This window comes from Bidens hawaiensis, unplaced genomic scaffold, assembly GCF_021521415.1.
Source record: "Bidens hawaiensis isolate Kalapana, Puna unplaced genomic scaffold, B.hawaiensis_p1.1 tig00000142_1, whole genome shotgun sequence".
Lineage (NCBI taxonomy): Eukaryota > Viridiplantae > Streptophyta > Magnoliopsida > Asterales > Asteraceae > Bidens > Bidens hawaiensis.
In genome coordinates this window covers 4,173,436-4,245,524 of record NW_027491019.1, presented here as the reverse complement: position 1 = coordinate 4,245,524, position 72,089 = coordinate 4,173,436, and the positions used below count along the sequence as shown (strand labels likewise).

At 37.5% G+C, this 72,089-nt stretch overlaps 1 protein-coding gene and 1 pseudogene across 1 annotated transcript; one reads left to right on the top strand and one right to left on the bottom strand.

Moving 5' to 3' along the window:
* Positions 1 to 29,098: 29,098 nt before the first annotated feature.
* LOC143582015 (uncharacterized) lies at positions 29,099 to 30,971 on the top strand. The gene is made up of 3 exons (XM_077064696.1): positions 29,099 to 29,543; positions 30,343 to 30,515; positions 30,603 to 30,971. Exons 1-3 carry the CDS (start codon positions 29,103 to 29,105, stop codon positions 30,751 to 30,753), a joined length of 765 nt encoding a protein of 254 aa, XP_076920811.1. The 5' UTR covers positions 29,099 to 29,102; the 3' UTR covers positions 30,754 to 30,971.
* Positions 30,972 to 45,304: 14,333 nt separating this feature from the next.
* Positions 45,305 to 49,586, bottom strand: LOC143579367 (equilibrative nucleotide transporter 8-like; annotated as a pseudogene).
* Between the last annotated feature and the right edge of the window lie 22,503 nt (positions 49,587 to 72,089).

The following is a 72,089-nucleotide window of genomic DNA, read 5'->3' as shown; positions in this document are numbered from 1 at the left end:
AAGTTTGAAAGGTGAAGATTTGGTGATGGGGTGGGTTGTCGTGTATTTTTGAATAAAAGGACAAGGAGACTTTTGATGATGATGATGATGATGATGATGATGATGATGATGCTTGATGGATGAGGCATGGGTAGAAATTCAGTATGTTAGTAGTTTGGTTTGTATATGGGAAATTATTCTATCACAGGTTTTCTTGTGAAAGGTAAACATGAGACACCCACACTTTTCAAGTAGTTTAAATTAATCATAATGGAAATTATGGTATTAGTTTGTTCATTGGTGTATACTGTGTCTAAGGATAACAATCACCAATATCTTTATCCACATTTAAATATCTACTATATATAATAATTGTATATAGAATTTCATTCCATACAACTTTTTATATACGTAATTACATATACATATATATAGGGCATGGATGGATGAGCCCTTTAATATGCATACATCTAAACATATTTAAATATTTGTTTTATTTGCGTATAAATGATAGCATTTAAATGTTCATATGTTTATGTATTGGTAGTACAACGTAAGATTTTAAGATAACGATAAACGCTCACAATTTGTTTCGTATTCGTTGTCTATATTTTATAAAACTAATTCTAAAAGACTAAAATATAATTATAACATAAAACTCAAACCTATTAGTTTGTTTAAATATATTTTCGAGTCATTCTAAAATATCACCATTGTTCGTATGCATTGGACAAAAATCCAAAAGTTGAGTAATTCAAATAAAAATAAATTACTTATATGCAATGTATTGTGCATATGCAGCCTAAATATGCTAGACTCGTTATGATTGAACTTAGCAAAATTTAATAATGAGGAATTAACGTTAAGAAATCATGATTAAGTATTGTACGAACAATGGCCTATTTAGAGGGGTGACACACACAATGGCGGTTCATCAGTTGATGCTGCTGATGATGTCGCTGGTGTTGATGAACTAGCCATAATCGAAATATATATGAAGGGTTGGCAGGTTAGGATTTAGGAAAGATGGTAAATGATCAGCAGATGTAAATAACTTATTAGGTTTGCAGGTTAGGATTAGGAACGATCATAATATGTTAGGGATAAAGGGACGAGACTGTTGGGCTTCAAGGAACGATCGTAATACGTAAAGGAGTTAATAAATTACAAGAATTAACCTTCAAGTTGTGGAAACGTTTAATAATGGTCCTTTACGTTGCAGAAACGTTTCTAAATATGCTGTGAATTTTGGAAACGGTCAACTGCCGTCCCCCATATCCCGGAATCGGTCAACAGACGTTTCCCGGCGTCCCCGGTAGCGTTTCCGTCCCCGGGGAGTTTCCGGGACGGGATACGGCTGTCAGGCGGCGTTTCCGTGCAACAGAGACCATATATAATAGGTGGAATGTGTAAAGTGTTTTGTATACCTTGTTCATACCTAATAACAATATTATTTTTTAAAGAAATTGTTTATTCGGGATTTTCAGGTTGACCCAAAACTTAGAAATCAGACCCAAGAATCGACCTGAATTACCTCAATTCTGGTTCGGGTTGCCTTTTCTCGGGTTCAGGTTTTTCGAGTCGTGTTAGTCTGGGTCATGGATCGGGTTTTTTCATGTTGGGTTTCGGGTAAACGTGACAACCCTAGTTATAGTTACAATTTAATTATTTTGTTTGGTCGGTAATAGACTAATTGTTGGTTTTTATTTTTATATTTGTATGTTTGCACAAATGAGGACTCTGGGCTTGGTTTGATTAGTGGGCTTCTAGATGTCTCATTTGCTATAAAGCAGGTGATTTGGTTTAGAGAGGCATGAAGCCAGTTCAAGTGACGAGGGTATGTTGCAAATTGTTAAAAGGCTGGACCGTTGTTGTTTATATAAGAGAGGAAGAGTATGTTTGGCAGGAAGCTTTTAGGAGTTTTTAAGAGCTTCGAGCTTTTAAGAGCTTTAAGCTTTTAAGAAAAAGCTCATACTCAATCAAAAGCTTAGTTTGGTTTAAGGAGTTTGAAGCTTTTAGGTCAGGAGAAAAAGCTTAAAGCTTAAAGCTTCTACTTGTAGCGTTTAGAAATAGCTACAAGCTTTTAATATTTTAATCTACTTAAATATATAACCTTTCAAAATAAGTGCATTTACTATTATTGTTTTTAGTTATGCACATTTTAGTTATTTGATATATTTTATTAAAAGCTCCAGAGTAGCCAAACATCTAAATATATCTAAAAAACTACAGCCACCAGCTACAGTTAGCAGCTAGTTTTGCCAAATATGCCTGAAGTATTGCAGACTCATTCAAGATATTTTCATTTGTTCTCGTTTCTCCTTTTTACGCTTGATCTCCTGTTTAGGGTTTTTAGCATGATTGTGATTCGATTCTTGTAGAGCAGATCATTGAGATGATGATCTCCTACTTAGTTTGATATTCTCTGTTCTTTTAGTTCTTGGCGTTGTTTGTTATCTTTGGTTTGTGTTGAATAAAAGAACATATTGTATTTGGTTGTTTCTAGTTAATATGATCGAGATTAGGTGTAAAACGTTACATTCAGTAGCACGTGAATCCCTTGTGATTTCACATTTGTCCGATAGTCATTTACTTCAAATGAGGGTCGGGGAATGACTCACTATCGTATAAAAGGAACAAACTTATGGCTTTTGTTGTGATGCTCGCATTTGTGGTTTAGAAAGATAAAAAATTGTGAGCGATAGTAGCCAACAAGTATTTAATTGTATAATAATATTATCTTTTCTATATTGTATATGATACTTGGTATCAATTTTTATAATCATTGCTATAAAGTAGCCACAACTAGGAAAGAAATCTGCGTCGGTGCGAGAGGTTGGGACGTCTTTGGTTGAGATGGTATCGTTAGTGATATTGTGCCATTTCTAGTTTCCTGGGTTGTAGTAACATAAAAGACACGTTAGAAGATCCATAGAGTCAAAACCCTCCTAACCCTCCGACCAAGTCAATATACGTATACAAAAACTCCTAAACAACATATGCAAGCAAGTATTATAAATATGTAAGTGATAGGCCATAGAAACAGAATGTGCCGTTCATAGGAGATACCGAGTCCCTTTTTACAGGGGTCAAACCCTAATGGCCCGACGATGAATGAGTCTAAGCCGGTTGGAACAAGCCCACACCATCTATGATAGTTATAAACAAATCTCAAAAGCCTTTGAACAAGTAAACTTTAATTTGAATCATAGAATTGAACCAATAACAAAGCTAAATACATAATACTTCTTCACATATTTTAGAAGTTTTCTTAAATAAATGAGATAAATTTTAGGTTTTTCTATGACACATTGTGTCCAAAGAGTTGATAGCAAAGTTTGCTTGGTGAGTTCAAAGACTCAAAAGATTAGCCGTTGAAGTCAAAATCTTGGGACCCATTTCACATGCTTGATTGAACCCAAACCATTTAGCCCCCACCACTGCCATATGCCCATAATTAAAACCCGAACCCCACGTCGTTGGCCCTTGGTTTTGTAATTGTTGAGTATGCCCCACTAAAAAACCATGATTTTTTTTTAATATTTAGAATATTATTTGCTTGTAATTTCAGTTTGCAAAACAACTATCCATGTTTATTTTTAGGGGAAAATTTTAAAAAGTCTCTTTTAAAAAGAGAGTTTTTCAAAATGTCCCTATCTTTTTAAAGTTTTAGAAAAGTCTCTTACAAACTCGTCGCATGCGACGACTTGACTTTCACGACGACTGCTTTTTAACTCCCAATTAGAAATTGACTTGGGTTCTTAACCCATCTTCTTTGTAATGATTTGAAACAAACACGTCGATTAAGACAAGTTAGAGAAAAAACTTAGAAACCGTCGACGGTCTTTGGAATGTTCTCGTCGGCGTCGACATGTTTACAGTCCCATCGAGAAAGGATTTCTCCAAATTTGTCGTCGAAGAAGCATTTGGATCCAAACTTGTCTTATACATCTAGTCTTAGTTTAGAAGTGTTATAAAGTTTAACATGCATATTTTTTAATTAGTTCTTCAAAATCTCACAAATCATTTTCATTCTCAACAATGAAATTCAAGAAAGACAATAGAACTGAACTTGACTTTAGGATTCATCCATCAATATATCTAATACACTAAACACCTTTTGTTAATGTTTCAAACATTCTACACACACAGTTATTTGACTTCCATTAGTGAAACAAAGTTACGAAACCTTATGTTTAGCCAAATGTCACTCGACAACTCTGACCTAATTCTTCTAGCATACGATTCACAATTTTCGTGACAACAAAACAGACGATAAGAAATAAACTAGTTATCTACTTATCCATATGTATGTTTCAATAAATGTTAAACACACCAGCTGGTTTAGCGAATATTCTATTCGTCTTTAAATGGAATAACTAGTTCCTTAAGAAGGTAAACATATTTTTGCTTGGAAGGCATAAATGGATAAGCTCTCAACTCTCGTTGGTTTATTCAAAAGAAATGTGGAGGTGGGTCTGGTGACGTGTCGGTTATGTGGTGAGTATGAAGAAACTAGTGATCATATTTTTACGTCTTGTTAATTATTTCGCCACTTTGGTTTGGGATTAGGCTAGTAGTTGGTGTGATATCCCTCCATTTTAAAAAGATTTACTAAAGATTCGCGTAACTAGCTAGTAATTGGGTCTTCATACGGATAAAAGTTTATATGACATCATTTTTACGGCATGTTAGAGTATATAAAAGATAAGGAGTGTAGCTACTTTTTTAGAAGACCAGAGTATAAAAAACAATGCACTTTTTTCAATCATAATTAAGTGTATAACAAACAGGGTCCTTGATTTTCTTAATATATATGGAACTTGGAATACCACCCTCAATATTCTAATATAATAGCGTGTGAAGAAATCTGGAAAGAACCTGTGACATATACGAAGGAATTGAAAGTGACAAACATAGATGCATTGCCAACAAAGAACACAATTTAAATATATAAAAATTCCAGGTCTACCAGATAAACACGTATATAAGGAACACTATTATTTAAATAAATATAAAAAAGTGGGTTATTTGTGACATGTATATTGTGTTAAAAAATAGTAAAAATTAATAATGAAACACGCTTATTCTTTAAATTTTGGAAATAAAATAATAACCGTTTTACAAACATCAACATAAGCTGTTCAACCAGTCCGTTGAAATACTCGAACGATTCAAATAGTTGGTTATCGGCATTATAGTTTCTGAAAATATTAGTTTTACTGTTTTAATGAATGATATGTTTGTCGACTGAGAAAGAATACCCTTAAGTACATTTCTTATTGAGATGAATATAAGACATTGAGTTTATAATTAATCGATTAAACTCTGTAATTCATAAATCAAAGGTACCTAATACATGAATTATACAACAATACAACTAAAAATAAACATGTGATATACATTTCACCGTTTAGCACGTGATAAACGAGAAACTAAACTATACTATGCGTTTATTGAAGGTTGGCCCCTCTATTCCCATGATTGACATTATTTGCCCCAACTAAATTGGTTGCTAGTGTACAAGACACCTACTTACGTCATCCGCATTTAGTAGTTCTAGAGGTGAGGTGAGGTTTCGTCATATCTTTCCTGTATTTTTTTTCCTCAATGAAAGTGTGAAGAGTCCCAACTATTTAATAGTTCTAAAAAATGAGCTCGCGGTGGGATATTACATAAGGGTCAGTGACCGTCGGTTATTTAAATAATTGCTTTAAAAATATTAGTTCTAGAAGTGAAACAAGTCGAGCCCGAGCTCGACTAGGTTCGAGCTTGGCCCATTTAACTTACACAGAGCTCGAGCTCGGCTCGCTTAAATCTCTATTAAAGCTCAAGTTTGGCTCAGACTCGGCTCAATTACTATTTATTTATTGATTTTTATATATTTATAATTATTTTTTATATTTTTTTCAATTATAATTTTGTATATAACATAATAGATATTTATTTAGTTATTTTCTCAAAATATTATATAAATTAATTAATGGTTATTAAATATAGATAATAAAAAATAATTAATGGCAGACTCTTTTATGCTTGCGAGCCAGCTCGAGCTAAATAAGTGAAATCTGGGCTCAGGCTCGTTTATTCAACAAGCTTACTTTTAGGCTCGAGCTCGTTTAAACTCGGCTCGATCGAGATTTTCACGAACCGATCTCGAGTAGCTCGCAAGCAGCTTGACTCGTTTTCACCTCTAGTTTACACGTATCTACTATTTAATTGGTCCAACTAATATATTACATGATTTATCTTTCTTATCATATATCCAATATAAACTAAAAATTGAACCAGATTATTTTGACTGATTTTAAATTTATACATTTAATTGAAGTCTATTTGATTCGGAAAAGCACATAATTCTTTCTTCATTTACATAGTAAAACTCGACGTAAAAGAAAATGATTATATATCCCAAATCTACGTTTCAAGTGAATATTATTATCTAACTAGTTGGCTATCAAAGAATTCAGAAATTCAAATTCGAATTTGGAATTTGGGTGGATTGTCACAAGCTAGGAAGATACGTTTATTCACTTGATGTCTTATTGTCTTTTCATGGTCGTGTAGGTTGGAGCCTATGAGGCTGAAAGGTCAATATCATCAACTAAGAAAACATATTTTTCCTGTTAAGAAAAATCATAATTACTTTCAAGTTTCAATACCAACTATATATTTATTATGCACACGACTTCTAAGATATCATGAAAAACAAGAATAACGATGAACCTATAAGAGGCGGCAAACAAGACATGCATGTTGACATTATTTGAAATAAATTTTGTTTACTTGGTACTTTTTATTGTAGCCGTTTGTGTGAGGTGTACTCATTAACTTACATTATTATACATACTCTATTTTCACAATATGCAATTTTATAAGTTTAGATGGCTATATATGCGATTTACATAATGCTGTTAAGATCGAGCGTAGTAGAGGTGGGGGAAACACTCACTACCATCTTCCTCGTTGGCTGAAAGAAAGTGATGGTCCCGCCTCTTTCCACCTTTAGCGTTTTCTCCACGTGGTTCAGACTTTGTGGTTCAATATCGATTGCTAGAGTTATTATTAGTTATTAATTCATTACAATTCTTGCATTTTATTTAGTTTTTACAAGAAGCTAATGCAAGGATCAACGTAAAAACAAAAAGTGAGTTATGCAGAGTTTAAATGGAAATAAACAAATAATGTACTTCTCTCGTACCTCGTTGATTTTTGCTGTTGTTTCAGAAAAAAAAAAAAGGATTTTACCGGCCCAAAAGTGACCATTCTGCTTGTTCGATGAATGAATTGTGAAGATCTTACAGAGTGAAGGTTAAGCTGATTTTTATTCTTTTAAACTTTTTGGACTGTATTAAGAAATGATGCTAGCCTTGTACAATTTCGTAAGCTGATGTAGAAATCCAGATTTATTTTGGCTTATTGTCTTTCTTTGATTCTCTCTTTGAAGTAGCGGACTCACATTGGCTTGCTCTTTTATTAGAATATGAGGCGGTACGACTTTGATCATTTTTCAATATTTCATAGATTGGGCTTACAGCCTCTTTTATCAGATCGCGGATACCAAGCACATAATTTTGTGGTATGGCTTGTATATTTACCGCAGTCGCTTTTTCTTGCATGATTTCCTCAATAGTCTTTCCTTTATTGTTCAATTGAGTTTCTTGTTTACTGTTTGCTTTAGACATGTTGTTACAAGAATACAACAAGATTTAGAAAAGACACACTTTATATTACATTATTTATTTTACAAGAAAAAGGATTACAACAACTACAACAGTACTCAACTATGATTTCTAATCCTTAATCCATTTTGTAACAAGATTCTTCATCTTGTCACATTTCCTGGCAATCTTTCTTCCTATTTTCTTTTTGTCAACTTTCTCGTTCCTCAGCTCGTCCATTACCGAATTTGGCGGGTTCGGATATCCCGTTGGTACGGATGCGGCTGGGAAGAGATAAGCATTTTCCCTTGGATAAAGATGTGGATTAGCAACGTATGCATGCATTTCTTCATCGGGGATATTGTTAGTATAAAATTCCTCGATGAGATTTGCCTCTTCTCGGATTTCTTTTGCTTGTTGAGAGATTGAAGGTCTCCGTCCTAAGTATGGAGGAAAATCAGGATTCTCGTTCTCCTCTTCCCCGGGATCCTCCTCTTCTTCAGGATCCTCTTCTGATTCATAAGGATTCTTGATTGGTGCTTGAAAAGTTATCTTTTCATGGGGCATTGTAACCCTCATTTTTGGTTTCCGGCTTGGTTCAGCAGTGGTTGGTGGGATCTGATATCGGTAGTTCGGTGATGGAGATCCGAATTGCCATCTCCTTTGATTCGAATGACAATTCATCCAGCTTGATGATTCCGATTCAGTTTCCTGCTTGATTTTGCTCTGCACTTCTGATTCCTCGAAAGGATGGTATGTAGGGATGTCGGTAGGATAGTACTGAGGAATGTTGTCGGTGGTGTCGTTATAAATCTCTATTGGCATTTGCTGACTTCCTGGGAGATAGATATAAGGGTTGGCTCCCATATGGCATCACCGGATTGATTGGTTGATTGTGATTGAAGAAACTAGTATAGTAACTATTGCTACTTTCCATATCGGATAGTTTGTGAATGATTGTCGGTTTTGATCGAATGGCTACTCGGTGTCTACGACCAAAGTAGTTAGTATAAGACATCTGCATTTAGTTAGATTAGGGATAGGAAGTTTACCAATCCTATCTTATCCCTATGAATAATAGTAACAATTATAATGGTTAAAGCTTAGATACTAATGTTTAAATACCTAATTCGCTGAAACCGATGGCTCTGATACCAACCTGTCACACCCCGACTTAGGGCCTAGGCGTGTGACCACAAGTTGGTACATGTTTTGTAAATATATCAGAGTTTATGGTTTAATTTTTAGCGGAACACTTTAGGTTGAATATAATATTAATATTAATTTACATTGTAAATTTACTCGGGAATTAAATACCCGAGTATTGGTTTACAAAAGATATGTTTTCATATTACAAGGATTCTATATCAAAAACGGAGCCATCTTGTACACGCTTCTATCTTCATTAATACTCCAATCCTTATTAATGCTACTTATGCTTAATTACCTGCAATTGGTTGGAAAAATACGTCAGCTATATGCTGGTGAACACGTATGACTCAATAAAACATTTTGAATGACGATTACAATACAAATGTAGTTTTCTTGACAATCTTAGCGGAAGTATTTCTACTTCCGGTATATGTACCACTGCCCTACACACATAACGGTATTCCCCGAGCCAAACGGCCCTGAACTGAGAACTGGTCATGACCGTTTAAGCTCGCGGCTTCATTGCCTTTGATTGTTTGATTGAGCTTTAACAGTTATGTCTGGATCCATACACATGCGTATTCGGTCTAAGTTGATTTTATTCTCTACTTTGTATTATAACGTTTTTAGAGATTACACGATCTCATGTAGACATTGATTGACTCGTTAAGACAAACACCCGTTCGTCTCATTGAGTATAAATAAGTTTTGACTGATTAAAAAGATTAACGTATTCACCTGTACTGTCGGTGTTGAAAAACCTTGACTGACTGATTGATTGTGAATGATACTCAACCTATACATAAATAGGTTTGTATGAATGTTTTGAATGATGATTAAGCTATGATTTTAAGCTTAACCTTGATATCGTTTATCTTTGATTGTGAATGAAAACATTTAGTTTTATGTGACGTTTGATATAGCATGCTTTGGCCTACTAGGTTCTAACACGTTGGTAAGTTCCTCCAGGTAAGTAAACGGGTCCCTCGGTTGATTGGGATTTATACGAATTACTTTTCCTTAGGCAAGAAACTTACTACTAGTGATATCCCCCTTCCAGTTACTACATGCCCGTCAAAATATATCTTTCGTTTAACATTACTTCATCATGAAGTAACGTTTATGAAAACACGATTGTGAATGATTTGTAAAATACGATCAAGGTTAAAGGTCATAGCCTCGATTGATAGTCTAAGCGATAATTCAATTAACTTAAACGTAATTCCTACCTTAGATTGGATACTTTAGATTGATAATAATAAGAAAAGGCATGATCTTGATCTACTTGCTTAAGTGATTGCTACTTGATTATAACTTCGTTTCTTGCATGAAATACGAGAAAACGGCACGTCGGTTTGCTACGGAAATGGGGCACGCCTTTCGAGGTTAAGTGTGTGTAAATGGAGGTGTGTTTGGGATGAATGGAGCTCATGCCCGTTACCCTCCTTTTATAGGCGATTTTGGACCCCATCGCGGTACGCGATGGGTTCTTTCGGACCCGTCGCGTACCGCGGCGCCACAATATTACGCCGCCTTATGCGGTGGTGACACGTGGCCTGTCACAACGTGCCACGTGTTGACACGTCGTTGGACACGTGTCCACTGACTCAGCAAGCCCATCGCGCTACGCGATGGGTTGATTGTTACCCCTTCGCGTACCGCGATGGGACAAGATTTTCAGAATTTACATTTTTAGTTCCTATACTTTCTAAGTTAGTATATTTAGGCTTGAATTAAAGAGGGTAAATGTAACGATTCCGGCAAATCCAGGTATACCCTAGCCGGTATATACTATTTACGTGTCATTTAAATATTGATTATATGAGTTATAGTACGTATATACGAATATATATGATTCATAGTACGAATCATACTCGATTATATAGTGAATCGTATTGGAATTACAATTAACCAATGAACGATTATTGAAACCCGAACGAATCGGGAATTACATTATAGACGAAGTATATAATGTTTAGTGATATTTACGAGGTATTAATGCTTCGGGATAAGTAAATTATAGCACAGAAAAAGGATTTAGATTTATTAGTACGTCGGTACGATAAACGAAACCTTCAACACCAAACCAAGCATGAGACGATCAATCAAGCCGAAAAAGATGCTTAATTATTAATAATATGATGTTTTAATGTCATGGGTTAAGTTTTTAAAGTTTTTAAATCAGTTTTAGGTAAATTTTATTTTTAACCCGAAAAACAACCATTTTAGGCTTGTTTTAAGCCGAATTACGAGTTTAAACGAGAAACGAACTGAACCAGATTATCCACAACATTATCCGGATTGCGTAATCCGAATATGTGGCTTAGAATGGATTTGTGGGACCCACCCCCCACCCATATGGTGGACCGATCGGTCCCTTTACATCCATAATCAATTCATTTTTCTTTTTTCTACACATCAAAACTCTCTCAACTCTCTAAACCCTTCAAAGTTCATCCAAAAACCCAAGTTCTAACCAAGATTTGAAGGTATAACATATGTTTTTAAGCTTGAATTTTGTTTTCTAACTTCATGATCTTGAGAAAAGGAGGTTTCAAATGTAAAAATGGGTGAAAACCCGAGTTGAAACCGATTCTCGCATGATCAAGTGATGTATACAAGTTATACAAAGGATCTTGATCCAAGTGATGAGTTAAAAGAGTTTATAACGAATTTTTACGGTTAAAATCTTGTTAAAATGAGTTTCCAAGTGAAAGATGGGTGAAAACCCGAGATGAAACCGACTCTTGCATGATCAAGAGATGTATACATGTTATACAAGGGATCTTGGTCCAAGAAGTGAGTAAAAAGAGTCGAGAACGGATTTTTACGGTTAAAACCTTTGTTTTTACATAAAAACCGACACTATGAAAGAAATGGTTTGATTGTTGGTATAGTTTGCTTGGTATAGTGTTATTGTGCTTGTAAGTGTTGTATCTAGCGGCTAACAAAGGCTAGAAACCAAGATCTTTGCGATCTAAAGCTAGAAAACACAAGATAGTTCGGTTTTCGGGTGTTTATGAAATTTAGACAGATTTTCGTGTGCTTAGAGTCGGGTCACGAAATTTCACAGAGATGATCTACACATGAAAATATGAGATCTGTGAATTTTTGGTAATTTTTGGATAAAAGATGAATATTTGGTGAATTTAATGCTCGGTTTTGGCCAAAAATAGTGAAAAATAGCTAAACTTGATGAAAAATTCTGGAAAATTTAAGATAAGCTTTTTATAACATATAAAAGTCACCCACAAAATTTGAGCTCAGTTGGAAAAGTCTAAGTAGGCTTTTCGGTGAAACGAGTTCTAGGGCTTTCTAGCTCGGTTTTGGGTGAAAATGGCTTGAAAAATGAGTTTTAAATTCTGGAAAAATTCCAGGAAGTTATGAGGATGACAGAGATCATCCCAGAAAAATTTGGGATTTTTCTAAAGTGTTTTGGTATTTTTGACATATTTAGTGTTTTAATAAGATTTAAAAATAGATAACTAATGTAAATATAGGAAAATAAATCTGGAAAAATTCCAGGAAGTTATGAGGATGACAGAGATCATCCCAGAAAAATTTGGGATTTTTCTAAAATGTTTTGGTATTTTTGACATATTTAGTGTTTTAATAAGATTTAAAAATAGATAAATAAATGTAAATATAAGAAAATAAATCTGGAAAAATTTTTTAAAATTTTCTTTCTGTCAAAATAAGTTTTGTGCAAAATTTCAAGACCCGAGACTAAACGGGTAATTATTTGTGCTAAAAAGAACGTAAAAACAAATATTTAAAGCTTAAAACGTGTAAACCGGCAAAGTTCGCATAAACGAGCTGACTGGTACACGAAAACTTTAAAAATGGACTATTTTCATAAATCTAAGTAAATTAAGTAAAAATAAATCATCCGAAAATAATTCGGATGATTTGGGTAATTTTACCCGATTTTACCGTTTCCGGCACCGAAATACCGGAAAGGGCCCCGCGGCCAAACGGGGTGTCAAACCGAGCTATAATTTCATCACTTTAACTAAATTGACTGTCAGACTCTAAGCAATGTCACAATCTGAGTCCTTAGGAGTGTCACGGGGTTAACATTGTCCCCGGATCGAGTACAGTACTGGGTTAACAATGTCCCCAGATGTACCGATTAATACGGATTTAGTTTATGGGAATTATATAGTAACGACTAGATATTATATTACAGATCCAGGCACGTAGCTGTTCATTGTATTACCCACAGACTCACAAAAAGGTGAGTTTTCACGAGCCCCTTTTAATGAACTGTTTTAAATATTTTCCCGGGGCGGAAAGCATGATTGTGTTAAATTATCTAAGTACATACCGATCGTATGGAAACACTTGTATATTTTTATATATATATATGGTATGATGCATAGAATAGATAATTTGTTTATCGGGTGGAATTGTTCTGGGGTAACTTAGTTCCCAGAGGGTTATTGGATATATTTCTGGGTTAACAGTGTTCCCAGAGGGTATTGGATATGTTTCTGGGTTAACAGTGTCCCCAGAGGTTATTGGATATGGTTCTGGGTTAACAGTGTCCCCAGAGGGTATTGGATATGGTTCTGGGTTAACAGTGTCCCCAGAGGGTATTTGATGTGTGCTGGGTTAACAGTGTCCCCATGGGTTATTTGATATGTACTGGGCTAACAGTGTCCCCAGGGGTTATTTGATATGTACTGGGTTAACAGTGTCCCCAGGGGTTATTGGATATGTTCTGGGTTAACAGTGTCCCCAGGGGTCATTTATTGTGTTTTTGGCTTTATACAGTTTTCATTAACGGGCTTAGCATAATTTCATCATTAACATATGATTTTTATACTGATCTATGGTTTATTTAAATTAGTGAAACTCACCAACTATTCGTAGTTGACCCGTTTTCTTTACATGCTTTCTAGGTATGCCCAAGTTGGAATGATTGATATGTGCTTAACTATCTGTGCTACCTGTTGGAAGCTTGCTGCTCTGTATTTTGTAATGAATATATATTAATGTCTTATTGGTAATATATGTGTGTAACACCTAGACAGTAACGCAACTCGCAACAATGTAATATGTTATAAATTAATGTAGTGGTATTTTCTTTATAAGCAATGCTGTTGATATCAGACGTGTCTGTTGCATCCCGTGTACGTTTCCGCTGCGGTTACGGGGTGTTACAGAACTTGGTATCAGAGCCATTGGTTATAAAGATTTACGATGTCTTTAAAAGATACCTAAAATATAACCAGTAGCTCAAGTATTATAGGATCTGAATATCAACTAATAATATATTGTGACGAGATCGGGATGAACTTGGATGGACAAGTGGGTTATTATGGTCCGGAACATAATAACAGACTTGTCTGCACGAGGAAATTCAGGGGAAGTCACGGGGGACTTAAATAGGTAAAATTGGCAACATATGTGTAAATATATGATAATATTATTATGTGGTAAAGTTGTATAAATAAGTATGTGTTAATTTAATTATGAATTACACTATGGAAAGGACTATATGCTTGTTAACTTGTGTGCAGGTAAAAATGTCAAGCCCGCATAGCTTATCTGTAGAGGAGGATCCGGAGGAGGTTAGCCCCGGAAACTCCGGGAGCTTACATGTGTCATCCGACTCCGAGCCTAGCGAGGCGAGTCACAGGAGCTCGAGTCAGTCCTCCCCGGCCCGGATCGTCAGATCCCCTACTCCCCTCCCACCGCAGGCCACCTCTGTCCCTCCGGGATTTGGTCCCCGCCTTACGGCGCGGATCAGCATTCCGCGTGTCCCACCGACCTCTCCCCCACCCCGACCTGCTACTCGTCGGGGAGAGTCCTCATCCCAGCCCGAGCCGATGGCTCTACCTGTCTGGGGCCTTCCCAGACAGGAGCGGGATTCGGTAGCCTGGCTACGAGTGCTCACAGAGCAAGTAAATGAGCACTCAGCCGCCCTGACCGTGGGGGTACAGAGACGAGTGTACCTTGGTGACCGCATACTGGATTGCCAGTATGCAATCGACCGGTTGACCAGGGAGAGCTCGTACTCCCTAATGATGGTTCAGCGGTTAGAGGCGTGGCTCCGGGGGGTGGTGGCAGTAGTGGTGGCGTTGGTGGCAGTGATGATGTGGTGGGCATACCACCGTGTTTAGTAGTTATGTTTGGATGGGGTTAGTCAGGGACCATTTTCTTTTTGATACTCTGTGTAAGTAGTTAGTGGTGATACTAACACGGAGTGAATCTTGGTTAGTTATGATATAACCACTGGCCCCTAGGGTGGGTCTCTTGTAGGGCATATCACTATAGATACTTTTGGGTATCATTCAAGCACTGACCCCTTTACGGGTTATGTCGAGATGATACCAACATAGGGCCCTTGTAATAAAACTAGTTATGTAATGTTGACTGAAAGTATGTAAACTGATGTTTGTGTAATATGAATCAATGTTTACTACTGAATGAAATATGTATTGTGTTTTATGTTTTGAGATGGTATTGATTATATATATATTTCTTTGATGATTGTGTAGAATGGCACCGAAACGATCCACGAAAATATCGGAAGTAGATGTGAGCCGTTTGATTGCTCAACAGTTGGAGGCGGCGATACCGGATATAGTATCGCGCATCGCCGCCAGTATTAATAACTCAACCAATCCAACCCCTCCGAGCAATCAAACGCCCATAAATAATGGCGGGGAACATAATGCTAATCCTCCACCTACTGATAACACGATTCCGAGTAATGACGCACCGCCTACGGTGGTCGCTACAGACAGTAATGGCCCTATACCTACCGTAGAGACCAACCGCACTGGACCATCCAGGGGTTGTTCAATCAAGGACTTTATGTTATGCAAGCCTTTAGAGTTTAACGGGTCGGAAGGACCGAATGGGTTAGTGAAATGGATAGAGAAAATAGAATCAGTGGTGAATATCAGCAATTGTCCCGAGGATTGTGTCGTTAAGTACGCCACCTGTACGTTCACAGACCATGCTTTGACATGGTGGAACACCATAGTACAGACTCGAGGTCAGGCGGCGACAAACCGCATGACCTGGGCAGAGCTTAAGGATCTTGTTTTGAAACATTTCTGCCCAAAGAATGAATTGCAGAAACTGGAACATGAGTTGTGGAACCTAGAGATGCATGGGGCGGACCACTTGGGATATACCAACCGGTTTAATGAACTGTCACGATTAGTGCCGTGGTTGGTCACCCCAGAGTCAAAGAGGGTGGAACGTTATATTTGGGGACTTACTCCAGTAGTGAGGAGTATAGTTAACGCGGGAGGACACCTGACGTATGAGGGTGCAGTGACACAGGCTGGTATTGTCACGTATGATTTCTTAAGGAGTGGATCGCTAAAGACGACAGGAGAGTCGGCTGGAGGAAAGCGAGGTACGTATGACAATAGGATCCGGGAGAAACAGCAAGGTAAACGTGCTAGACCCACTGCCCAGAGCTAAGCCATGACTAGTTCGGGCGGAAGGCAAGAACCGCAGAGGGGAACGTTTCCTAAATGTGGGAAATGTGGTTACCACCATGGTGGCGTGTGCAAAGAGGTGGTGTGCCACCGGTGTGGCAGGTTTGGGCACTACGCACCCAGTTGTAGGACAAACCTGAACAACCTGAACCGTCAACCGCAACCTATCCGTGCGCAATCATTTAGGAACCAACCAACCCAACAACAAAACCCCCAAGGAAACCAATTGGTGACCACCAGCCGTGCTTGCTACGAATGCGGTAGCACAGATCACTTCAAGAAAAACTGTCCGAAGCTGAATCAAGGAAGAAATGGGCGGCAACCCGCGGGTCAGGCATCGTCGTCCAACCCGGCGAGAAGCCGAGCTTTCGTGATAGGGGCGAGCGAAGCACGTCAGGACCCCAGCGTAGTGATAGGTACATTCCTTGTTTCTGACCATTACGCTTCTGTATTATTTGATACGGGTGCTGATAGAAGTTTCGTCTCCGTTAAATTCCTGTCATTAGCAAACATGCCGGTTAGTGAATCCATAGAACCCTATACCGTAGAAGTTGCTAACGGTAAGACCATGATAGTCAATCAAATTGTTCGGAATTGTCCTTTTATTCTAAACGAACAATCCTTCCTGATTGACTTGTTACCAGTAGAACTGGGTAGTTTTGATGTGATAGTGGGAATGGATTGGTTAGCACGCAACAAGGTAGAGATAAATTGTGAAAAGAAACTCGTCAAAATCCGGGTGTCGGATGACGAAGAAGTGTTAGTGCAGGGTGATAAATCGGGCAATATGATGCCATTTATATCTCACCTCAAGGCGCTAAAATATATGCGTCAGGGATGTGTGGCGTATCTAGCGAGCCTGACGGCCACTGATTCTGAGGAAAAACGAGTGGACGATATTCCCGTGGTACGCGAATTTCCACAAGTTTTCCCAGAAGAACTTCCTGGATTACCGCCAACCCGACAAGTCGAATTCAGAATCGACTTATTACCTCAAGCCGGCCCTGTTGCTAAGGCCCCTTACAGACTTGCACCGTCCGAGATGCAAGAACTATCTAACCAGTTGCAGGAATTGTTGGATAAGGGGTTTATACGTCCCAGTTATTCCCCGTGGGGTGCACCTGTACTATTTGTGAAAAAGAAGGACGGAAGCCTTCGAATGTGCATTGACTACAGGGAATTGAACAAATTAACCATCAAAAATAGGTATCCTCTTCCCCGAATCGATGATTTGTTCGACCAACTACAAGGTGCGAGCTATTTCTCAAAAATTGATCTTAGATCGGGATACCACCAAGTTAGAATTCAAGAGGAGGATATCCCAAAAACCGCGTTTCGGACTCGCTACGGCCACTACGAATTTTTAGTTATGCCTTTTGGGCTAACAAATGCGCCAGTGGTGTTCATGGATCTCATGAACCGAGTCTGTAAACCCTACCTCGACAAATTCGTCATTGTATTTATTGACGATATTTTGATATATTCAAAAAGTAAAGAAGAACATGAGCGACATTTGAGGTTAATTTTGGAGCTTTTGGATCAGGAGAAGTTGTATGCAAAATTCTCCAAGTGTAACTTCTGGTTACAAGAGGTGCAATTCCTCGGTCACGTTATAAACCACCAAGGAATACACGTTGATCCGAGTAAGGTTGAAGCAATTAAGAATTGGCAAGCGCCCAAATCTCCAAAGGAAATCCGCCAATTCTTAGGCTTAGCTGGATACTATCGTCGATTTATAGAGAACTTTTCCAGCATCGCCCAACCTTTAACCCTCCTGACTCAAAAGGATCGGAAATATGAATGGGGTGAAGAGCAGGAAACGGCGTTTCAAACGCTAAAGCAAAGGTTGTGTCAAGCGCCAATCTTAAGTCTCCCCGACGGAGATGATGGATTTGTTGTATATTGTGACGCATCCCGTAAAGGGTTAGGATGCGTGTTAATGCAAAATAAAAAGGTCATAGCCTATGCGTCTCGACAACTAAAAGTTCATGAGAAAAATTACACTACTTATGACTTAGAACTGGGAGTAGTCATCTTTGCACTTAAAATCTGGAGACACTACCTCTACGGCACAAAGTGCACCATATTCACTGATCATAAAAGTTTGCAACACATATTCGATCAGAAAGAACTGAATATGAGGCAACGAAGATGGGTCGAGTTGCTGAGTGATTATGACTGTGACATTCGATATCACCCCGGCAAGGCTAACGTCGTAGCCGATGCCTTGAGTAGGAAGGATCGGGTTAAACCATTGCGAGTGCGGGCGTTGGGAATGATAGTCCAGTCAAACCTTTCGGATTTGATTCGAGTCGCTCAACGCGAGGCGTTGAAAGAGGACCAATTGGATAAAGAAGGACTTTTCGGGAACGAGAAGAATTTCGAACAGCGTGTGGACGAAATTCTCTATTTCAAAAGTCGGATTTGGATTCCGACCCTCCATGACCTTCGTGATTTGATCATGGATGAAGCGCATAAATCGAAATATTCCATACATCCGGGATCAGATAAAATGTACAAGGATGTGAAAGAATTTTACTGGTGGCCAGGTATGAAAAAGAATATAGCCACATACGTCGGCAAGTGTACGACGTGTGCGAGGGTTAAGGCGGAGCACCAGAAACCTTCGGGAATGTTACAACAACCGGAAATTCCGGAGTGGAAGTGGGAACAGATCACAATGGATTTTGTGACGCATCTCCCCAAGACGCCCCGAGGTCATGATGCGATTTGGGTAATCGTGGATCGATTAACCAAATCGGCACATTTTATTCCAATTAGAAATAATTATAACACCGAGAGACTTGCGCAAATTTATATAAATGAAATAGTGTCTCGTCATGGCATCCCCATCTCGATCATCTCCGATAGGGATAGCCATTTCACCTCCAAACTTTGGCAAGCTGTCCAAGAAGCGTTGGGAACACGTATTGACCTAAGCACAGCTTACCACCCTCAGACCGATGGTCAGTCTGAGAGGACCATTCAAACTTTGGAGGACCTGCTTCGTGCCTGCGTACTGGACTTTAAGGGAAATTGGGATCAACATCTCCCACTCGTTGAATTTTCCTATAATAACAGTTACCATAGCAGTATAAAGGCAGCACCTTATGAAGCATTGTATGGGCGGAAGTGCCGATCACCACTTTGCTGGTCTGAAGTGGGAGACCCGCAGGTCATTAGATCGGATCTGGTCCAGGAGACGACCAGCAAGATTCTTGAAATTAAGAACAACCTAAAAGCCGCGCGGGACCGGCAGAAGAGTTATGCCGATACCCGTCGAAAACCGTTGTCATTTGAGAAGGGTGAAAAAGTATATTTGAAAGTATCACCCTGGAAAGGAGTGGTCAGATTTGGAAAGGCGGGGAAGTTGGCCCCTAGATATATTGGACCATTCATTATTACTGCAAGGATCGGTCCGGTAGCTTACCGACTAGAACTGCCTGAGGAACTAAGTGCAGTTCATAACGTGTTTCATGTGTAAAATTTGAAAAGATGTCTGGCGGATGAGACATCGGTGTTACCCTTAGAGGGTGTTCAAATAAATGATAAGCTCAACTTCGTAGAGGAGCCCATCGAAATAGTGGACGGTAAAATCAAGCAACTTAGACACAATAAGATCTCGTTGGTCAAAGTTAGATTGAATTCGCAACGAGGCCCAGAATTTACTTGGGAACGAAAGGACGAATTTCGGAAGAAATACCCCCACCTGTTTCCTCAAAAGGAAGTAGTTGACATGTAAAATTTCGAGGACGAAATTTTTATAACGGGGGGAGAATGTAACGATTCCGGCAAATCCAGGTATACCCTAGCCGGTATATACTACTTACGTGTCATTTAAATATTGATTATATGAGTTATAGTACGTATATACGAATATATATGATTCATAGTACGAATCATACTCGATTATATAGTGAATCGTATTGGAATTACAATTAACCAATGAACGATTATTGAAACCCGAACGAATCGGGAATTACATTATAGACGAAGTATATAATGTTTAGTGATATTTACGAGGTATTAATGCTTCGGGATAAGTAAATTATAGCACAGAAAAAGGATTTAGATTTATTAGTACGTCGGTACGATAAACGAAACCTTTAACACCAAACCAAGCATGAGACGATCAATCAAGCCGAAAAAGATGCTTAATTATTAATAATATGATGTTTTAATGTCATGGGTTAAGTTTTTAAAGTTTTTAAATCAGTTTTAGGTAAATTTTATTTTTAACCCGAAAAACAATCATTTTAGGCTTGTTTTAAGCCGAATTACGAGTTTAAACGAGAAACGAACTGAACCAGATTATCCACAACATTATCCGGATTGCGTAATCCGAATATGTGGCTTAGAATGGATTTGTGGGACCCACCCCCCACCCATATGGTGGACCGATCGGTCCCTTTACATCCATAATCAATTCATTTTTCTTTTTTCTACACATCAAAACTCTCTCAACTCTCTAAACCCTTCAAAGTTCATCCAAAAACCCAAGTTCTAACCAAGATTTGAAGGTATAACATATGTTTTTAAGCTTGAATTTTGTTTTCTAACTTCATGATCTTGAGAAAAGGAGGTTTCAAATGTAAAAATGGGTGAAAACCCGAGTTGAAACCGATTCTCGCATGATCAAGTGATGTATACAAGTTATACAAAGGATCTTGATCCAAGTGATGAGTTAAAAGAGTTTATAACGAATTTTTACGGTTAAAATCTTGTTAAAATGAGTTTCCAAGTGAAAGATGGGTGAAAACCCGAGATGAAACCGACTCTTGCATGATCAAGAGATGTATACATGTTATACAAGGGATCTTGGTCCAAGAAGTGAGTAAAAAGAGTCGAGAACGGATTTTTACGGTTAAAACCTTTGTTTTTACATAAAAACCGACACTATGAAAGAAATGGTTTGATTGTTGGAATAGTTTGCTTGGTATAGTGTTATTGTGCTTGTAAGTGTTGTATCTAGCGGCTAGCAAAGGCTAGAAACCAAGATCTTTGCGATCTAAAGCTAGAAAACACAAGATAGTTCGGTTTTCGGGTGTTTATGAAATTTGGACAGATTTTCGTGTGCTTAGAGTCGGGTCACGAAATTTCACAGAGATGATCTACACATGAAAATACGAGATCTGTGAATTTTTGGTAATTTTTGGATAAAAGATGAATATTTGGTGAATTTAATGCTCGGTTTTGGCCAAAAATAGTGAAAAATAGCTAAACTTGATGAAAAATTCTGGAAAATTTAAGATAAGCTTTTTATAACATATAAAAGTCACCCACAAAATTTAAGCTCAGTTGGAAAAGTCTAAGTAGGCTTTTCGGTGAAACGAGTTCTAGGGCTTTCTAGCTCGGTTTTGGGTGAAAATGGCTTGAAAAATGAGTTTTAAATTCTGGAAAAATTCCAGGAAGTTATGAGGATGACAGAGATCATCCCAGAAAAATTTGGGATTTTTCTAAAGTGTTTTGGTATTTTTGACATATTTAGTGTTTTAATAAGATTTAAAAATAGATAACTAATGTAAATATAGGAAAATAAATCTGGAAAAATTCCAGGAAGTTATGAGGATGACAGAGATCATCCCAGAAAAATTTGGGATTTTTCTAAAGTGTTTTGGTATTTTTGACATATTTAGTGTTTTAATAAGATTTAAAACTAGATAAATAAATGTAAATATAAGAAAATAAATCTGGAAAAATTTTTTAAAATTTTCTTTCTGTCAAAATAAGTTTTGTGCAAAATTTCAAGACCCGAGACTAAACGGGTAATTATTTGTGCTAAAAAGAACGTAAAAACAAATATTTAAAGCTTAAAACGTGTAAACCGGCAAAGTTCGCATAAACGAGCTGACTGGTACACGAAAACTTTAAAAATGGACTATTTTCATAAATCTAAGTAAATTAAGTAAAAATAAATCATCCGAAAATAATTCGGATGATTTGGGTAATTTTACCCGATTTTACCGTTTCCGGCACCGAAATACCGGAAAGGGCCCCGCGGCCAAACGGGGTGTCAAACCGAGCTATAATTTCATCACTTTAACTAAATTGACTGTCAGACTCTAAGCAATGTCACAATCTGAGTCCTTAGGAGTGTCACGGGGTTAACATTGTCCCCGGATCGAGTACAGTACTGGGTTAACAATGTCCCCAGATGTACCGATTAATACGGATTTAGTTTATGGGAATTATATAGTAACGACTAGATATTATATTACAGATCCAGGCACGTAGCTGTTCATTGTATTACCCACAGACTCACAAAAAGGTGAGTTTTCACGAGCCCCTTTTAATGAACTGTTTTAAATATTTTCCCGGGGCGGAAAGCATGATTGTGTTAAATTATCTAAGTACATACCGATCGTATGGAAACACTTGTATATTTTTATATATATATATATGGTATGATGCATAGAATAGATAATTTGTTTATCGGGTGGAATTGTTCTGGGGTAACTTAGTTCCCAGAGGGTTATTGGATATATTTCTGGGTTAACAGTGTTCCCAGAGGGTATTGGATATGTTTCTGGGTTAACAGTGTCCCCAGAGGTTATTGGATATGGTTCTGGGTTAACAGTGTCCCCAGAGGGTATTGGATATGGTTCTGGGTTAACAGTGTCCCCAGAGGGTATTTGATGTGTGCTGGGTTAACAGTGTCCCCATGGGTTATTTGATATGTACTGGGCTAACAGTGTCCCCAGGGGTTATTTGATATGTACTGGGTTAACAGTGTCCCCAGGGGTTATTGGATATGTTCTGGGTTAACAGTGTCCCCAGGGGTCATTTATTGTGTTTTTGGCTTTATACAGTTTTCATTAACGGGCTTAGCATAATTTCATCATTAACATATGATTTTTATACTGATCTATGGTTTATTTAAATTAGTGAAACTCACCAACTATTCGTAGTTGACCCGTTTTCTTTACATGCTTTCTAGGTATGCCCAAGTTGGAATGATTGATATGTGCTTAACTATCTGTGCTACCTGTTGGAAGCTTGCTGCTCTGTATTTTGTAATGAATATATATTAATGTCTTATTGGTAATATATGTGTGTAACACCTAGACAGTAACGCAACTCGCAACAATGTAATATGTTATAAATTAATGTAGTGGTATTTTCTTTATAAGCAATGCTGTTGATATCAGACGTGTCTGTTGCATCCCGTGTACGTTTCCGCTGCGGTTACGGGGTGTTACAGTAAAAGACGCGGTGTTACAGTGATGGTGGGTGGTTAATGGTGGTGGTGGTGGTTGTAGACAGTGGGTGGTGGTATTGGGTTGTTGTTGACGGTGGGTGGTGTTGGTGGTGGTGGAAGATGGGTGGTGGCGGACGGTGGGTGATGGTGGCGTCGGACGGTGGGTGGTGGTGGTGGCGGTGGATGGTAGGTGGTGGTGGCGGTGGACGGTAGGTGGTGGTGGCGGCGGACGATGGGTGGTGGCGCACGGTGGGTGGTGGCGCACGGTGGGTGGTGGTGGTAGAAATTGGATGTTGGTAGGATGATAAGAAGTGTGAAGACATGTAAAGATGATAGATATTAGCTTCTTATTTAAGGCCATATAAGCAGTTTTCAGATATTTTTCTTTTTTTTAAACAAACTGTCTTCAGGAGCTTATGTCTATGCGCCCGCAGATATAACCCTCCTGCAGACATTTTAAGCAAAAACAAACACAACATAAGTTATCATGAAAAACAAGAATAAAGATGAACCCATAAGAGGATGGCACACAAAAGATGTTGACATTATTTGAAAAACATTTTGTTTACCTAGTATTTTTTATTCTAGGGTACTGTGTTTGATGTGTCGCAATCATTAGGGACTTGATGGTCTTATTAGGCTTCTCTCGCCGTCCTAATTCCTAAACATAACAATAGGGCTATAATGCTATTCGTAACATCTGAACAAACCCCACCCCCCCCCCCCACACCCCCACACCACCACCACCACACCACACCACCCCCAACCAACACCCCCGCCCCCCTCTTTCTTACCGCTCTGCAATCTTGTTTTGTTCATCAGAAACTTACAAGTTTTCTTGATGGATGCTTATAATTAGGTAATCCTTACTAAAACTTTCTCATAACGTTCTACCATCGAGTTCTCTATTCCAATGGACGCATCCAATATGCCTTTATTTATGATTTTTGAGATCAAACGTTCTTTATAATTTCATTATATGTAATATCATCATCATCATCGTACTCAGTATATCCCACCAATAGCAATGCTATGGTAGGGTCTGAGGAGGGTAAGATGTAGACAACCTTACCTCTACCCCATAGGGATAGAGAGGCTGCTTCCGATGAGACCCCCGGCTCGATAGTAGTTTTGCATCAAGCCTTGGACATAAGGCACATAGCACTCAATCATCGGGACACCGGCTGATTGGTGCATGTGCCCTTGTCTTTCGGCTATCAACGCCACCACATGATGCCTGATTAACCTTCCCCCACTTTTAACGTTATTTTCACAAGATTAGTAAAATAACGTCAAAATTAGTGCAATTTTACTTTTGCCCACCCGAGAGTTCACACATATATACATTATATGCGTGCACCGCCAGCAGGGCATTATTTCATTATATGTAATGTAGCCTAATAATGTAAAATTTCTTATGACACGATAACAAAAACATATATATTTCTATTTTGAATAATAGTTGCTGATTAATAGCAGTCTTAATATTATAATATGAGAATTGCATACACCCCTTTATAAACCTTACATCGCATATTATATTTCCACAATATGCAAATGTTATATATGCAATTTCACCTAATATTATTAAGATGGCCTCAAAAACATAGTGCTTTTGTACTTTTGTGACAGTTGTTATTTTTGGTCGTGGGCTAGATACCTAGCAAAAGAAGATTGGTTTGACTTTGGTTGAATCACGTGGTTAGACTTTGTGGTTCAATATCGATGGCTAGAGCATATACAACTGCTCTTGCATTTTATGTAGTTGTTAGTTGTTACAAGAAGATTGTTTACAAGAAGCTAATCCTAGGATCAATGTGAAAACAGTTAATAATATAGAAGTGAGTTACGTAGAGTTTAAATAGCAATATAAACAAATAATGTATTCTCTCGTACCATGTTGATTTTCACCGTTATTTTTAGAAAAAATATTGTACTGGCCTAAAACTGATAACTTTGCCGGTTCAGAGGTAAAACTACGGGTGAATGAATCGTGAAGATTTTACAAAGTGGCGATTAAGCTGATTTTTTAACTTTTGGACAGCATTAAGAATTGATGCTAGCATCGTACAATTTTATTAAGCCGATTTAGAAATCTTGATTTATTTTGAATCTGAATAAAGTGAGTTATCTAATTAAATGACTACAAATTAGGAATGAGAAAAAGAAGGGACGTAATAAGTTAGTTAAAATAAACTTTTTTGTTAAGTAGTCTAACACAAATTTTTTTTAACTACCAACAAACAAAGAATTATTCATGTGCTCCATACGCTGTGATTCGTGGCAAAAGACCATCCTCAACTGGCCTAACACAGTCGTACGAAGTTATTAAGCTCTTCTAAGTTATCTCCAATTCCGAAGAAAACTCATCTATTCAAATGCGCACTGTATACCTTCTTATCTTTATGATTTATTACATTATCATTGGATAATTATGATATATAATAATATAACTAAGTTGATATATAATATAAAATACATGAGTCATATTATTTATTTGGCCTTGAAAGAAAATAAAAAACATGCGGTATGAATATAAACTTTTTTTTTCATCAATTTTCATTTTGTTTAGGAATACGATTTACAATGAATTGACAGGTAAACGGGTAACAAGCTGCGCCGCAATCTCCTTTTGGATAGCAAAACCAATCCTATTAAAAACAAAGTTTCCGTTCTTATGGCACTTGTGACAATTTTCTTACATGCTATAATATATATTACACGTTTTAAAGTTGTTTAAATAAATAAGATAAAGTCTAGGTGTATAGTATGTTAAAAGCAAAGTCTGGTGTTGTTCGCTCAATGTCGTCCGTTCATGTCAAACTCTGGGACCCAATTCACATGAACGAACCCAAACCATTTAGCCCCCACAAGGCCACAACCTGTGTTGGCCCTTGGTTTTGTTGTTGAGTGATATCACACTGGGAAACCATGGGTTACACTTGCAACTTGCATTTGCAAAGTAACCAACGTTTACATTCATGCTCATCCATCTATATCTATTTTATGTCTATAGAAATCGACTAAAACACGGTTTTTCGTATGTCAATTATATGTTAATTTAGAACATTTGTCGCAAGGCTTTGTGATGGAAATGATCAGTCTAGTAGCGCTTGACCAAAACCATCTACAATACGCTAGACTTACGATAATATAATATAAAAACTTATAATACTTGAATAAAAGGAATTTTAAGTCGGTCCCTGAATAAAAGGAGATTCTCTAAAGTTATAATAATATAACGTAAAACTTGAGTCCAATATAACTTACCAATAGTTACCTTTTTGCTTGTATAACATGAGTAATAATAACATAGTAGATTTATCTAGGACCAACCGAAGCACAAGTCAATTGTCATCATAACAAAGGTTAAGAAGATAACATTAAGATTGCCTTTGAGCATTTTGATCCCATCTTACAAGTGAAGTAATCATTAACGATCATAGGTCTCTATTTTACCTAAAGTGATTGCATAAAAGGCCCTAAATCCTGACTAGTGACTAGAGTTTCAAAACCCGAACCTATCAAAGAGTCGCACATATAGACCAATTTCTAACATGAATATTCGTCCCCGCTCAATTTAAATGTTTAAGTTCTTGTTAAAAATATTGCAAGTGTATTTTATAAGCTCACAAACATTGACTATAACAAAAGAAATCTAACTAGATATTTAATTTATATAAAATCGGTTAAGATAAATAATATACTAGAAGGAAATACAAGTTTTAAAGTAAATAAATAATATAAAATGAAATATTTTAGGAAAGAAAATAGAAAGTAACATAGCATGGGCCGACATCACCTTTCCTATTCCTTTCAAGCGGCCAGCATGGGTGTCGCCGAAATTTCAAGATTCCATAAGTCAATTCGATTTATATGAATAAAATTCATTACTGAATATTATTTATTATTTTATGAAAAATAAATTGCATTATTAACTAAAAAGTACGTAATTAAAAAGAAAGCAAAATAGGTGCCAAGTTGTTTTTTCACTTACAAATACCGAATCGATTTGGATTCGTAAATGTCTAACTAAACCGAATTCAGTTTAGTTCGGTTTAAATTAAAAACATTAAAAACCGAATTAAAAGCGAATATTATTTCTGCCTAGATTTGCTTTCTACTTTTGTTCGCAACATTAGTTTGATTATCATGTAATCAAATGAGTTGACACTTGACAGTTGAACTCACTTGGATTGAGTCATTAAAAAACTTACGAGTATAAACTCAAGTTACATATATAGTTATTCAGTCAAATTCGATTAAACCGAACAAACCAAAAATTGAAAATTCGGTTCCATATCTATGGTTAAAAATATGGTTCAATTTCAAATCTTTTCGACTTTCATTCATTTTTTCGCACCCTTAATTCATTTGTTTTGAGTTTTTTGATAAATTAAAAAACCAAATAATGAAATAATAATTTCCGAACACCTAAGGATGGAAACAAGCCCAAGTCGCTCGCGAACTTTTCGAAATTGGATCGATAAAAAAGCTCAAAACAAGTTGAGCTTTTTCGAGCTCGAGTTAGAGCCAAGCCGAGCTTAATCACAAACAAAGCTCGTTTAGTCAAGTCAGAGCTCGGTCTTGTATGAGAAGCTTGTTTAGGCTCATCGAGCCTTGTGTATTTTAAGTTTTTACCTTTTTCTTACTTTTATGTATTAATTTTACACTGTACAACTAAGCTTGAGCCGAAGTTTGACTTGTTTAAGATACTAGGCTTGTTTAAAATGTATATAAGCTAACTATTAACTATTGAATAATAAATGAGTCTAACTTTAGCTTTAGAAAAAAAAATCTCAATATGAAACAGAAATGAACCTAAGCCTTCTCGTTTTGGCTAGACCTGACTCATTAACACATGTATGTAGGGATGTGAGCGGACCGGACCGAACCGGAGATGACCTTGTCTGTGTTCGTCCATTAAGCTTTTGTCGGATAAACGGATGGATGAACGCTCTAACTAACCAAAATTCATGTACTTTGATCAATGAATTGAGTTTGTCCGTGTCTGTTTGTATCTATTCGTTAGTATTGTAAACGGACACTAATATACAGTAATGGACAAATGAAAACTAACGTCCACTAATGAACTTTAATGATCAAAACAACTCTAAAGAACAAATAAACATATATGATTACATATTAATTCAAAAAGAATAATCATAAATCCACACAAATTCACCCACAAATTCAGAAATACAACACATGAAATCCAAAAATCTTTCACACTTAACATAGTAGGGTTTGTTTTATTTTTCACCGTTATATACTAGGGCAATCCGATAGAAAAACAAAAAAAATAAGAAAATATTAAATACTACACATTCTCGGACGGATGGACGATACTGAACGTTTCTCTGCTCGTATTCGTCCGTTAAGCTAACCAAACAAGTTAATGTCCGACTCATTTATTAAACATATGAATAGAAACGAACTTTTAGCTAAACGAATCACCAACAAGAAAACAAATACAATTGAGAATGACAACCGTGTTCATCACTCATAAAAAATACCAACGGCCCAGATCTTCTTCAGATCCCCCTATAAATATTCCCACTCACCATCTTCTTCCTCATCATAAAACCACCATACCCATTCGATCACAATTCAATTCCTCTCTAAATTAACAAATTAGCATTTAAAATAATGCTTCTTAGAAGCTCATCAAACCCGGCACTCAATTCATGGCTGCAACACCAACAAAACCCAATATTATTACCCTCACCCGAACCCGACTTCATCCGCTACAAATCATCACACGACTCGCCTAAAATGATATCCAGAGCCTCATCAGAGAGTGACTTAACCACTCTTTCTTCGCTCTCCAAACAACGTAGAATATCCAACTCCAACTCACTGAGTTGTTGTACAAGTATGTTTACTTCTGTGGCAGTAGAGGAGGATGTGGAGGCCGAGGAGAAGGAGAGTGAGTTGTTGTTTTCGAGTTCTGGGTTGGACCCAGGTGTGATGGATGGTGGTGGTGGTGGTAATGGTAGTGATGATACTGATTTGTATTATCAGAGTATGATTGAAATGGATCCCAGTAACTCCTTGGTTCTGGTGAATTATGCCAAGTTTTTGAAAGAGGTACTGTATAATATTCAACCTATTACTGTATATAATTTTTATATTTTATTCAAGTGTAATATTATTTTCTGACTAGATTAGTGGTGCAAACCAGCCTAGAGAGCCCGAGGTTGACTCATTTTAACTTACTAGAGTTCGATCTAGGCTTGTGAGTCGTTTTTTAAATTTTGAGATTGGCTCGCTTATTTTTATAAACTAATTAATCTGAATACATTTAATATTATTTTTATATTCTTTTGAGAAAAACCTTGATGAGTGGCTTGAGCTTGGCTGTGTAGTGTGAAACTAATACTTAGAAGTTCAAAATAGTTAAAGCTTGAATATAAATTAGGCTTGTTAAGGCTCTACAAACTTAAATGATCTTCATTACAAGGCTCGAGATCTGGCTTGATAACTAAATGAGCTTTATTTGACGCTTGGTTTAGGCCGGGCTTGATAAAGATCGGCTTGTTTTAAGCTTGTTATTGATCCAATCTCGAGTAGCTTGTGAATGGCTCGGCTCGTTTGCACCCCTGGACCAGATCTAGATAGCATAGCTGATTTCCCAGCAATTGGTTAATTGTTTTGTTCGGTTAATTGTATTATTTATACGATATAATTTCTGGTTTATTAGTACTAGATCCAGATACATAATATTTTTGTTAGGGTATTAAATTGCTAGCTCGGTCCGATTATGTTTTAGTTTTCAACTGATCCGTCGGTTATTAGGGTATTTAAAGTTTAAACTATAGGTTCATTGTTGGGTTCGGTTAAATCGGTTATTTAAGAGTACTGATTAATGGTTTCATTTTTGAAACAGGTGCGAGGCGATGCTATGAAAGCTGAAGAGTATTGCAGCCGAGCAATACTGGCTAACCCTAACGACGGAACTGCTTTATCAATGTATGCGGATTTGATCTGGGAGACGCAAAAGGATGCATCGCGTGCACGCAGTTACTTTGATCAAGCGGTTAAAGTGTCCCCAGACGATTGGTAAGATAAACATTTTCATAGTAATCATTAAATTCATAAATTTTAATTGTTTGAGTTTAACAAAATTTTATATTAATGATGATACAGTTACATTATGGCTTCTTATGCTCGGTTTTTGTGGGACGCTGAAGAAGACGATGACGAAGAGGAAGAGCAAGTTTCGGATTTGAATCAAGCGACAACGAGTTTTTCGCTACAGTTTCCGGTTGCTCCAATGGCTGCAGCATCATGGGGTTGAAGTATGAAGTTGAATAAGATTATGATGTTTATAATGAAAGATGTTAACTGGTTAACATTTATCACACAATTAATTGGACCATTTAGTGTTGAAAATTAAGAAGGTGCACCAATTAATTGTTTGTTTGAACAACTTTTGCTTTGGATTGTAGTGTAAAAATAATATCTAGTGAGCATGTAGTTGTTTGGAGTTTTTGTGAATAAAATATCTTGCAAGTATGTGGTGCACATGGAAGTGGTTAAGTGAGTGGGACATTATGCAATAATGGTGCCTACCTTTTTTTCATTGTTATTGTAAGAAAAATATCTGATGATGCTTATAAGTTTTTAATTTTTCATCAAAAAGATTTTTGGGATTTGTTGTTAGAGCTAAAACACAATCTAAATTAACAATTTTACCAATAAATAGATTGATGTTAAACCTAAATATACAATTAGAAAAATATCTGATGATGCTTATTAGTTTTTAATTTTTCATCAAATAGATTTTTAGGATTTGTTGTTAGAGCTAAAACACAATTTAAATTAACAATTTTACTAGTAAATAGATTGACGTTAAATCTAAATATACAATTAGGGGAAACACGTATGTGTGGATCTTACAGGAGTGTCTCCTCTTGTTGGGCTCAGGGACCGTGGGTTTGTTGTGGGTCAGGCTGCGTTGAAGGCTGAATCGGGCAAAGTTGTTAAACACGAGAAAGCTTGTTTAGATAATCAACATGTCTTTCTACCATTTGCCTTTGATACATTTGGTTTTCTGGCTCCAGAGGCTGTGAAATTTTTGAGTAGGGTTCAGCGCGCCGTACACGGAACCTCTTCAGCTTCTAGGTCCCAAAGCTTCGTTTTTAGCAGGATTGGCTTTGCTGTTCAAAAGGGGGTTGCGGCGCAGCTTGTTGCCCGTTTGCCTGCCACTTTATTGTAATCGTTTTATAGTAAATTATATAAAACTTCGATTGTGATGGATTCAGAAAGTTATATTTATATAAATTATTGAATTCTTTTAACTCGGTTACAACTACGGTGTCAATCAAGTGTAGCTCACAACTCACATGTAATTAACTCGGTAACAACCGTGGCTCACAACTCATATGCAATTAACTCGGTAAAAACTCACCTGTTATTCAAATTTAATTGATTTGACTTGTATAAACATTCTAGTTGGGTTTAAGCTCAAGGCAGCTTGCTCATTGGCTTACTAAACCTTTTATTTCAGTACTTACATAATTTGGAACTAATGTTAACTTGTTTTTTGAGATTTATAAGATAAAATTTAAAATCATCAAAAGTAAAAGAAAACAAGTTAACTTATCAAGCATGGAATGAACTTGAGTTGAAAACGAGCTCAACTTTTATCTCGGATTGAAGACTACGAGACAAGCTAACATGGCTCAAGTTTTTTATGAGCCCGAGCACAAGTTGATAATGGCTTGGGTTAGCCCGACCCTTGAAAACAATCCTAATTACAACTTTAATATAACTCGTTTACAATATGTTTAGCCATCATATTACAGCTTACCAATTCGTTTTGACCCGTCAAATTGTGTTAACCTGTTAGACGAACCGGTTATACAAGTCGTGTTTGGATCACAAGACTTTAATCATGTTCGGATTAAGGTTGATTTTGTATACGAATAAATGTATTTCCATTGTCTAGGTTCATCGATTTTGACTGGTCTAACACGCTAATAACCATAAGGTATATATGGTGAGATGATCAACCCGTAGGACCTTAATCTAGTACAACCATTGAATACAAATATACAATTGCATATACCTTTATGTGTTTACTTGTATAACAAAACATTGAATGGTCTCCCATTTTTGTAATGAGGATACATGCTAAGAATACATTAATGTTTTGGCAACTGTCAATGACATTGACATATTGAAAATAGAAGTGTGTGATTATTACATGAGGATTAAGACATGCTAGATGTGTTTAAAAGCTTGAAAAGGACCCTTAAAATTGTCACCTAAAGTTTAATTAGTGACCATATAATTATGGTAGACAACATTCCGGTTCATTTTCTACCATATCCATATAATTACATTAAAAATTACTACACCATTACTTATCTTTTCAATTAAATAATATCTTTTTATGCATTTATCATTATATTTTCTCTCCCCTAAACACAAAATCACTTTCAGAAAATATTAAAAATTTTATACGGGATAAACAGTACAAACTTATTTTTAACTTTCACATATAACGTTTTCTCTCTCTTCTACTCACAATCACACATAACCATAACATATAATTTACAAAACTCACTCACGTACATAAAGAGAAGGCTGAGGATGCTCTAATTAGTTAAGTACTCTTGTAGTCAGTGCTGTAAAATTCGCTAGTTGATAGCGATTAATCAGGATTAATCGGATCATACTTTAATACAATTTTCAGTTATATATATATACACACACATTTTTATACGTAATTTTCAGTTTTACATATTCACATATACATCTTGGCGGGGGAAAACAGCCGGAATCTCATTGAAAACTGATGAATTTGGTTGGAATCTCGTTGGAAACCTCCGATTTTGGCCAGTATCTCACTAGAAAATGTTGACTAAGTCCGATTAATCGCGATTTTGGCCGGATTTGACCATTGACCGATTATTTGGTCGACTAGCTCAAAATTAATCAATGAAGTATTGGGGACTAGCGATTAATCGGGAATTAATCGATGCCTAGTTGGAATTTTTGCAACACTACTTGTAGTTAAGGTGCATTTGAAAGTAATCCCAGCGTGTTTTTTGCATTTCCTACTCGATTTCATCATCTATTATTGATTGTTCTTCGTGGATCTTGCTTTAATCATCGTTTATCCATTAGATCTAGGTGTTTCCGCCATCTATAGTTGTTAGATCCGACTATACTTGTATGGTGACATACATTGCTTCTTTGACCAACTCCAATGAATTGAGATTGGTAGCTTTTGGTTTGTTCTTGTAAGTAAAATATCTAATAAGCATGTAGTTGTTTGGAGTATTTTTGTGAATGAAACATCTAGTGTGTATGTGGTGTTTATGGTATTGAGTGGGCCATTGCAAATAATGTTACATATTTTAGTTATGCTTAATTGCATCCAAAAGATATTCCTAAACTGTTAGTTGAGTCGTTTATGATGAAAACATAGTCAAGTCTACTCGTTTATAAATAAACATGTGGTGTATTTGACGTCAAGCGAGACTTTGAAACTAACATTACTTATTTTCTTTATTGCCGCTTTTGTTAAAAAATATAAAAGAATTAATGATAGTTATTCACATCCAAAAGATACTCGCAATTTGTTATTTGGCTTATTTGAAGATAAAACATAATCTAAGTTTGGAATGGATATTGGTAAGCCTAATCTCAAACCAAATTGTAAAATTATGTAATCTGTCTAATTATTACTCGTCAAATATCAGGTATACACTCATGTATCAAGTATACTCATTGGTTTGTTAATAAGTACCAGTTAGGAATTTCAAATACATTCTTTTTACAATTTTAATTATTAAATATATTTGTATTATTCATAGAATTAAATATAAAAGCTAAATGTTTACAGGCATTGCTCCGGTTAATGAGTTTGCTTTAGCTAATCAAGTCGGATATTACCTAACATCAAATCCGTCAACATAGGAGGAACCCTGGACCCCCCCTCTTCTATAAAAGTCCAAGATTCGACACTACCGTTACCAATCCCGGATATCTCAGGTTAGCCTATTAGGTTTGGGTTCATTTGTTTTCGTTAACCAATCCCTTGGATTTAAGAGAGTGGTCCAGCCAATGTATCTCCTTGTCATGCCTTTAAACAAAGCATGTCTCAGTCCATCATAAAGTTATGTCATATTCGTTTACTATTGCCACAAAAATTAATGAATTTTTAGCATGGAATTGTAATTGCAACAAGGACTAAATTTAGTTCCTAGGTCCTTGATCATCTCACCATATACATCATTATCGTGCATGCTAGAGGTTTTAATTTCAACCGCTAATCGACTTGAGTTGTTTTTATTTTTAAATGAACTAAAATACCCAATCAGAACAATCCTTCGGATGTGAATAAGCTTCTTCCGTTCTTTTTATAACAAAAACATCAACGAAAATAAGCAATAGTATTAGCAACGCCCGACTTAATTACTTGTTATTACTATCATATCATATTATCATTCATCTGGGGACTATGGTATTTAATTTTGTCCCTAGTCATCAACATAACACTAAAGATTTTCAAGTTATTTTAAAAGAAAACTTAATAATAAATTGGCCTCACATGTATAGGTTCGATACAAAAATTTAATTAGTTGATCAAGTTAGGGAAATTTAAAGGCCGATTAGTGATTTACTAACACGAATTAAAGTAACAAACAAAATATAAAAAAAGGTGAATTTGCATGGGCTATTGGGCTGTTTTGGTGTTTTAAGTGGGCCAATCTCATCTCACACAACCCGCATAATGAACAGTCTTGGGCTGGAAGTCATGGGCTGATTTGAGCTCCTTTCGTCCACACAACTCATAATTATGTTAAACAACAATAAAACTGATTTATCATGTACTATTATTAACTATTTATAAAAATATAATGAGTATAACTTAAAAACCATCTAACCTTATCATAACTCATAACTATGTTAAACGTGTCTATGTAACAAATGTTAACTATTATATTATATCTAACCATAAATAAAATATTAACTCAGTGACTGGTTGTCGAGGTACACACTTCAATCAATCGTTCATGATTGCGACTACACACAACAATTTCTGATATTTTTAAAGTGCCACCAAAATATTTAGGTCTATGTATGTAATGAGTGCGTTTGGATGGAAGCAAATATGAATCTACGTGGGTGGTTGTTGCTTTTTTGAAGTGCTAAGTTATGCAAAATCCGACTTAGAAGTATTTACAAGCCAACGATGAGTTGTGTTTTTTTGTTTCATGTTAGATTATATAGATATTTCAGTGCAATAGCAAATAATCGTGAATAACATGAATCACGTTTGTTCTAATTGTTGGCATTCAGTCCTTTTGTTAGTAATAACATTAGTTTTAATATATGTTGTGTTTAGAGCCGTCCAAACCGCTCGTCGCTCGCTCGAAAATTGCTCGGAAAATGCTCGCTTGTTTTTTCGCTTGATTGTAAACGAGCCTCTCTGCTCGGTTCGGTTAGTCAACGAGCAAAGGTCAGCTCTATTCGGTTCGAATCGAATATTTTTAATTTATTTTATATATAATTATATATGAACAAATATGTACATATAGAGACAAAACACATAAACATAAGCTTACAATTATTTTGACCCCTTTAAAATTTTCCTATTCCGTCAATTTTATAGTTTTATTTGTTCGCTTCATGTTTTTAGAATACTATAAGTTTGTTTACATGATCATTATATCTCACTTTAAACTTATTTTTTTATAAAAATTTACAATCTATTACACGTTTGTCTAAAAAATACTAATTTTATATATAAAATTATATAATTTACAATCTATTACACGTTTGTCTAAAAAAATGCTAATTTTTTTATATATAAAATTATATAATTTACAACCTTCAAACTTGTTTCTTATTGAAAATTTTAAAATCAATCAATCAATCAATCATGCCGGGTAAAATCCCACCGACAGCAAAGCTATAAGTAGGGTCTGGGGAGGGTGGGATGTAGGGGCACCGTACCTCTATCCAAAGGAATAAAGAGGTGGCTTCCAGAGAGACCCTCGGCTCTAAGTACATGTGTATGAAGCAAAATAAAGGAAATCAAAGTTTAACAGTTATATAAAAACTACTACTAATTATAATAATATTAATAATAAGATCACAGTTTAACAGCTATATAAAAGCTAATAATAATTATAATAATAATAATAATAATATATGTAAGGGAAATACCATTATGGTATGTGACCTAAATAAGTTAAGTCTAAGCCCTAAGGTATTCAATTCTCTCTAAAAATCCTTAACTTTAATTCTACTTCTCCACGAATTCCTATCCTCAACCATGTCCTCGGAGAGGTTTAGGTCTATCAAATCAAGCCTAATCCTCTCATCCCAAGTCAATTTCGGTCGTCCTCTACCCCTCCTCCCCTCTATAGTAATGTTTTCTACGGATCTAACAGGATTCGTCGTCTGTCTTCTCTTTACATGTCCAAACCATCTCAATCTCCACTCTCTTATCTTGTCTGCTATGTTCGCCACCCCTAATCTCTCGCGAAACACAACGTTTCTTATTCGGTCTAGTCTTGTGTGCCCACACATCCAACGTAGCATTCTCATTTCTGCTACCTCCATCTTCCGCACTTGTGCCTTCTTGATGGCCCAACAATCTGTTCCATATAGCATTGCAGGTCTAACTGCCACCCTATAGAATTTTCCCTTTAGTTTAGTCGGGAAACTCTTGTCGCACAATATACCTGTGGCTGCTTTCCATCTACACCATCCTACCTGAACTCGGTGGGTCACATCACTGTCTAATTCCCCATCGCTCTGTACAAATGATCCTAAATACTTGAACTTCGTTACCTGCGGGACCACCTGCCCTTCAATTGTGATCTGTGCGTCTTCATTGTCGTTTATCCCACCAAAATCACAGTGGAGGTACTCCGTCTTAGATCGGCTAATCTTTAAACCTTTTGTCTCTAAGGTTGTTCGCCACTCCTCAAGCCTCATGTTTAGATCTTGTTTTTTCTCAGCAAGTAACACAATATCGTCTGCGAACATCATGCACCACGGGAGAGTCCCCTGAATCGACTTTGACAACTCATCCAAGACTACTGCAAAAAGAAACGGGCTCAACGCTGACCCCTTGTAAGGCCCCGTTACCGGTAACCCTACTTTCGTGTTGGATTTACTCATAAACACAGTTCTAAATATCAGAGTTAATTAAAAACTTTACGCGGAATATAAAACTTTCATAAAACATTACATATCAATTCATAATCGTGTCTTAAAACATTCCTCTTGTCTTTCAAAATCAAAACATAACTTATAAAACATATCAGATCTTCAGATGCCAGGCTTTAGTCTTCTGCCATGTGTCCTCCACTCAAGCCAGCTGTCTCAACCTACTCACCTGCGTGCATACTAAAAGTCAGCTACGCTGAGTGAGTTCTAGTTAATCATACAATACCATACAATACCTTATTACATACATACGTACTTAACCTCATAACTTTCTTTCATACACACATAAGTACTCATGCCTTCATTCTTACTTACATACTTTCTTTCTTACTTACATACTTTCTTTACATTCATAATCATACGTTTTAAAGAGCCTTTCGCCCTATAACCTCACAGATATTATAAGGGTCTGGTCCCTAACATCACATATATTATAAGGGTCTGGTCCCTAACATCACAGATATTATGAAGGGTCTGGTCCCTATCCTCACAGATATTGTAAGGGTCTGGTCCCTAACATCACAGATATTATAAGGGTCTGGTCCCTAACATCACAGATATTCTAAGGGTCTGGTCCCTTACATCACAGATATTATAAGGGTCTGGTCCCTTGCTTTCGAATATTAGTAGGGTTCAGTTCCCTCTTCGTTACCATACAACATGCAACATACATCGAGTATTATTAGGGCTTGGTACCCTTTTCGTAACCATACAACCATACAATCGTCATTTCCTTCTTTTATTAACTTTATTACGTTCATACACATAAACATACATATCATACTTGCCATATTTATAACGTTACAACCTGACAGTACGTGCAATATCCGAAGATCGTTCACGAACCATCAAGCAATCATTCATACATATCACATATGGCATACATTTATCACTTAGGATAAATGTATTAACAACACATCAAGTATGCACACAGCCCCGAAAACATAACAAGGAATGGGGCTAGAAACTCACCTGGATCCTGTTACGCTCGCCGTTGATCGTAATTCCTTTCTTTAACTGGGCTCGGCTAACTGTATAATATTTACACATATCAATTAACTACTACTACTAGTTTTGTATTTCTATCTATATATGACCCACAACGAACGGGGGTCCGGGGGCAGCGCCCCTGGCAGCGGGGTTCTAGGGGCGGCAGCCCCTAGCGGGGTCCAAGGGGCAGAGCCCCTGGCTGGGGTTAAGCTGCCAGGTCAGCTTGGAAAAATTTTATTTTCGATAACTGCCTTAACACATTTTCCATTAGGTTTTTAATTTATTTTATAAGCGAACTTCACTTTAGGCGAAGTTAAACCTTAGGCGAACTTGGCTTCAGGCGAAGTTAAACCTTAGGCGAACTTGGCTTCAGGCGAAGTTAAACCTTAGGCGAACTTGGCTTTTAGGCGAAGTTAAACCTTAGGCGAACTTGGCTTTTAGGCGAAGTTAAACCTCAGGCGAACTTGGCTTTTAGGCGAAGTTACCATTTAGGCGAAGTTACCATTTCAGCGAAGTTGCCATCAGGCGAACTTGGCTTCAGGCGAACTTATCATCAGGCGAACTTGGCTTGCAGGCGAAGTTCATCAGGCGAACTTAGCTTGCAGGCGAAGTTCATCGCTTGAAGGCGAAGTTGCCCAGATGAAGGCGAAGTTGTCGCGCTGCAGATCTGTTTGCCCATAACTCCTTCGTTTCTTAGCCAAATAACTCGATTTTGGTACCCACGGAATCGTATGATCGGCGCCTACAAATCCCAACCATCAAATCGGCCTAAAATCGACGTTTTAGGGGTCTGATTTGGGCAGTTGTGTTTCGGGTCCGATTAACCCGTCAAATCCTAACCATTTTCAGTAATATTAGCTTTGCGGGATTAGTTCTTACCTTTCCAACTCAGATCTACCAGCAAAATCTCGGGTCTCGACTTCGGATCTCGGTCGGTTATGTGTGTGCTTTTGAGTGTGTAAAAGAGAAAGATGGAAATAAAATGATATCTTGGGCTTGGGATGGGTATTTATAAGCCCACGGACCCAAGGCCCATTCTCATTTAACCCATCTTACGTAATCTAAGCCCATGACCCGTTCCTTACTCGACATTAAATAACTAAAACGTGAAATCACTAAACATAACTTTCTTTTATTTAACATTATAAAAATTTTAGGATGTTACACCCCTGGTGAAGACCTACCTCTACAGGAAAGAAATCAGTATCCCCCACTGGCGCACGGACACTTGTTTCACTCCTGTTATACATATCCATAATTATCTCTATGTATTTCCTGGGCACTCTTCTACCCTCCAAGCACTCCCAGAGCACCTGTCGTGGCACACTGTCGTAGGCCTTTTCTAGGTCAATAAACACCATATGTAGATCACGCTTCTTCTCCATATACTTTTCCATTAATCTTCTTATAAGGTGTATTGCCTCTGTGGTGGAACGCCCCGGCATGAAGCCAAATTGGTTGACCGTAACCTGAGTTTCTCGTCTAAGTCTAACCTCAATCACTCTTTCCCATAGCTTCATAGTATGACTTAGTAGTTTGATTCCTCGGTTGTTACCACAACATTGGGCGTCTCCTTTGTTCTTATAGATAGGAACTACAACGATGTTCCTCCACTGGTCAATCTTACCTGATTTGAGAATACTATTGAACAGAGTAGTTAACCACATGACTCCTTCCTCCCCCAGACACTTCCACACCTCGATGGGTATGTTGTCTGGGCCAACCGCCTTAGACCTTCCCATCCTCCTAAGTGCATCCTTCACCTCTTCTCGTGTGATCCGTCGGCAGTAGCAGTTATTCGATTGTTGTCGTTGAAAGTTTGTGTTGTCATGTTCTTCTTGGTAAGCTCTCCAATTGTTAAAAAGATTGTGGAAGTAGGTTTGCCATCTTAGCTTGATGTCCTGCTCCTTGACCAGTACATGTCCATCTGTATCCTTTATGAACTTCACCGGTCCTAGATCTTGCCTTCTACGCTCCCTGGCTTTGGCAATCTTAAACATAGCATGTTCCCCCTCTTTTGTTTCTAGACTTTCATACATCCGTTTAAAGGCCGCCTTTTTTGCTTCCGCCACTGCCTTCTTCGCCTCTATCTTGGCCGTTTTGTAGTTGTCCCTCAATTCCACTCGCTCCTCCTCATTCGTGCACCTCATTAACTCCCTAAAACATCCTTGTTTGTCCCTTATCTTGTCTTGCACTGCGTCATTCCACCACCAAGACTCCTTATGCCCACTTGTCTTTCCTGTTGTGACCCCGAGAGTCTCCTTTGCTACTTGGATGATCTTTGTCTCCATAGCTTCCCATATATGAGTTGAGTCCCCATTTAGTCGAGCCCGCGTATGCAGTAAGAGTTTATCCTTAAACAGTAGGAGATTTTCGTCCTTCAAATTTCCCCATCGAATTCTCGGTGTACCTTTCTTCTCTCGAACAGTCAGCTTATTTCTGAAGGCTATATCTGTCACTAGTAGTCGATGTTGAGTCACAACTGCCTCCCCAGGTATGACTTTGCAGTCCTTCCACCAACGTCGGTCTCCTTGCCTCATCAAAAGGTAGTCAATTTGCGTGTCGCGTCCGCCACTGCTAAAAGTGATTAAATGAGAATCTTGTTTCCTAAAATAAGAATTTATAATACCTAGGTCATGTGCCACCGCAAACTCTAGAAGATCTGTTCCGGTCTCATTCCTATCACCAAAACCGAAACCCCCATGTATGGCTTGAAAACCATCGTTAGCCTTACCAATGTGTCCATTAAAATCACCTCCTATGCAAATCCTCTCCCCCCTAGGTATGCCCCCTACTACTGCGTCTAGGCAATCCCAAAATTCTCTCTTTTCCTGATCCCCTAGGCCTACATGAGGCGCGTAGGCGGAGACTACTGCCACTACTTCCTCTCATAGTACTAATTTCAACACCATAATCCTGTCATTATGTCTTATCACCTCCACCACACTAGTGTGTATTTCCTTAGCCACTAGAAACCCCACTCCATTCCTAGCTCCATCAGACCCCGAGTACCACAACTTATACCCATTACACTCAGCCCCTCTATGTCCTTTCCACTTAGTCTCCTGGAGGCATGCTATCTGAACCCTACGTCTTTTAAGCACATCTACCAATTCTAGCAACTTACCATTTAATGTTCCTACATTCCAAGAAGCCAAACGCAATATACGCTCCCTATCTTTACTCTTTCCTACACCCCTCGTTTCAGGACATGGTCTCAAGTAATAGTCATGGTTCCTACGCTCTATGGTTGCAACTAATCACACAAACACAAGCAATAGAACACCAAATCAATAATAATAATAATAGTAACAAAAACTAATAATAATAATAATAATAATAATAATAATAATAATAATAATAATAATAATAATAATAATAGTGTGTAGCAATAACAATAATAGTCAAGAGATCTTAAAATGAAAATAAACTCCAAAGATCCGGATCACGTATGTTCTAATGATAATAATAATAATAATACTAATAATAATAATAATAACAGTGAGAAAGGAACGAGTATACCGTGAAGATGATGAAGGCAGATACAGCTCAACGGCAGCCAGGTTACAAGAAGCTCGCTCTTTTGCTTCAGCGTCGTGGCGGCAGCTTGTGTTAATGCGGAATAAGAAGAGCAGCCAGCAGCTTGCGAAAGGCCACAGCGTGAGAACGGTGTGTTGAATAAGCAGAGCAGCCAGCATCGTCGTGTGGTAAAAATAGAAGATGATGCAGCGGTGAACGTAAGTGCAGCAGATACCTACAGTGGTTGGCGGCGGAGCTCCGGCTGGAACCAACGGCTGTGCTATTCGCCCGGGGAACAACAATTTGTGCCTGGCCAACTTTGTACGTCGCCGTAAAAAATGTATCGCTTCGGTACACTCTAGATCTCCGCCCAAAATTTTGGTGTAGTCTGCCGGAAATCTCAAGATCTAAGGCTAAAAACAGAGGGATAGAGTTTGGGTATACGGTTCCGTAAAGAGATCTTGTATTTTGTGGCTGCTCAGGTTAGGTCCGGCGCCTGGTCTTGGAGATTGGCCGGAGATAGGTAGGTTGGTGGACTTGGTTATTGAAAATTTTAAAGTGAAAAAGAAATAAATAATGTTCGAAATCGCTCGATGTTCGATCGAAAAATGCTCGATTTGATTTTGGCTCGTTTCGGTTTTAGCTCAGTTCGAGTTTGAATCGTTCGGTTTGGTAGTAAACGAGCCAAGCAACGAGCAAGCCTCCGCTCGGCCGGCTCGGCTCGTGAACAACCCTAACTTGTGTTTGTTTTGTATATTAGATTGGGCTGATTCTTGGAGGCTGGTGGGCTGGACTCAGACTATCTTTATGGGCTTAACTTTGTGATCTGCTATATTAGAAAAAAGAAGATGATATGTGTCGTTTTATACGCAAATCGTCTCAGATCTTATTATCACCGGTATTGTTCGTCTTATCTCATTAAGTCGCCATTAATCGTTTTCATTTTTTTCATCTGATTTAGGGTTTCGTTAATCCGATGATTCCTATCTAGCTAGTTTTGTGATTCTTAGTGTTTTTTGTTTGTTTCGTAAAACGTTTAGTGATCAAACTATGGTGATCTGTTTTGTTCTAGATTTTATTTCTTTGTTCTTGTAAAATTCTTGATTAAACATTTGCAATCTAAGGATTAATAATATAGGTTTCAGTATTTGTGGCATTTCATTATAATGGTGTTGCATTTAGATAATATTAATACTATACATTTGATCGTGCATGGCCATCATGGTAATACACTAACACACTAATGAAGTGTTACCATTTGTCCATTTTCATCATTATACTATAGCTTAAGTATCAAATTTATAAGATGGAAATTCAAGAAATATAAAATAAGTTGACGGTAATACGGTATATATGCATGGCATGGCTTTAAATGAGGTTTATCAAATGCAATATAATATTTATAATAATATGTATTTAGTAATTAATTAACATGCATGATCGAGTACATTAAATAAACATTATTCTATGCGTCGGTTATTTGTCATATTCGACTCTTCTCAAAACTCTTTTGATCTATACATTATTAGAGCTTAACAATTTTATTTTTTATCTAAATAGGAAGAAGATAACAGAGCAAATGATTTTTAGGAGAGAAAATTATTGTTTTTGGATTCTAGATAAGCCCCCATTTGAAATGTGGATCCTACAAATTATATATACATATGTTGTCAGCAATTATCTGACATGAAAGTTTCGAAGATGTTTCGTCATTTGATATAGCGAAGCTAGTTTGAATATTTTAGGATTTTAAAATGACAGATCTCATGAAATAAAATGTTACATCAAATCAAAGATATACTCAGTGGCGGACCCAGGATTTTTTGCCAATGGGGTCCCATATTTTCGGTGTTCAAATTTTTCGGGTCGGTCGTTGTTCAGGTCGGGTCGAGGCGAAGAACATAATAAAAAACAATATCATAATAAAACTTTCTTTTCAATCATCACTACCTGAACGGGTCAAAATGGGTCGGGTTGACACATAAACACTTTGTTTTCCCTTTCTTAAACATTTTTGAGATAGAACCTAGATCCACCCTTTCATAAGCATGTGTTGAAAACCATTAACTTAAACTAGTGAAAAATAAAACTGATATTTTAAAGTGTTTGAATGTTTCTAAAGAAAACCATGCATAAAGTTGAAAACAATGATATGTATTTTAGAGGTGTTTGAATGTTTCCAAAGTTATCATTGCAACATTAGCAATCAAATGATTGATTAACACTAAAAATTAACACAAAAAACCAAAAACTGAGCCTTGTAAGACTTGAACCCATGACCTTTCAAAGATAAAACAAGGGACTTTCCACCAGACCACATCAACATTAATAGTATGGGTTCCAAGTATTAAATCTTATGGGGTCCTCAAAAAATTTAATATACCGCTTCTAATAAATTTTTAAAAAACATTGGTGTCCCGGGACCCCGATCCACACTATGTGGGTCCGCCCCTGGATATACTTGTCTAGCGAACTCATGGGAATTTTAATGAGACTTGCGATTTGAGCCAAAACTTAAATATTGAACTCTAAACGGGATGAGCTCAGGCTAGCTCTTTTAAGGGAAACGAGTCAAAGTTAAGATTAGTTTGTTTTCGGCTTAGCTTAACTTTGAAGTTTGGTGACCAGGATCGATAAACACAAAAATGAAAATTTAGATCGTTAGCTCGATCTTTGTAATTCTCATTAGCTCGAAAAATTACATTACTCAAACTCTTTATCTTAGTGATATAATCCATAAGCTCGGGTATATACTAATTTAGATTTGAAAACCCAACTAAACTAGAATACAAAAACCATAACATACTCAAATACTAATTGGATAAACAAATTTATATAATAATTAACTAATAAATTCCCCGTTGTCAAAGTCATTGGCTCGGCTTGTTCAACAAGTAATTTATTCCTTGTAAACCAAGTTACGTGCTCAACTTGATAAACAAGACACGAATCCATCATAGGCTCGATGGGTCGACCCAACCTACCTCATTGACTCAAGGACGGAAATTAAGTCCAACAAACTTGACTCGTTTAAGCTCTAGTTAAATATCTTTAATGTGCTTATTTCCTTCTATGTTATGCGGATTCTACAACCCGAGTGCGCAAGATTTTAGACCAAAAAACTGAAATAAACAAGAAGATATAATAAAGGATGCATTACATTTACTAAACTTAGATGATCCAAAACCATCCAAGAACAGAACCAGAAACCAATCCAATCCCTAAACACAAAGCCATGACAATTGCAGCTGTTTCTGCTTCAGAAGGTGTCACTAATTTAGGTGCAAGAATCATGATGACACTTGTCACATACCCATTGGTGAACCCCAACATAAATGTCAAAAACACTACAAACTCTTCACTTCTAAACCACTTAGGCCCATGTAGACAAGCTGTAAATATAGGATAAAACACCAACCTTGCTACACAACACCATGTACCCTTAGCAATACTCTTTGACATATAAATCGCGGTAAATGACTTCCCACAAAAATCCGCGATATTATACGTGGCTATCAACATTATCGGGTACCAATCTTTGAGTACTTTCGACTTGATATTTTCGGCTAAAAACCCCGGGAAATCGAGAGTGTTATGGTGTATGTGATGAATATTCCTAATGCTGGCCATTGAATGGTTCTTGCTACATACCATAGTTTAGGGTTTGAAGTTGGTTGGTCATGTTGTAGTTGTGTGTAATGTTGTTGCATGACTGGTAACTTGTATGATAGAGTACAACAAACTATGCATACCATTAGAAAGATTGTGCTAACCATGAAATATAAGTGGGCACTTGTTCTTAAACCTTGTGGATCATGTGGGAGTGATGCTTTTGTTATAATTCGCAAGAGAGAAACCAGTATCCCTGAACAATATATATTGTTATTTAAATGTAGAATCAAATTCTAGAATGATTTAAGTTTATTATTGTTTAATACTTTAATCGATCTGAAATTTTGTTGTAAATGATAAAATTATAAGACATAAATGAAACGTCTATAGGAGGTTTTTATTACATGTAACATCCTGCTTTTGATAAGAATTAATAAAATAATTTTCGTTTATTTTATAAAGTGTCGTGTGTCGGTTTAAATAAATAAACTAATAGAAGGTGGGCTTGGACTTTAGAAGATGGAAAATAAGGAATGGAATGGGCCTTAGGTCCATGGGCTTAAGGGAGTATAAATACCCCTTAAACCCTAAACCTTTCCATTTTTATCCATTCTCTACACCATAACCTACACCTTGGAAAACACACACACCATCCTATAACCCAAACCAAGATCCGAACTCGAAACCCAAGATTGTTGGTGCTAGATCGTTGTGACGAACCAAAACAACATCAAAGACCAGCTCGTGTTCGAATACCGACTCGTCTAAGGTACGTTTATATTTAGAAATCGTTCATATAGGTTCGGTTTGATTAAGGAAATCATAGATCTGTGTTAGTTTGTTATAAACGAATCCAAAACAACAAATCTTATGGAAATTGGTTAACATTTGATGGGTTAATTGTAAACCTAAGTAAACCCGTAACCTATATGCCTAGATCGCACCCCTTAAACATCGATGTTAGGCCTATTTGATGGTTGGGGTTTGTAGGCGTTGGTCAGACGATTCCGTTGATACCAAAATCGTGATATTTGGTTAAGAAACAAGGTTTAATTGCAGATCTAAGATCTGTTGACTATTTGCTGTTCTTGACGATTTTGACTTTGACCCTTAAGTCAAAGTCTGGATAAGAACTATTGGTGATTCTTTAGCTAGTTCGTTATGGGAGCTTAGCGAATCAGAGGGTGATTCGTTAGCTAGTTCGTTATGAGAGCTTAGCGAATCAGAGGGTGATTCGTTAGCTAGTTCGTTATGGGAGCTTAGAGAATCAGAGGGTGATTCGTTAGCTAGTTCGTTATGGGAGCTTAGCGAATCAGAGGGTGATTCTTTACCCAATTCGTTAAGGGCAAAGTAACGAACTAGGAGTTTAATATAAAGATAGAATGTTCCCTGGACTTAGAAAAGAATTATATAATTACATAACAGCCCTTGGAGTTTGGCAATTTATGAAAGATACCTTTAAAGGTAAATGAGTAACGATTAACTAACCAGGTAATGATTTAATGAAGTAAAACAGCTTAGACGTGTAAGACTAATTAAGTAGCAATGAGATGACTAGAGCGGTATTTAATACTGTAATATTTATACAGTTAGTCGTGCACAGCTCAAGAAGGGAATAACCGTAAACAGTGAACGCAACCGCATTGAGGTGAGTTTCTAGCCCCACTTATGTGTTATGTTTTCGGGGCTGTGTGCATACTCGATATGTTTGTTAATACACTTATCCTAAGTGATAAGTGTATGCCTTATATGAATGATGTGAAATGTATGAGTGATTGCTTGTTAGTACGTGAACGATCTTCGGATATTGCACGTACTGTCAGGTTGTAGTGTTACGTATAAGGTAAGTATAATGTATTTGCTTATATGTATGAATGCGATAAAGTTAATAAACGAAGGAAAGGCATGGTTGTATGGTAACGAAGAGGACCAGACCCTAATAATATCTGTGATGTTAGGGACCAGACCCTAATAATATCTGTGATGTTAGGGACCGGACCCTAATAATATCTGTAATGTTAGGGACCCGACCCTTATAATATCTGTGATGTTAGGGACCAGACCCTTATAATATCTGTGAGGTTATAGGGCGAAAGGCTCTTTAAAACGTATGATTATGTATGTAAAGAAAGTATGAAGGTAAGAATGAAAGTATATGCAGTTATGTGTGTATGAAAGGAAGTTAAGAGGTAAAGTATGAAATGTAAGAAGGTATTGTATGATTATGTGATTAACTAGAACTCACTCAGCGTAGCTGACTTTTAGTATGCACGCAGGTGAGTAGAATGAGGCAGGTAGCTTGAGGAGGACACATGGCAGAGTTGGACGAAGCTGACATCTGAAGATTTTGCTATGATGTTTTATTTTAAAAGACTATATTTTGTTTTTAAATGACTATGAATGCTCGATAAGACAAGAATTATGGTTATGGAATGTAATGGTTTGAATGTTTTTAATGTTCCGTGAATGTTTTAATTAACTCTAATATTTAGAACTGTGTTTATGAGTAAATTCAACACGAAAGTAGGGCTACCGGTAACGGGGTCTTACATTACAGCTGACAAATGAACTAATTATAAATATAGGTCACTAATTCGATTTATACTTATGTGTCGAGTCGGGTTATGTTTTATTTGTAGTAATAGTACGTAGATTAGGAGTTAAAACCAAAGAGAAAATCCGGAGCCATTCCAAATTTTTGGGATTGTACTTTTCAAAAATATTTCCTGCTTCTTTACATTTAATTAAATGAATAAATATAAAACTAAAATAGTTTCATTTCTCCTTAAACACTCTATTTTATAACATACACTAGTATATATGACAATATTATATATTTTTTAGAATAAACTGTTCAAGATGTTTCATGAATGTAACCAGATCGGAGATATTGAAAAACATCGTGCGGATAAAATGGCAAACACCATTTTTCAATAGGTGCTTTTAAAATTATGATGCTCATATATATGTCATCTTAACTTTGATCTTTTGTATGATATAATGTCGGTTTTAATCTTTTAAATCTGAAACAAGTTTTGACTGCAACTGAGAACTACTACTACATATGCTCATGCTTAGTTATCGAGTTAATCTTTATTTTGAGATATATAAAATGAATATGTTCAATAAAACTAGCCAAAAAATTTAAAACTGTACATGGAGTATAATTTTTATTGTATAAAACTCCTCCACAAACCAAGTTTTTCATAAATTTAGATCATTATACTTTTATAATCTGCCTTGAATTAAATTAGAAATATTTAAAATACTTCAGATAAATGCGTTGAGTAAAATATATTGCTTCCTAACAAAATAACAAAAGTTACCTGATGAAGCAGTTCCAGCAAAAACGGCTTGCATGTACTGATTTGGCAAGTTTCCTGCGGACCCTATTAGACTTCCTCCAATCAACCCATCGGCTAAACCGCAAAACACAACGGTTGCAACCACAACATAGAACATGTTTCGGCTATGCCAAGCCCCGGTCCAGTCAATGGTTGGAGTTACCATTAGACATATTACAAACACGGTAAACCCAATGTTCATCCTCATTCTAAAGCTAACTTTTGTGCTCAAATTCCTCCAACTTATCATCACAACTAGAACCAGTAGTGATGAACTCATGTATGCTACCGAAAACACTTTCTCCACGTGTTTTTCGGGGTAAAGGTAGCCGAAATAATCGATTGCTGTGATCAAGGTATTCCATGGAAGCAAATTGCCCGCACCAAGCAAGAAATGGATCATATAAGCTAGCTTGTATGTGTTATTTTGTTTGGTTTGATCTTGGTCACTCTTTAACCTCTCCATTGTGTCTTTATAAAACTTTGCACTATTTTTGGTTTGGTTTGATATGGCTCTTTGATTATATAAAAGCTAGCATTATATGGGTGGTAGTCAAAGACCCCTTTTCAGAAGATTTTCAATGATTATAGGTGGATAAAGAATTAAAAAAATATCAATATTGTATATTATTTTTGTGATGTCTTACTCGGTAATTGAATGATTATTGTATCTTATTTAAAAACACGGGTGATATAATTTTTAGAATATGACAAGAAAATATGTAGGTTTTGGATTATCACGTTATCATGTAACACTCGTTAGCTAAAGAAGCCGAGTATTGTTTAAAGTTAAACAGGCTGTGCTCGGATTATACTAAAATTAAACTGGTCAATCCATATAAAAAAAATAGAATAAAAGATGTGTTTTATAAGTTAACCACGAACCTTATTACAACTTGATTAGACTTTGTCAATATGCTAACCCATTAAAGTCATGTTTGCTTAAAGAGCTAACCAAGCCAACTCAGCCTCAGGCTTGAAGTTAAACGAGTCGGCTCGTCTTGACTTGCCTTTTTAGAGAGCTAAAGTTTGTGCTTGATCTTGATTCAATCACAAAAGGCAAGAGCCAGCTCGTTTAAATTAAAATAATTAAATATTTAATAAGCAAGTGAAATAAAATGTTAAAACTATAATTAAGGTGGTCTCTAGTGGACTCATGAGTCCTATTTTGTGAGCTTATTCATAAATAGAGTTGGATATGTCATAAACATTAATATTTTAGCTTAACTTAAACGAGTCAAACGAGCGTGCTTACCATGTCTTGAGCTTGGCTCATTTACAAACAACCAATTCGGGTGAACTTGTTATAAATGAATCAATTTCAAACAATCTATTTTAAAGTGGGTCATGAGCTTTTATAATTTAGATAAATGAGTTACTCATGTAATTTTCAATATTCAAAATAGATGGTCTTAATTGTTTCTGGATAAGCCTGATAACTTTGATATGCATAATCATATTAACCATGTTTGTGCTATTAACTTTAACCCAAAAAGCACATTATTATTATATACAATGTAAAGGAAATCTTGGCATTTTGACAAAAGGGGGTAAAAGTAAAGATTCTATGTAACTTTTGTTGTAGGTGGAATAAGTAGGTCTGTTTACTCTACTGTGATTGGTGTCATCAAATATTAATCTAATTAATGTCAAATTATTCAAATAATCAGTTCATTGATGTTACGAAAAATGATTATCACACGTAAAGAGTAAATTAGTTATATGCAGATAAGATCTCCCTCGGGTTGTCCGTGGAGCGGTGGAGATCCTTAAACTCGGGTTGTCCGTGGAGCGGTGGAGATCCTTAAACGGATGTGAAAGAGAGATGGTGGGAAGGGTGTACGAGAGGAGAGATGGTCATATTTTACTTATTAAATCTTAAAAATTACTAGTTGGATTTCTCCGCGCTGATATTTGGTCGGTACCAATTGAATTTGTTATGATACCAGTATGGTACAATTGTTGGAGAAACAAATTGGATCTTAAACTTTATTGAGTCGTGTTCTTGAACTTGAAAACGGAATGGAAGAGTTTTACGTCGATGGTGTGGTATGGTTTTGGACGGTGGAATAAACAAGAAGTATCAATTCATTTAAGGAATTAATATTTGTGATGACTTCAGTAATTGAACTCGGAAATGAAACCTGACGTAGTCGGATATGGCTTAAACGAAGAGAACTTGTGGTGGGTTGTTATCAAATAATATTGTATATTGTGACGACACAATGATTTTCTACACGGAAAGAACTAATACTATTATTGAACTTCAAAACATCTTATTCTCAAACTAAAATAAAACAAAAGTATTTATAACTCAAAACAAAGCTAACTTGACTTAAACTAGAATACTTAAATTTAAATAAAATTAAACATAAAACTAAATAAACTTTAAATAATATAGATTTGTTTTGATCTTCTTCTCATCCTCCCCTTGAGATCAACCTAGTCACCCCTCGATTTATCTTAAACGAATCGGGAATATATCATCAACAATCACTCGGTATAGCAACAAAAAAAGAAAACCCAAAAAATAAAGTCTCAGTGTAGATTTGGGTTGTTATTGTACTAGTACGATACAACACATGTATGGGTTCCGATAATACAGTTGTTACTGACATTGTTCAGGCAGTGCCAATTGAGCTCGTCAGCCACCGGTTCGGTACCATCATTCTCTATAAATTACGATACCAAAAAAAATGGTATAATTCAACTATGTTTTCAACGAAATTTATATGAAACATCAAGAAAGAAAAGGCAAATTTGCGTACTCAACTTTGTTTGAAAAGACTAAAGCACAAGTTATTAGAGAAATTTCAAATTATTACCATGTAATTAAATAAGTTAAGTACGTATATATTATTTACTAGTTTGATCCTCCCGTGTTACGGGGGTTTATTCAAGTTTTTGTTTAAATCGTTTTGCTATTTTATGATGATTTTATTTTTTTTAACGTAGTTTAGTTGTAATTTTATACATATATATTAGTTTGTTATTATATTTTTTAGCGTTTGAGTTTTTACTTTTTTCAATTGAGATGTGTAGGTTTTTTAGATTTTTAACGAACAAACATAAACAGACACGAGCATGTTGATTTTTTTAAATGAACAAACATGAACACAGATATTTGTCTAAAGACAAAGGGGATGTTAATGCAGTAGACAATGGTGGGTAGTATCGAAAGTTAACCGGCGATTAAGACGAAAGACCAGCAACAGATGAGAACATGTAAAGGAGATAAACTAAATTAGGGTTTAATGATAGTGTTTACCAATAAATGAGATTTTATAACCCATTTGAGGGCTATTAGGGTTTTGTAAGACCCATAGCTCGTATAAATTATTCTTGGGATTTGATGATTAAGAGGTTATTTCACAAATAAATGAGATATTATAACCCGTTTAAGAGTTATCCGGATTTGGTGAGACCCATGACCCTAAAAAATTATTGTTTGATTATGAAAGTTTCATAAATATATGAGATGTTATAACCCATTTAAAGACTATCCGGGTTTGGTAAGACCCATACCCGTGAATTCGGGTCAAATGCATGAGAAACTTCCATTTAGAAATCAAGCAATCTGGTGGCTTTAGAGAATGGGGGGAACAACCTGAGAGCGACACATAAGATTTTATGGTAGACAATTATATAGATAGTTAGATAATAATAATGATGAATTTAAAATTTTAAGAAAATAAAATAAAATAAAGCATACATAGAAGTATACTACTATTTATATTTTATAGTGACAATTTGGAGTATGTATATTTCTATTTTGTTCTTATGCTGGTTGGAGCAAAATTGGAACAAAATTGTTTAATAAACAATTTAGTAAAGTTAGTTATATGCCCTTATTTTATTTATTATTTTTAAGATGTAGGGGTATGGTAATAAACCCGGTTACGACCTTAATTTATTATATCTGGCTTATTTTATTATATGGACTAATACAATATTATTGGGCTGAGGGGGTTTTGTGGAGGTAACCCTAACTGGGCTAGGCCCATTAGGGTACCATGATGGTGGCCATGAGGCTCCCTATACAAGGAGGTCTCCACCTCCTTATTAAGGGTTGGTTGTTGCTCTCAATAAGAGCCACCATCATACTATTTTTGTGTCTGTAAACAAGAGATCCTCGAGATTTCTTAGCAGTCACCTCCACACCCCCGAAAAGCCATTGCAGGTCTCAAGCAATCGGAGAAGAAAATCAAGTCGTGGTTCGTTCATCTCGAAAATCCGTGGGAACATCGTCATGGATCAGGTCAGATTCATTTCATGTTTCGATAGTTCGTATGGTCTAATTATCATTTGGAATTTATACTTTCCGAATTAAGTAAAAAGTATTTCTTTTAGGTTCACGGCTTAGTTTAAGATTGAATTGGTTGATTGTGATTTTAGTATCATCCAACTATTTAGATAATCAAAATTTAGTTAAAAGACCAAAATGGAAATAAGAATATATATTAACACGAATTAGAATGTGTGAAGTAAATGAAGTCTCATTCATGACTATATTTTATTTCATGAACCAATAAACCAGAGAGTTCAAGACTTTGAATTTACAATAAAAGAACTTGTGTGGTTTACAATAATGATTTAACACTTTGAATTTCACATAAAAGAACTTGTCGTTCTTTGTAGAAACCTTTTGTTTTATCTAACTACTATTGATTCCAAGAAACCTATAAAATACGTTACTTTGAAAATAAAATATATGAGATTAAGAAAGATATCCAGGATATATTCGAAACATGAACCCTATACCAGCTCTATACTTGGGCCAAATCAATACTAAATAAATTCACGTTGGTTTGGTGTTTTGGTATGTTATCTTGGTATTAAACTCGAGAAAGTATATATCATGTAGAACCCTATACTTTTCAAGTGTAAAGGCCCCTATACTTTTCAAGGGTAATTGATTCTTGACAAAATATCGATATTTTTAACACTTTTTTTTTCAAAACTTCGAGAATATTTGAGAAAATCTTTAACTCATATGGCTAGGTTGAAAGTCTCAAACATTTATCTCGCTTCGGTTATTGATTCTTAATTGTTGATTAGTTGGCTTGTTGGTGCTTGTGTCAGTAGTTCATATGTTAATCATTTATTATCGAGTCTGAAACAAATACATTGTTTTTGTGTTTTTTTAAATTATGTTTGGTTAAAGTCAAGGTTGGAGCAAATTTACTAATAGTTCAAGATAGCTAAGTGATGAACTTAGCTAAGTTCGTCAGTTCTGTAAGAGGCGAACATGCTAAGTATGCAAAGCATTTTCGGCCTAGGATTTAGGGTTACTTCCCCCACCCGATAAACTTCTGTGTTTGGTATTGATAAACTACGTACCGTGCTAGTTGATCAGTAAATAAATGTTTACACCTGTGTTTCTACTCGTTTTTCACACTCATAACGTACTACCGAAGATATCTAAGAGGATTCCGTACCCTTAGGAGTTCTTGACAGTCTCGTATCGATCCGGCTAGTGACCTACATGACTATTGCGATTTAATCAAACTATATAATAGTATTACTTGAGGTTTGGGGTTACAATGAGATGGCTTAATCCCGGTCCCACATTTGATTGAAAACTATATATGGTATTGATGATTTTTGTGTGTGTGAACATTCGCAAGAAAAGGAACACAAAGATCTTAATTTAAGGATCTGATAACTTGGAACTAGGGATAACAATAAGATTGATATTGATAATCATAGCTCCCTACCCGTTTGAAAATTATAAAATTATAAAAAGTGTATTATCAAGATTCACTGATTTGTTGGATGGTTTATTTTTTCTGTGCGTTAACTTTCATAAGAAAAGGAGGTCCGGAGATCATGATTTGATAACTTGGGTTAAACAAATAGGTTTATTGGATTTTAATAATACAAACTTTGGTCTATCGGCCGATATTAATTCCAACTTAAGAAATTTTCTAGATTAATCCCAACTTTCACTCTATTGGCCTCCACTGAGCCTTTTCTTAACAGGAACTAACCCAGTTAGTTTTAGGGCAAAATATGTCATTTCTGCAAATTAAGGGGGACAAACAAAAAATGTAAATTAACTTAATAACTCAACGACACGGGCGCCACCACCACCGCGGTCGCCTCCACCGACACCACGACCCTCGACACCGCCACCACCACGACCGCCTCCGTCGACACCGCCATTACCACCGCGACCTCCGCCATTGCCTCCACCCCCACCACCGGTGGCGGAGGCCGTAATGGTGGTGGTGACGGTGTCGACGACGGCGGTCGTGGTGGTGGCAGTGTTGAGGGTTGTGGTGTCGTGGCGGCGACCGCGGTGGTGGTGGCGCCCATTTCGTTGAGTTTTTAAGTTAATTTATATTTTTCGTTTATCCCCTTCAATTTGTAGAAATGACATATTTTGTCCTAAAACTAACTGGATTAGTTCCTGTTAAGAAAAGGCTTAGTGGAGGCCTACAGAGTGAAAGCTGGGATTATTCTAGATAATTTCTTAAGTTGGGATTAATATCGGCCAATAGGCCAAAGTTTGGATTATTAAAATCCAATAAACCAAAAAAATATTATTAAGATTCAATGATTGGTGGGATTCTGTTTTAAACTTTAAAAAAAGGAAAATGAAGATAAGTAGCATTTGTTGAGAGGATGAGTTGAATGAATTATTTTGAGGGAATAAAAAAATGAGATGTTTGATTGGTTAATAGAATTGAACCACTCATTATATATAGAATTTCATTTTTTTAAATCATTTTATTTACTCGTCCTTTTTTATTTCATTCAATTCTTCTTACGTCATATTCTCTAGATACCATCACCTTTCAATCACCACCATCACAATAACATGACCAACACCACCACCAACTAACTGCAGGCACCGCCGCCGTCACGGCCATTACCTCCACCACCGTCACCACCACCACCACTACCACCTGTCCGCCACTACCGTCACCTCTACCTCCACCACCGCCGCCACCATCACCTGACCATCAGCACCACCATCGCTAGCGCACCACAACCGCCTACCCGTCGTCGCCAACAATATCGATGTCACCTCCACTAATGCCTAACCACCACTGCCACCATCACCGCCTAACCACCTCCATTGTCGCTAATGCCCTTTTTTATTTTGTAAATTCTCTTTATTTTGAGGTATGCATTTTTGTCATTTACATTTCATTCATATAGTTTTTTTTTTACCATACAACATAAAGTAATAACAAATAATCATTCCATTTCATAACTTAATAAAACAAAAAAAATGAATGATGATGATCTATTTTAGTTCTTTTTCAATTTCATTCCCCACATCCATTCCATTTCACCTCCATTTTTAACATTTTATTACCTTTTACCAATCGGACTCCTAGGTTTGATAACTTGGGTGGCAATGGAATTGGTAATAATAAAATTGTATCCTATACTCCGTCAACATGTCAAATATATGTCGGCCAACTTTTTTGTTAGTTATTCGGTGTATCCGCATATCTATATACTATATATAATACATCAAATAAGGGCAAATTAAGACACCCATTTTTAAGTAATTTACAACACTTAAAGCATGAGGTACATGTGTTAGTAACGGTAAACATGTCTTTTAAACACAATCTATTCAACTTACAAGTTTGGTCCATTATCTTTAACCATATTATGTTTTTAATTTAACCTGTAAACTAACTTCTCACCCATGATTTTAAACGACTATAGCCTTTTCATAAGTTAATATTTTTATACACAAATTGTACCATAAAAACGAGCATTTTATTCTCTTTAATTTGGATATGATATTGTTGTAATTTTTTTTTTCATTTTAAATAAATTAATATGTTACGTAGGGGTGTTCAGTGTCGGTTTTGATGGTTTTTAAATTAAACTTGTGAGTCCAACCGTTAGTACTGATTTTTTGTCGTCCAAAATCAAACTCAACCATTGAAAGTTGAAACCGAATCGTTATTAACGGCATGGTTTCACTTTGGTTTCACAGTTTAAACTTTAATAATAAATTTAGTTTAAAATAATTAATAATTTAAATGTACCATCAATTTTAACTAAAAACCAACATAATATGATACTTGAGATGATCATAAATAAAAAATAATAATTTTAGCCACATAAATGATAAATATTAATGGAAGATCTAAGACTGAAATAATAACAACAAAGATTACAAAAGGAATTATATTGCAATTAGGTTAATTTACAGTCTTTTCTGGTTTCATATGGTCGGTTGCCGATATAAACTGCGAACCAACCGTTCACTACGTTTTGAAAATTTTGAAATCGACCAACAAACCGAAAGTAAAAAAGAAAACGAAAAAAGAAGTCAAACCATTGACTGATTTAAATAATTTCAAGGTTTTTTAACCGAACCGTGTAACATCCTAAATTTTATAATATTGAATAAAGAAAGTTACGTTTAGTGATTTCGCGTTATTAATTAATTAATATCGAGTTAAGAACGGATCATGGACTTAGATTAATTAAGGTGGACTAAGTGGTAATGGGCTTTAGGTCCATGGGCTTCAAGGGGTATAAATACCCTCTTAAACGAACCTAAAACCCTAAACCCTCATTTATATCCATCCAAATCTCTACACACTCAAAAACACACACCACCATATTTCGGCCGAGAGAAAGAGAGGTGAGGTCCGAGCAAGCACACGCGATTCAAGATAGATACGAGATCTAAAGTTCCTAAACAAGCTAACCAAGATCGAACGAGCACAAAAGGTATGTTCTTGACCTTTAAAGTTTACGTTTTATTGAACGTTTAGCCTTGAAGCTCGAAACGGTGATAGATCGGGTCTAAACGAAACGTAAAGTAGCGAACTTGATTCTAGGACGAACCTAGTAAACCCATAAACATGTACGGTTCGTTTAAGATAAACCGTAGATCTTGTATTGAACGTTCATGAAATTAAAGGTCCAAACTTTATGTGTTTTCGGGTCAAATCTTATCCAAAAACGACCATAGGAATGATCGCGGGTTAGTCAAATACCATACCCATGGATTTCTCAGTAAAACGATGATGATTTTGGGGGATTAAGATTGAACAGAGGCGCAGCTGGGCAACTTCGCCTGCAAGCTTAACTTCGCCTGCAAGCTAAGTTCGCCCAGCCATAACTTCGCCTGCAAGCTTAACTTCGCTTGCAAGCAAGTTCGCCTAACTGATAACTTCGCTTGTTGAAAAGTTCGTCTATGATTAACTTCGCTGGACCCCAAGTTCGCTGATGTCTAACTTCGCCTGCAATTAACTTCGCCTGGTGATAAGTTCGCTTGATGTTAAGTTCGCTTAGCACTAAGTTCGCTTACAGTAAGTTCGCTTAATGTTAAGTTCGCTTATTGTTAAGTTCGCTTAATGATAAGTTCGCTGGAGTTAGCAAATTGGAAAATAAATTAAAAACCTAATGAAAAATGTGTTAGGGGCTCTGCCCCTTGGACCCTGCTAGGGGCTGCCGCCCCTAGACCCCGCTGCCAGGGGCGCTGCCCCCGGGCCCCTGTTCGTTGTGGGTTATATAAAGATAGAAATACAACATGAGTAGTAGTAGTTAATTGATACGTGTAAATATTATACAGTTAGCCGTGCACAACTCAAGAAGGGAATAACGATTAACGGAGAGCGTAACAGGATTCAGGTGAGTTTCTAGCCCCACTTCCTTGTTATGTTTTCGGGGCCGTGTGCATACTCGATGTGATAGTTAATACACTTATCTTAAGTGATAAGTGTATGCCCTGTATGATTTATGTATGATGATTGCTTGACGGTGCGTGAACGATCTTCGGATATTGCATGAACCGTCAGAGATATGATGTATGTATGAATATATGATGTATGCATAATATACGTATGTTATGATGATGGTACGTGAACGCTCTTCGGAGATTGCACGTATTGTCAAGGAAAGGATGTATGAACAGGTATGGTACAGTTACACGAAACAAAGGGACCAGACCCTAATAATATCTGTGATGTTAGGGACCAGACCCTTATAATACCTGTGATGTTAGGGACCAGACCCTTATAATATCTGTGATGTTAGGGACCAGACCCTTATAATATCTGTGATGTTAGGGACCAGACCCTTATAATATCTGTGAGGTTATAGGGCGAAAGGCTCTTTAAAACGTATGATTATGTATGTAAAGAAAGTATGAAGGTAAGAATGAAAGTATATGCACTTATGTGTGTATGAAAGAAAGTTAAGAGGTTAAGTATGAAATGTAAGAAGGTATTGTATGATTATGTGATTAACTAGAACTCACTCAGCGTAGCTGACTTTTAGTATGCACGCAGGTGAGTAGAATGAGGCAGGTAGCTTGAGGAGGACACATGACAGAGTTGGACCAAGCTGGCATCTGAAGATTTTGCTATGATGTTTTATTTTAAAAGACTATGTTTTGTTTTTAAATGACTATGAATGCCCGATAAGACAAGAATTATGGTTATGGAATGTAATGGTTTGAATGTTTTTAATGTTCCGCGAATGTTTTAATTAACTCTGATATTTAGAACTGCGTTTATGAGTAAATCCAACACGAAAGTAGGGCTACCGGTAACGGGGCCTTACAAGTTGGTATCAGAGCAAAGTTCGAGAGATTTAAGCATCCTTCATGCTTAGACTCGAACAGAGAATGGGATTTTAGTAAGAAAAGAAAGAAGATGCCAGTTCAAGAATGCCATGTGTCGCTCGAGCAAGATCAGTAAAGGTAAAGCGTATGATTAAATGATATATGTTAATGAGAAAGAAAAGATATGTGAATGACAGGGATAGGAATAATTGATTTTTTGATTTGACTAACTGCTTAAGTAGAACCAACACAAATAGACTCATAAAGGGAAGTGTATAGGACACGGAAAGTAACGTGATCAGCTAATCACAGCTGGCCACTGTTATTACCTGTTAGCCTTACTATCCTTGTACTAAATAGTTCCTTGAGTGATGATGTTTGTGTTTTCCCTTTTAGAATTCGATGGCTGGAGCTGGAGACATTGCTGGAGCTGGAGGTCGCACTGGACGACGCGGCAGGCCTCGTCGTGTCCAGCAACCTTCGATTGAGACAGCTTCCAACATCGAAGCTGAAGCGCGCAGTTGGAAGAAACCCGGAAAACAACGAAGGAGTCCAACTGGATCCCGTGATTCAAGCAGCTATTGTTCAAGCCGTAGCTACAGCTGTGAAGAATATAACTCCTGGAGGGTCTGCTGGAAGCCGTGAAAGAACTGCCGAAGGGGCAGGTGGTGATGGTAGGAAAAATGATGAGAGGGAAAAGGGTGATTCAAGTGAGGTAAGGTCTGTGAAAGTTGATGATAGAAAGAGGGGCCGAGGCGGTTGCAACTATAAGTCCTTCAAAGGTTGTGACCCGCCTAAGCTGACTGGTTTTGGAGACGCAATCGCTACTCTTAAATGGATAACCGCCATGGATAAAGTTATCCGCATTAGCGAGTGCCGTCCCGACCAAGCGGTAGGTTATGGTACTCAATCATTCGAGGATGAGGCTATGTATTGGTGGGAGAGCGTGGAGCAGAGGAAGACCCGTGAAGAGATCAAAGAGATGAAGTGGGAGGATCTGAAGGAGTTAGTGATGAAGAAGTTCTGTGCTGACGCCGAGGTTGAGAGGGCGGAGATGAAGTTCCTGAACTTGAAAGCTGGAACAATGACACATCGTGAGTACACCACCGAGTTCAATCGAATGTCTAGGTTAGTACCCGATATGGTTAACACTGAGGCCAAGAGAATCAAGTGTTATGTGAGGGGATTGCCACAGAAAGTCCGCGTGCTAGTCAGGACAAGTAAACCTGCTACCTTTGACTCTGCTGTCGAGCTCGCATAGGTGGTTTATACAGACCTGGCTGCGGATGACGCAGTGGTGGAAGAAGAAAAGAAAGATAAGAAGTGGGTTGCTCCTGTTAAGCGACCCGGTACTCAGTTATGGAACTCCAAAGATAAGAAGCAGAAAGTGTGGGAGAAGAGATCGTGTATGACCTGCGGAAAGATGCATGGTGGTGAGTGCAAGTGGGGTAGAAGTTCTAATGTTTGTCTCAAATGTGGAAAGGCTCATGGTGGAGAATGCAGAATGGGGTCGAATGCCTGTTATAAGTGCGGGAAGGTAGGGCATTATGCCAATGAGTGAGGGAAGGTAGGGCATTATGCCAATGAGTGCGGTGCGAAGCCAGCATGTTACAAATATGGCAAGACAGGCCATATGGCAAGAGAGTGCACTGAAGGTGAGGCTGGAAGTAGTTGGAAGAAAGATTCTAATCAAGCAATGCCAAGGACTAGAGCCTATATGCTGACCCAGGAACAAGCTAGACAGATTCCTGATGTTGTGACCGGTACGTTCTTAGTAAACGGCATTTCTGCTTCCGTATTATTTGATTCTGGTGCGAATAGAAGTTTTGTAGCTACGACATTTATTAAACTAGCTAAAATGAAAGGCTGCCGAGTGTCTGAAACTTTTGTAGTAGAAACCTCCAGTGACACTTCGGTTAAAATAACAAAAATGGTTAAGGATTGTAAGATAGAGTTAGAGGGACATGAGTTCCCTGTTACCTTGTATGTTATGACCTTAGGAGGGTTCGATGTAGTCTTGGGAATGGATTGGTTGTCTGAGTTTGAAGCTCAGATAGTATGTAAGAGTAGAATAATAAAGCTAAGGTCTTTAGATGGTAGTGCGGTGACGGTTTACGGTGATAAAGAAAGTTCAGGGTTTAACGTCATTTCGATGATAAAAGCCGAAGGGTTATTACGACGAGGATGTGGTGCCTACCTGGCGTATGTTGTCAACGCTACGGCCGAGACGAAAGAAATGAAAGATGTTCCCATTGTGTGCGACTACCCAGAAGTATTCCCTGAGGATCTTCCGGGGTTACCACCGGAGCGAGAGATAGAATTCCAGATAGATTTAATACCAGGAGCCCAGCCCGTCGCGAAAGCACCTTACCGTCTAGCTCCGTCCGAGATGAAAGAATTAATGTCCCAACTGCAAGAACTCCTCGACAAAGGTTTCATAAAACCAAGTGTTTCCCCGTGGGGCGCACCAGTGTTGTTCGTGAAAAAGAAGGATGGAAGTATGAGAATGTGCATAGACTATCGTGAGTTGAATAAGCTTACGGTGAAGAACAGATATCCTTTGCCAAGGATTGATGATCTGTTTGACCAACTGCAAGGTTCAAGTTGGTTCTCACGGATAGATCTCAGATCAGGCTACCATCAACTTAAGGTGAAAGAGGCAGACATCCCTAAAACAGCGTTCCGAACGCGGTATGGACACTACGAGTTCCTCGCAATGTCATTTGGTCTAACGAATGCTCCCGCAGCATTTATGGACATGATGAATAGGGTTTGTCGGCCGATGTTAGATAAGTCGGTTATCGTCTTCATTGATGATATATTGATTTATTTAAAGAGCGAGACTGATCACGCTGAGCATCTGAGAGAGGTATTGGAAATTCTGAAGAAAGAGAAGTTGTATGCTAAGTTTTCTAAGTGCGCGATCTGGTTAAGAGAAGTGCAATTTTTAGGTCACGTGATTAATCCGGAAGGGATTACCGTGGACCCAGCTAAGATTGAAGCGATAACGAATTGGAAGACTCCACAGAAACCGACTGATATACGAAGCTTCCTAGGGTTAGCTGGCTACTATAGGAGATTCATCGAAGGTTTCTCCAAGATAGCCGCACCGCTGACCGGTATGACCCGAAAGTCGATAGTATTCAGTTGGGGAAAGTTTCAAGAAGAAGCCTTTGAGGAATTAAAGAAGAGACTCACGCAAGCTCCAATCCTTGCTCTACCCGATGGTGACGAGGATTTAGTTGTTTGTGCTGATGCCTCGCATCAAGGGCTAGGTTGCGTGTTTATGCAACGAGGGAAGGTGATAGCTTACGCGTCTAGACAGTTGAAAGTCCACGAGAGTACTTATCCGACGCATGACTTAGAGTTAGCAGCTGTAGTGCATGCTCTTAAGATATGGAGGCATTATCTGTACGGTACTAAGTGTACTATCTATACAGATCATAAGAGTTTAAAGTACTTCTTCGAGCAGAAAGAATTGAACATGAGGCAGAGAAGATGGTTGGAGTTGATTAAGGATTATGACTGCGATATTAAGTACTATCCCGGTAAAGCTAATGTAGTCGCTGACGCGTTAAGTCGTAAGAATGAGGAAGTCCTTGCAACAGTAAAGTCATACAAGTTGATCATGAACCCAAGTCTGTTTTAAGAAATCATCAAGGTGCAGTCAGAGGTGTTAGTAGATGAAGGGTTAGTAAAGAAAGATATGATTTATGGCCAGCAAGATGAGTTGATGGAAAACACTCATGGAGTTAAGACTAGGTTCGACCGTATGTGGATCCCACGCCATGGTGATCTTAGAAGTCGAATCTTAGATGAAGCTCATAAGTCAAGGTACTCAATCCATCATGGAGCTACAAAGATGTATCAAGATTTGAAAAGAGACTACTGGTGGCCTGGGATGAAGAATGATATAGTGGATTATGTTGGTAAGTGCTTAACCTGCTTACAAGTCAAAGCCGAACATCAAAAGCCTTATGGGAAGATGCAACCGCTAGAGATACCTGAGTGGAAATGGGAACACATCACCATGGATTTCATAACTAAGCTACCTCGTACAACTAAGCATCATGATACTATCTGGGTGATTGTGGACCGTTTGACCAAGAGTGCTCACTTTCTGCCCATACGAGAGGCCATCTCGTCAGAAACGTTAGCAAGCTTGTTCATTAAAGAAGTTGTAACCAAGCATGGCGTACCGTTATCGATCGTGTCTGATAGAGATACACGGTTTACTTCGAGGTTCTGGAAGAAATTCCATGAAGCTATGGGGACGAGGTTGAACATCAGTACGGCGTATCATCCTCAAACCGATGGACAGTCTGAAAGGACGATCCAAACCCTTGAGGATATGCTGCGTGCTTGTGTTTTAGATTTTGGTGGAAGTTGGGATGATCATCTGCACCTGGCAGAGTTCTCCTATAACAACAGTTACCATTCAAGTATTGGTATGCCACCGTTCGAGATGCTTTACGGTAGACAATGTAGAACCCCGGTGTGTTGGGGTGAGATTGGTCAGAAGGAAATGGGAAGCCTAGAAGTGGTTCAAGAAACGTCGTCAAAGTTCGATCAGATCAAAGCAAGAATGAAAGCCGCTCAAGACAGACAGAAGTCGTACGCGGATAAGCGGCGGCGACCAATTGAGTTTAACGTTGGCGACAATGTGATGCTTAAGGTCTCGCCTTGGAAAGGAATTATCCGTTTTAGAAAGAGGGGGAAGTTGAGTCCGAGGTACATTGGACCGTTTAAAATTTTAGATCGTGTGAGGGAAGTAGCTTATAAGCTGGATTTACCCGATGAGTTAGAAGGAATTCATTCAACATTCCATGTTTCTCATCTGAGGAAGTGTCTAGCTGATGACACGTCTCACGTACCATTGATGGACATTGAGGTTGATGAACAATTGAACTACATTGAGCAACCGATAGATATTGTTGATCGCAAAGAGAAGCAACTTCGTCACAAGGTTATACCATTGGTAAAAGTGATATGGAAACATCGCAAGGGATCGGATGCTACTTGGGAAGCTGATGATGAGATGCGCAAGTTCTACCCTAATTTGTTTATGTAATAGTTAGGTTTCGGGAACGAAACCTCTTTAAGGAGGGAAGACTTGTAACATCCTAAATTTTATAATATTGAATAAAGAAAGTTACATTTAGTGATTTCGCGTTATTAATTAATTAATATCGAGTTAAGAACGGATAATGGACTTAGATTAATTAAGGTGGACTAAGTGGTAATGGGCTTTAGGTCCAGCCATAACTTCGCCTGCAAGCTTAACTTCGCCTGCAAGCTAAGTTCGCCCAGCCATAACTTCGCCTGCAAGCTTAACTTCCCTTGCAAGCAAGTTCGCCTAACTGATAACTTCGCTTGTTGACAAGTTCGCCTATGATTAACTTCGCTGGACCCCAAGTTCGCTGATGTCTAACTTCGCCTGCAATTAATTTCGCCTGGTGATAAGTTCGCTTGATGTTAAGTTCGCTTAACACTAAGTTCGCTTACAGTAAGTTCGCTTAAAGTTAAGTTCGCTTATTGTTAAGTTCGCTTAATAATAAGTTCACTGGAGTTAGCCAATTGGAAAATAAATTAAAAACCTAATGAAAAATGTGTTAGGGGCTCTGCCCCTTGGACCCTGCTAGGGGCTGCCGCCCCTAGACCCCGCTGCCAGGGGCGCTGCCCCCGGACACCCGTTCGTTGAGGGTTATATAAAGATAGAAATACAACATGAGTAGTAGTAGTTAATTGATACGTGTAAATATTATACAGTTAGCCGTGCACAACTCAAGAAGGGAATAACGATTAACGGAGAGCGTAACAGGATTCAGGTGAGTTTCTAACCCCACTTCCTTATTATGTTTTCTGGAAAGTAATCTTATAAAATTAAGGTATAGGCCCGCGTGACACGCGGATGGAATAACATGTCACTAAACATAATCAACTTAACATCAATTTAAACAAACATATATTTCTTTACCTATTAAAACTTGATAGATTTACATTGTCACTAAACAAATCACCATACCAACCAAAAATTAATAGATTTACATTGTCTTAATTTTTTAAATGTTACCAACCAAAGTATAAATAATAACTTTTTACAAACATTAACAAAATATAAACATATAAAATAAATGTAAACATACAAAGATTATATGAAATAAAAACACCAGCATGATTTTGAGTTATAAATTTGTAAGTAAATTCTGAATATAATTGAAATCATAAATGTTATTAAAATTATTAAATATTGTCTAAAACTTTTTACACATATTAAATGAAAAGTTGGACGGAAAAATAACATAAATTAGACATAATTTTAGAACTGGAAAAACAAACAATAAAAAGTTGGGCCAATTTGAAAAATAACATATTTGTGTTATAACATTGATATTATGGAAAATTATAATTATAATTTATAACCGGATAATTTAAATGTGTCTTACCGGAAAAACGAAATAATGATGTTTTCCATGGATGGAGGTGATTTTTTATTTAGAACCTAGAAGAACAACATGTAAAACAAAAAAACAGGAAAGAAATATATAAAACTTCAAATAAATATAAAACAACCATTGTTATAGGTATAACAAATAACCGGAAAAACTTAACGGAAAAACTTATCGGAAAAATTTAACTGAAAAACTTACCGGAAAAACGTAAATACGTCTACATATTAGCTTATCGGAAAAAAAAACTGCGAACCAACCGTTCACTACGTTTTGAAAATTTTGAAATCGACCAACAAACCGAAAGTAAAAAAGAAAACGTAAAAAGAAGTCAAACCATTGACTGATTTAAATAATTTCAAGGTTTTTTAACCGAACCATGTAACATCCTAAATTTTATAATATTGAATAAAGAAAGTTACGTTTAGTGATTTCGCGTTATTAATTAATTAATATCGAGTTAAGAACGGATCATGGACTTAGATTAATTAAGGTGGACTAAGTGGTAATGGGCTTTAGGTCCATGGGCTTCAAGGGGTATAAATACCCTCTTAAACCAACCTAAGACCCTAAACCCTCATTTATATCCATCCAAATCTCTACACACTCAAAAACACACACCACCATATTTCGGCCGAGAGAAAGAGAGGTGAGGTCCGAGCAAGCACACGCGATTCAAGATAGATACGAGATCTAGAGTTCCTAAACAAGCTAACCAAGATCGAACGAGCACAAAAGGTATGTTCTTGACCTTTAAAGTTTACGTTTTATTGAACGTTTAGCCTTGAAGCTTGAAACGGTGATAGATCGGGTCTAAACGAAACGTAAAGTAGCGAACTTGATTCTAGGACGAACCTAGTAAACCCATAAACATGTACGGTTCGTTTAAGATAAACCGTAGATCTTGTATTGAACGTTCATGAAATTAAAGGTCCAAACTTTATGTGTTTTCGGGTCAAATCTTATCCAAAAACGACCATAGGAATGATCGCGGGTTAGTCAAATACCATACCCATGGATTTCTCAGTAAAACGATGATGATTTTGGGGGATTAAGATTGAACAGAGGCGCAGCTGGGCAACTTCGCCTGCAAGCTAAGTTCGCCCAGCCATAACTTCGCCTGCAAGCTTAACTTCGCTTGCAAGCAAGTTCGCCTAACTGATAACTTCGCTTGTTGAAAAGTTCGCCTATGATTAACTTCGCTGGACCCCAAGTTCGCTGATGTCTAACTTCGCCTGCAATTAACTTCGCCTGGTGATAAGTTCGCTTGATGTTAAGTTCGCTTAGCACTAAGTTCGCTTACAGTAAGTTCGCTTAATGTTAAGTTCGCTTATTGTTAAGTTCGCTTAATGATAAGTTCGCTGGAGTTAGCAAATTGGAAAATAAATTAAAAACCTAATGAAAAATGTGTTAGGGGCTCTGCCCCTTGGACCCTGCTAGGGGCTGCCGCCCCTAGACCCCGCTGCCAGGGGCGCTGCCCCCGGGCTCCCGTTCGTTGTGGGTTATATAAAGATAGAAATACAACATTAGTAGTAGTAGTTAATTGATACGTGTAAATATTATACAGTTAGCCGTGCACAACTCAAGAAGGGAATAACGATTAACGGAGAGCGTAACAGGATTCAGGTGAGTTTCTAGCCCCACTTCCTTGTTATGTTTTCGGGGCCGTGTGCATACTCGATGTGATAGTTAATACACTTATCTTAAGTGATAAGTGTATGCCCTGTATGATTTATGTATGATGATTGCTTGACGGTGCGTGAACGATCTTCGGATATTGCATGAACCGTCAGAGATATGATGTATGTATGAATATATGATGTATGCATAATATACGTATGTTATGATGATGGTACGTGAACGCTCTTCGGAGATTGCACGTATTGTCAAGGAAAGGATGTATGAACAGGTATGGTACAGTTACACGAAACAAAGGGACCAGACCCTAATAATATCTGTGATGTTAGGGACCAGACCCTTATAATACCTGTGATGTTAGGGACCAGACCCTTATAATATCTGTGATGTTAGGGACCAGACCCTTATAATATCTGTGATGTTAGGGACCAGACCCTTATAATATCTGTGAGGTTATAGGGCGAAAGGCTCTTTAAAACGTATGATTATGTATGTAAAGAAAGTATGAAGGTAAGAATGAAAGTATATGCACTTATGTGTGTATGAAAGAAAGTTAAGAGGTTAAGTATGAAATGTAAGAAGGTATTGTATGATTATGTGATTAACTAGAACTCACTCAGCGTAGCTGACTTTTAGTATGCACGCAGGTGAGTAGAATGAGGCAGGTAGCTTGAGGAGGACACATGACAGAGTTGGACCAAGCTGGCATCTGAAGATTTTGCTATGATGTTTTATTTTAAAAGACTATGTTTTGTTTTTAAATGACTATGAATGCCCGATAAGACAAGAATTATGGTTATGGAATGTAATGGTTTGAATGTTTTTAATGTTCCGCGAATGTTTTAATTAACTCTGATATTTAGAACTGCGTTTATGAGTAAATCCAACACGAAAGTAGGGCTACCGGTAACGGGGCCTTACAAGTTGGTATCAGAGCAAAGTTCGAGAGATTTAAGCATCCTTCATGCTTAGACTCGAACAGAGAATGGGATTTTAGTAAGAAAAGAAAGAAGATGCCAGTTCAAGAATGCCATGTGTCGCTCGAGCAAGATCAGTAAAGGTAAAGCGTATGATTAAATGATATATGTTAATGAGAAAGAAAAGATATGTGAATGACAGGGATAGGAATAATTGATTTTTTGATTTGACTAACTGCTTAAGTAGAACCAACACAAATAGACTCATAAAGGGAAGTGTATAGGACACGGAAAGTAACGTGATCAGCTAATCACAGCTGGCCACTGTTATTACCTGTTAGCCTTACTATCCTTGTACTAAATAGTTCCTTGAGTGATGATGTTTGTGTTTTCCCTTTTAGAATTCGATGGCTGGAGCTGGAGACATTGCTGGAGCTGGAGGTCGCACTGGACGACGCGGCAGGCCTCGTCGTGTCCAGCAACCTTCGATTGAGACAGCTTCCAACATCGAAGCTGAAGCGCGCAGTTGGAAGAAACCCGGAAAACAACGAAGGAGTCCAACTGGATCCCGTGATTCAAGCAGCTATTGTTCAAGCTGTAGCTACAGCTGTGAAGAATATAACTCCTGGAGGGTCTGCTGGAAGCCGTGAAAGAACTGCCGAAGGGGCAGGTGGTGATGGTAGGAAAAATGATGAGAGGGAAAAGGGTGATTCAAGTGAGGTAAGGTCTGTGAAAGTTGATGATAGAAAGAGGGGCCGAGGCGGTTGCAACTATAAGTCCTTCAAAGGTTGTGACCCGCCTAAGCTGACTGGTTTTGGAGACGCAATCGCTACTCTTAAATGGATAACCGCCATGGATAAAGTTATCCGCATTAGCGAGTGCCGTCCCGACCAAGCGGTAGGTTATGGTACTCAATCATTCGAGGATGAGGCTATGTATTGGTGGGAGAGCGTGGAGCAGAGGAAGACCCGTGAAGAGATCAAAGAGATGAAGTGGGAGGATCTGAAGGAGTTAGTGATGAAGAAGTTCTGTGCTGACGCCGAGGTTGAGAGGGCGGAGATGAAGTTCCTGAACTTGAAAGCTGGAACAATGACACATCGTGAGTACACCACCGAGTTCAATCGAATGTCTAGGTTAGTACCCGATATGGTTAACACTGAGGCCAAGAGAATCAAGTGTTATGTGAGGGGATTGCCACAGAAAGTCCGCGTGCTAGTCAGGACAAGTAAACCTGCTACCTTTGACTCTGCTGTCGAGCTCGCATAGGTGGTTTATACAGACCTGGCTGCGGATGACGCAGTGGTGGAAGAAGAAAAGAAAGATAAGAAGTGGGTTGCTCCTGTTAAGCGACCCGGTACTCAGTTATGGAACTCCAAAGATAAGAAGCAGAAAGTGTGGGAGAAGAGATCGTGTAAGACCTGCGGAAAGATGCATGGTGGTGAGTGCAAGTGGGGTAGAAGTTCTAATGTTTGTCTCAAATGTGGAAAGGCTCATGGTGGAGAATGCAGAATGGGGTCGAATGCCTGTTATAAGTGCGGGAAGGTAGGGCATTATGCCAATGAGTGCGGGAAGGTAGGGCATTATGCCAATGAGTGCGGTGCGAAGCCAGCATGTTACAAATATGGCAAGACAGGCCATATGGCAAGAGAGTGCACTGAAGGTGAGGCTGGAAGTAGTTGGAAGAAAGATTCTAATCAAGCAATGCCGAGGACTAGAGCCTATATGCTGACCCAGGAACAAGCTAGACAGATTCCTGATGTTGTGACCGGTACGTTCTTAGTAAACGGCATTTCTGCTTCCGTATTATTTGATTCTGGTGCGAATAGAAGTTTTGTAGCTACGACATTTAGTAAACTAGCTAAAATGAAAGGCTGCCGAGTGTCTGAAACTTTTGTAGTAGAAACCTCCAGTGACACTTCGGTTAAAATAACAAAAATGGTTAAGGATTGTAAGATAGAGTTAGAGGGACATGAGTTCCCTGTTACCTTGTATGTTATGACCTTAGGAGGGTTCGATGTAGTCTTGGGAATGGATTGGTTGTCTGAGTTTGAAGCTCAGATAGTATGTAAGAGTAGAATAATAAAGCTAAGGTCTTTAGATGGTAGTGCGGTGATGGTTTACGGTGATAAAGAAAGTTCAGGGTTTAACGTCATTTCGATGATAAAAGCCGAAGGGTTATTACGACGAGGATGTGGTGCCTACCTGGCATATGTTGTCAACGCTACGGCCGAGACGAAAGAAATGAAAGATGTTCCCATTGTGTGCGACTACCCAGAAGTATTCCCTGAGGATCTTCCGGGGTTACCACCGGAGCGAGAGATAGAATTCCAGATAGATTTAATACCAGGAGCCCAGCCCGTCGCGAAAGCACCTTACCGTCTAGCTCCGTCCGAGATGAACGAATTAATGTCCCAACTGCAAGAACTCCTCGACAAAGGTTTCATAAAACCAAGTGTTTCCCCGTGGGGCGCACCAGTGTTGTTCGTGAAAAAGAAGGATGGAAGTATGAGAATGTGCATAGACTATCGTGAGTTGAATAAGCTTACGGTGAAGAATAGATATCCTTTGCCAAGGATTGATGATATGTTTGACCAACTGCAAGGTTCAAGTTGGTTCTCACGGATAGATCTCAGATCAGGCTATCATCAACTTAAGGTGAAAGAGGCCGACATCCCTAAAACAGCGTTCCGAACGCGGTATGGACACTACGAGTTCCTCGCAATGTCATTTGGTCTAACGAATGCTCCCACAGCATTTATGGACATGATGAATAGGGTTTGTCGGCCGATGTTAGATAAGTCGGTTATCGTCTTCATTGATGATATATTGATTTATTTAAAGAGCGAGACTGATCATGCTGAGCATCTGAGAGAGGTATTGGAAGTTCTGAAGAAAGAGAAGTTGTATGCTAAGTTTTCTAAGTGCGCGTTCTGGTTAAGAGAAGTGCAATTTTTAGGTCACGTGATTAATCCGGAAGGGATTACCGTGGACCCAGCTAAGATTGAAGCGATAACGAATTGGAAGACTCCACAGAAACCGACTGATATACGAAGCTTCCTAGGGTTAGCTGGCTACTATAGGAGATTCATCGAAGGTTTCTCCAAGATAGCCGCACCGCTGACCGGTATGAGCCGAAAGTCGATAGTATTCAGTTGGGGAAAGTTTCAAGAAGAAGCCTTTGAGGAATTAAAGAAGAGACTCACGCAAGCTCCAATCCTTGCTCTACCCGATGGTGACGAGGATTTAGTTGTTTGTGCTGATGCCTCGCATCAAGGGCCAGGTTGCGTGTTTATGCAACGAGGGAAGGTGATAGCTTACGCGTCTAGACTGTTGAAAGTCCACGAGAGTACTTATCTGACGCATGACTTAGAGTTAGCAGCTGTAGTGCATGCTCTTAAGATATGGAGGCATTATCT

Coding starts and splice junctions, on each gene's coding strand:
- LOC143582015 (XM_077064696.1), top strand. CDS start 29,103: ATGCTTCTTAGAAGCTCATCAAACCCGGCACTCAATTCATGGCTGCAA. Junction 29,544..30,342: donor ATGCCAAGTTTTTGAAAGAG/GTACTGTATAAT, acceptor TTTTTGAAACAG/GTGCGAGGCGATGCTATGAA. Junction 30,516..30,602: donor AAAGTGTCCCCAGACGATTG/GTAAGATAAACA, acceptor ATGATGATACAG/TTACATTATGGCTTCTTATG.